Source organism: Lactuca saligna, chromosome 2, assembly GCF_052625555.1.
Source record: "Lactuca saligna cultivar CGN05327 chromosome 2, ASM5262555v1, whole genome shotgun sequence".
NCBI classification, from domain to species: domain Eukaryota; kingdom Viridiplantae; phylum Streptophyta; class Magnoliopsida; order Asterales; family Asteraceae; genus Lactuca; species Lactuca saligna.
In genome coordinates, this window is record NC_136418.1 from 145,394,655 (window position 1) to 145,466,743 (window position 72,089).

Genomic DNA, 72,089 nt, shown 5'->3' on the forward strand with positions numbered 1-72,089 from the left:
TGAGTGTATCAAAAACACACTCTGATACTAACTGAAGGTTTTTACTGACTGGATACACTTCAAGTATAAGGAATGAAAGTAAACTTAATCTAAGAAAAACAAAGAACATAAAGTAAATAACACAGGAAGTTCTCCAAGTTGTTCTTTCACCAAGAAAGGGTTTTGTCTTCACCAAGCAGAAGGTTTGTCACCAAGATGATTACGACACCAAGCCGTGTTAACATCAGTGTTTCACCTTAATGTTCGATATATACTAATCTATACAAGTATATCCCATGATTGAAGGGATTGTATCTTATCTATACTAAGAAACAATCTTCATAACACAGATATCGAATCTAATATATATTCTATACTTATCTATAGCATTACCTAAAATATACAAAAGATTACATACAATAACTATACTAAGCACTGACATTGATAGGCTTGATACATTGGTGTTGTCTATATAATAGACATTGACACTGACAGATAGCATGTAGGAGTGTTTGACTCATCATATCATAAGGTGTGACCATACAAAAAAAAACAAATCAATTAGATAAACCAAAAAAAAGGTGGGAAAACATCTAATGGGAAGCCGATCAAATGTTGTCAACTCATCGAGACCTATTAATCAACATCACACTCACACTATATATATATATATATATATATATATATATATATATATATATATATATATATATGCATAGAGAGAGAGAGAGTAGTCAATGTTATTTCATGTTTACATGTGGTTCCACATTTATCAACAAATGAACCTACTTTTCTACCAATAAAAGTCCTTAAATTATATATGTCCACCAATAAGATTAGAAAAGTTGAAGTATGATGAGAATAAGAAGAAAAGTAAGCAATTTTTGAAGGGGTAAGAAAGAAAAGGCTTGAAGTGCACCATTAAAGCTACAACTCATCCATCCAAGAAAGTCTATACATGTGTATCTTATTTTGATCAAAATTCAAAATAATCATGACACAATAAACCATTGAAGATAAGAAAAACTACCTCTAGGGCTTAACAAACAACCATCAAGAAATTTGAATCATCATACCTCAGATGGAGATCTTATGTACATTACTTTCAGCTCTTCTAGAAAACCCTCCAAATCTACTTGCATAAGTTGATAAAAAATGATCAAGTAAATAAAACATCAAACTCAAACCAAAAATTGTAAATAATTCATGAATCTAAAATTAAACTCAACATAATTTCAAAATCCAAGTTGAAATTTGAGTTTTTCTAAAACTTACCGGTGATTTGAGAAATTGGCTAGGATTAGGATCATGGTTTGATTTAGTATTAGTAAAAGAGAAAAACATACAAATAAACCTGGATAAATGAGCACGAAACTTATTGTTTGAATATCAAAAAGAAACCCATGGCGAGGAGTGATGTTTGTATCGTTTCTTGAAACTTTCAAACATTTTGGAGTTATCGATTTCAGATGGTTTACTGCTAGCAATAATTCTTGCCTTCACCATGCGTTGTCGATTTCTTGGATGGGTGTGAATGAGGCATTTTATTCTTTATACGAGTGTGGGTGTAGAGCCAGACGGTAAGTATCATGGGAAATGTTTTTGGTGGTGAAACATACTTGCAATCAAAGATTTTAGGGGGGAAATTAACATGGGAAATGGTTTAACTAGAAAAATAAATTAGAAAATAGAGAAAGAAACATACTTGGTTCAAGTAAAATGAGAGAAGAATAAAATAATGAATCGGTTGCAGGTGGTGACCTGAAATGGTGTTATATATTCGCATGAAAGGTTGCTTTAAATGGTCGTATTTGTTCAGTATCATAAGAACCTTACCTGATAACTATAACTTATCATGCGAAAATGAGGTGAAAAGAAATCAAGGGTTTCGGAGATAGAGAATAAAAAACACAAATAGATGTTGGATCCTTACAACTGTTATCTAAGGGAAAAAGAGAAACGATTAGATGAACGTGGGAAGACGACTTTGTTTTCCGGAGTTAGCATCAACAAAAAGAACCTCCCAAAACTGTAAAAAGTGACTTAGAGCTATCACGATTCAATTCGAGATAGGATTCATGAGGGAGAATAAGTATCATTGAAGACGAAGACAGAGTTGTAGGAGAGTTAAAGACAGAGGCGTACAGGAACCGATGAAGGTAACCGTAAATAAGGAGTACATGCGGTGAGGATGACATCTGAAGAAACATCGAACGGCAGAAAAAAAAGAGAGCGGTTTTTCACACCCCAGTGTTAGTAATAATAATAACTTGATTACGAAAGAAATTTCATAACTGATTGATTATTTAACCAACAATTATCAATTACGAAACATAAACTGAAGTAATTAAATAAAAATAAATTGTTTGCGATATAATAAAAGGTGAACACTCCCACTTTCATTTTAACAGTTTTATTCTCATTTACTTATATTTGTATTTGTTAACAACTAGTGAAGAAGCGCGTGCATTGCACGTGTCATATTTTTTTGTTGATGTTTGGTGGGTCAGGTACATAAAATTCCCATGCTTCGCAACGAGGTTGATGCTTTTGTAGTTTCTTTCATTTAATTGTAATAGAAACATACTTTTTTTCCTATGAAAGCATTCTAGGTTAAAAATAAATCGAATTAAAAAGTATCATCCCATTTACAGAGCATTTGCGCTGCTCTAATTGTGTACATTTAGAAAGTAGGATCCTATAATACATTAACATGAAAGAATGTTGCTATCAATTACCCTTGGAATTGAGACCTGATCTGCAACAAGACATTTGCGAGTCTAGAAGCAACATCAACACCTTCACAACCTTTTGGACGGTCCTCGCATTCCATTAATTTTCTTATTGTCTGCCATTATACTTAAGGTTGTTGTTGTAAATTAAAGAGATTAGTAGTAAGAATCACTAAAATTTCATGTACGTCTCTCTTTGATTTCCACTCCACAATTACCACAATTACCACAATATGATATTCAGCATAATGAAATTCTTTAAGTCAATTCCACCAAGCCAAAAGTAAGGCAATAGTTACAAATTATAGCCTTGAACTGTTGAATTGATTTAAAGCAAAACTAAAGGCATCAACTAAAGCTTGAAAGTAATTTAAAACATGATGGGGATAAGCCAAATACTTTTCACTTAAGATCTTAGACTATAATTGCATATATCAATTTACACATATGAAATTTAACAGATGAAGGTACCAGATCAACCTTCTCAATAACAGATACTTGAAAAACATCAAAGATCAAACAAAAGAAAATCAAAATTCTCCCAGAATAATAAAATTATAAATTGAAGATAAACATAATTTAAGCATGTAAAATACCAAAAACATAAGCGACGAGAGGACAAAACGAAACTCGGATGTGTTACTTCATAAAATTTCACCATATGCTCCAAATTATGGGGAAAAAATTATAGAAACATTAGCATAAGCAACAAAAATTGAAAATGAAAACAATAAGTGGAGTCAAACCGCATTCATTAAAAAATACTCAAGAATCTTGTAAGAAAACAAAACAGTTTCACAAACCTAAAAGAAAATTAGAGATGTTTGACGATGGATTTTGGATTTAATCAAAAGCAAAGAGAAGCGGTGGGAAGCACAATCGAGGAAGACACGGCTTGGAACCATTTGTTATCTCAATACAAACATTGTTGGTGAAGTAGTGAAGTAGAGGTGGTGGTAGGCGGTGATCATGGGCAGAACTTTATTAGGGCGAGGGGTTTGTCCCCCCTCCCTGATTTTTTTGTTACAAATAGGCCTTATACTTTAATTTTATACATATTAGACCCAAACATATAAAATTTTGGTTGTGCCCCCCCCCCCCCCCCCCCCCCCCCGCTCACTGATTTTTATACATATTATATTTTCAGCCCCCCAAATCATATATTAAAGCTCCGTCCCTAGCGGTCATGCAGATGAGAAGATGAGAGGAGAACATGAATCACTAGTTGATGACTAAGCATATTTAGCACCCAAACAAACAATAAAAACGAAAGTGAGCTAGTTAAAAAAATGGAGAAGTCGATCAAAAGCCAAAAAAGTTATCGGCTCCACAATTCACAAGCATGTTGAGAATTTATTGTATGATAAATTAGATAAAAAATAATTTTTTCGATTAACCAAATCTGGGTACAAATTGTACGAAAATTGTGTAATCGCGCCAACCATCTTACACATCACTGTGGATGATTTGGCGCGGTCGGGAAATCCAAAATGATAATCATCTAACACTCAAATAAAAAGAATGATATAAAACGAATAATTTTATAATAAATCATATAAATTAAAATCAAAATCCAACTAATGTTTATAAATCCAAATCTGTTCAACAATTGATTTTTGTATTCTCAAGAGATACCCGTTTCCAAGTAATTTCTCTCTTAGAAAACTTTTTAGGAAAGTGGTTAGTGTAGGAATAATATTTTGGTAATGTACGAAAACAAACAAGAAAATAGAAAAACTGATGCATGTGTTTAACACATTGTCCTTAAAACAAATTTGATCACTACTAGGTGTTTGTTTCCCAGAATACAACAGTTTGAAGTGGTTCTTCAAGACCACCCGAACCCTCAATATGTCTGGATTATATCATCAATATAGCTATAAAAAAGAAGAAGATGAAGTGGGGAAGAAAGAGTTTTCTTTCATTCTTTTGGTTTCTTCAAATGGTTGTAGAGTAGTGGTATTTATATTACACATTCTATAACCTCCCAATTAAACACCTCTATTAATCACAAAACTAATGTGTGTTAATATGTAATTAAATTGTGATATTAATTACAATTTCAGTTACAAAAGAAAGAAATGTTTGCAATAAAGGTCCCTGAACTTTTCTTTTTTTCTTTCTCCCGACCATTAAACTCTTTTATTTACTTCTTCCAACACCCTTACTTTAAAGATTAATTTCTCATTCATATTAAATACATTTTGGACATGTTAAAAAATAGGAAAAACTCATTGGTTAACACCAATTTTCCAACAATCCCCCACATGAATGAAATTTGATTAAGCATTTTCAAGCTACCTAGATAAAATCTAACAGTTGAATCATGCATAGGATAGGTAGGTATTACCCTTTGAGCCTTCCCTTAAGATACATATTTATTTTACTAGCGAGCCAGTACTAGCGGACCAGTAGACTCGATGTCGTTGAATTGTTTTGCCGTTTGTGGAAATAATCAATATGTGTCTCACATGATCCTCCCTAGCCTAGTTAGGTTCTCATTGATGTATCCGTTATGGTCATGGACACTTGACTGGATCTGTAAGAGCTCTTATGAATGTGCCTATACAATTCCTTTTGAAGCGACTTCACTTCTCTCTCTCACATAGGTGATTATATAATAATCATGAAAAATTAATTCTTATTTATTTCCAATTATCATCCACGACTATAAGCTTAACATGCATCATTGTTTATTTTAGGAATGGGTTGGGGTTGACCCCCACAGTGATTCACAATTTTTATATGCAAGTAGGTTGTCTCATTGAACCTAGATCTTGGGATCTCCAGTCAACTAGGTTGGGTTTTCCTTCGCAATAACTTATTAATCTATGGGTTTTAGTCCCATTCCTCATAACAACCTCTCATTCCAAACATTTCGTTAGTGGATCCGTAATGTAGTCATTAAATACAATTCATCTTGAGAGTCGTTGTTGAATGGTGTCATGTCAATATGTCTAGACTCACCATTATTTACATCATCATGTACATATATAGGAGTTTCTGGTTTATCATGGGACGTCTCCCAAGAACTTACAAAGACCTTTACTTTATTGTCCAACCTTGTAAAAAAATTCTCCTATATTTTCCAACAAATATAGACCATTATCAATATCGTTATTACTACACCATAGTTACCACTGTTGAATATGCATAACTATGTCAACATAATATAATAAGCATATGTCTACATGTATTTGTGAATTCACAATAACATTGGCCATATGTAATTATGAATATACCATACATGAGTCTCCTTGCAAATATCTAAAATTTCTTGCTTTAACCATCTACATGTAAAATTCTTAAGGCATCCTATCTCAAGGATACTAAATATGTCACAAAATGGAACAACATTTTGAAGTGTCATTTAAATGGATCTATTTCAACACATTCATTAATGTTGAAATGACATAGTCAAAATTTTGATACTATTGTTCCGAAACTTGCTTTAAGTCATATAATGACTTTACTACTCACACATTTTGTTGCTTTCGCTCAGGCAAGATAACTGCTTGGCAGTTCCATGTAGATTTATACTTCTAAATCTATATTTAGAAGTTTTAGTTCATATCAGAATGATATACTTCCATATATCGAGAAGTCACAACCACATATAACTATAAGAGCTTACAAATGAAGTTAACTAAGAAATTCTTATATTTGTAATCCAAACATATATTTCAAATATGTCATCAGCTCTTACTTCTCATTTAGAACTCCACTAAATCGCAATAATTTCTCAAGCTTAATAGTTCAACCGAGAGAACCATTATTAGTTTTTTTACAAATTAATCTAATATTATCTTCTAAGAAACGATCATATGATTCCAAATTTAGAATACTCATATTTCCACTCATAGTCCTTTCAACTTCATATTGAATATCTTAATATTCACCAAAACCTTTATCGTTATTTGATGAATTCCAACCAATATTATTGGATTTAATGGAAATAGCTTCTTAGAGTACAGAAGTATCTTGTGATTCTAAATTTTCAAATAAGAAATCGGTTCATATTTCTATTGAAATCATAGACCATTATGTTCTAACTGATTCTTATATTCTTTGGATCTATCTTCTTTCAATTTCTTCCTAGTGGTTTACATACTAGAGGTATATCCAGTATCTCTCATGTGTGATTTAGCAAGATAGAATATATTTCACTTTTAATTGTCTCTTTTCATTGAGATATGTCAAAGGAAGTGAATTCATTTTTTGAAAGTTTAAGGCTATCTTTTAACCATATTATAACACCCCGACTCCCGGGTATAAGTTTTAAAGCATTATGTACATGTTTATGGACCTACTCGATGAGTTGGTTGCCCCAACTCATTGTGTAGATGCGGGTTAGCCCGCGTGGATTATTAGAACTACTCGACGAGTAGGAGGACCCAAACTCGACGAGTAGGAGTTGGAAGATGACACCCTAATTTTTAGGGTTTGCACCCTATTTAAAGGACCTTAAGTCCTTACCTCCAGTCCCTTACCATCTCTTGATGGCCATTAGAAACCCTAATCATTCTAGACCTTGTTCTTGAATGTTTATGATATTTAAAGAGTGATTTTGGTGCATTTTGTGGTGAAGGTTTGGAGTTTAAGGAGCTTGAGAAAAGAAGACCATGTGAATCTGACTCTACCTCCTCTTGGCATCATTTTGAAGGTAACAAGTCGTTACCTTGACTTCCCTCTAGCTAGATCTCTCCATGCTTAAGTTTAGGGTCATTTTTAACATATATGTGAGCCATTTTGGGTATTGGCCATGATCTGAAGTTGTAACTTCAGATCTGGACTCCTCCAGGTCCCAAATTCATAAAGCTATCAACTTTATCTCGTATTAACCTTTCACCATGCCCTAAATCTCATTCTAGACTTGATTTTGTTGTTCTAAGTCGTTAAGACCATGCATGCACAAAAAGTTTGCAACTTTACGTGGAATCTATGCCTAAGGAAGTTGGATCTACAATTTAGAGCTTTGGGGTAGCTTAAAAACGACTGAATGGGAAATTGACTGAAGGGACTCAACGAGTCCGATGAAGATTAGTCTTTATGGGTTTCTACATGAACTCGACGAGTCAGTTAGGGTTTTCCTGACTTTTGGATACGTACGGACTCGATGAGTTGCCTAGGAACTCAGCAAGTCAACTAGGATCTTCACAATTTCTCGAGTTCTGGAAGGAATTGACGAGTCAGTGAGATGCACTTGACGAGTTGGGTCAACATGGACTGTTGACCTTGACCGTTGACTTTGGCTTTGACCAAGGGTTGACCAGTTTGACTTCTGGGGGTATTTTGGTAATTTGGGGAATTATGTAATTGGATCATTGGTGGATGTAGGTGTTGGTATTGGAGTTGTATTTGGAGGAGTTTGATACTATCATTCTGAGCTACTTGAGAGGTGAGTTGTCCTCACTATACTAACAAAGTCGAAGGCACCAATGTCAACAGCTTTTGGATTTGCATCCGGGTTATTTCATGATATGCTTACTGATTTACATCCTGGTAGTTAGGATGGTGATATGCTTAGTTGTTGGGTCAAAATATGGTTTACACTTTACTTTTCTGAGCAATTAGATTTTTGTGTAATATTTATGAATTTATGGCCTAGTTTACGGCCGTAAACACCTTACGGTCGTAAACTCATTTACGGCCCATGTGTGTCCAGCCCATATTCAAGTATAAATAGAGGTGTTATGGTGGCGAGTAGAGGTTGTTGAACTAGAAGGAGTTTACGGCCAGAGAGAAACATGACCTTATATGTGTATGTGAATCTTTTGTATTCGGATCATAATTCATATCAATACATACAAAGATTCATATTATTATTCTTCTCCTTCTCTTCTATTTGATCTGACATCATCCGTTTGATTGGGATTCCGCACCATCAAACGGATTTGATTGATACATTGGCAAATTAGAGACTTACAATTGGTATCAAAGCCAAGTTGTATCAGTCAATTTTGTCAGATTTGGGGTATTATTTGATCTTATTTTCGAAATATTATTGCGTTTTTAGATAGATCTCGCAAAAATAAGGGGGGTTTGTTCTTCGTGTTTTTCATAAAAAAGGGTTTTTGTTCGAGTTTTTGAGCTTCAAAGTCGAAAAATCGGTGTTTTTGGTCGGAGTTTGCGGCCGGCAGCTAGGGTTTCGGGGGTTCACGACCCAGAGTTTACGGCCCGAAGTTCGCGGTCCGAGCTTGCGGCTCGGAGTTCACGGCGTCGGCTTGCGGTCCTCGGTGGTTTACGGCTCGCACAAGTTCAGACCTCGTCTTCGCAGGCAGCAGCACATCGGATCCTCGCCTCGCCTCAGCGCCTTGCAGCCTCGCATCAAAAATCGAAACAGAATTAAGGGGTGCCGGGATTCGAACCCGGGACTACTGCATAGAAGACCAGCACCTTACCAGTTGATCTACATTGCCACATGCAGATTCCCTCTCATTGTTTTTTATAAACACTCCCTGTCGCGCCACTTTTCCTATTTTGACACTTTTAACCCAAAACTCAAATCCTTTTAATTCTAAATTTCTTTTCATCCAAAATAAAAATTAATAATAATAATAAATAAACAAATAAATTTAAAATTAATAAATAAAATTATATTTTAATTTTTTTTTACTTTTATTTTTCTACTTTTGACCTTTAATTTTGATTTTGACTTCCAAGTTTGACCTTTGACTTTAAACTTTGACTTTCTTGTTTGACTTTTAAATTTTCAAATTTAGCTTTTCGGTTTGACTTTTAAGTTTGACTTTTTCAAGTTTGACTTTTGAGTTTAATTTTTTTTAAATTTCACTTTTAAGATTGACTTTTGAGGTTTATAATCAAAGGGTTTGACTTTTAAGTTTTATTTTAGCTTCTAGTTGTGCTTTTAATTGATTTTAAGGTCTACGAGGGAGTTGAAAGCATGAAAGAGAGGCGTCAGGATATGTTAAGACAAAATTTCAGCATTTTCGATTATATCCCTGGAGAAACCCTCGGAACTCAGTTGCAGCGATTCACTACACTCACTACTGAGATGAATATAGTCAGGATCTTCTTGACAAAGTCCGAGCTAAACAAAAAGCTGCTAAATTCACTTCTGAAATCATGGGATATGAACGTGGCCATCATCAAGAAGACAAAAGATCTCAATCATCTTAGTCTTGCTGATATAATTCAGGAACTTGATGCTTTGAAGTGTAGAGAAACAATGAGTTCTGAAAACATTCCGGTTACTGAAGTTACATGTACTCCATCTTGTGAAGCCACGATTAAATTTCTTCGGGAACAAATTGATATATTTAAAAGAGAAGTTGAAGACCTGAAATATGAAGGATATCAACTCAGGAAAGGACATAAACCCCTGAAGGCTGAGTTGGAAGCAAAAACCAAGGACTTTAGGAAACTTCAGGAAGAGTACAGCAACAAGTGTGAAAATTATGATTATGTTAAGAGTCAACTTGCTGCTGTAACTGAAGAACTTGACGCTTTAAAAATTAAGTGTGGAAAAACTGATGTCAGTTTCAAAAATTATATTGCGTCAAGTCAGACAGTCGAGTCCTTATATGAAACCCAATTAAAATTCAAAGAAAATCAAAACAAGGGTCTAGGGTATGATAGTGTACCTCCTCCTTATAATCATAACTACACATCCATCCCTATAACACAGGACGAAACTGACAGGGAGCCACATCTTCGATATGGCAAACGAGTTGGATTTGTGTCAGGAGGAGTTATTAATGTTGAAAATACTGATGTTTCTGTTACATGTGCAGATAAAGTAGCAGAGGATGAGAACAAGGACAGCTCTTCTGAACAACCCAATGACTCCTTAAACTCTGAATCTGTTGCTTCAAACTCAACTGCTTCTAATCAACCTGCCGTTGGTAAATACAGGCCACCATTTCAAGCTAAACAGAGTGCCTGTTACAACTGTGCGTGTGGGAAAAATCAGAGACAAGGCAAAGATACGCCACCAGGGGCAGGAAGAGATAACTTCACAGTGAAGAAAAAGACTTGTTTTCACTGTGGAACACGTGGACACATTGCCAGAAATTGTCCTAATCGCGCATATGTTCCTTACTATGCTCAAGGCCGGCAGAACACGCCAACTGGTAGATACTTCAAAAGAAATCCTTTAAGTTCACGTTTAGACCATGATGACTGGAATGCGCACAAGGCCAAGCATCCAACTCCCAAGAACAAGAAGGGAATGTCAGCCCAGAAGTCTAGTTCAAGAGATGCTCCAGTGAAGCCAAGACCAGTTAGGTCAAAGTCATCTCGGCAGCCAGCTTCAAGTTCCAAATCAAGTGCCGAGGCACCCATCGGATCGAAAAAGAAATGGGTTAAACCCGAATATAGATGGGTACCAAAGGCTAACTCTCCTAAATCTTCTAACGATTCTAATAAGTCTACATCTTCTATTTGTGATTAGCAGGACATGTCATGGGAGAGGGTATTGTACGTTGATGACAAAGGTCGACCCAATTTTAAATGGACTGGGTTCCAAAGACCAATTAATCCCTCTCTGTGTCGGAGCAGCTATGGAGGCATATCATCATACTTCGGTTTGTTGGTAGTGGCTGCTCCTGGCATATGATAGGGGACATCTCTCAAATATACAGCACTCATAACTTTGTTGAGAGTATGTGTCCTTTTGCGGGAAAGGAAGAAAAGAATGGATCACATGGGTTTAGTGCTTAATGATATGAAGAATTTTTGGATCTGTTATGTGATTATGCTTGCTGTTCTCAGACCTTCTGAATGCAGATTCAATAGGTGAATTACGGTTTGTGTTTTCTTCTCTATACTCCTAAATTTTTCTTAACCTGATTCGCTTTAAAGACTAATTTTTGTTTTAGGATAGTTTAAATTTGTGCATTTACTTTCGTTTCTCTCCTATGCACAAATTTAGGGGGAGAAATAAAAACAAAACAAAAAATAGAAATTTTCAAAAACCCAAAAACATTAGAAAATCAAAAAATCCAAAAATATGTTGGTTATGATATGTGCTTGTAGGAGATGTAATGGGAAGTGATATTATCAAGTGATAACAGGCAACCTGAGTCTGCGTAACGTACCCAAAGTTGAAGAGTCTTTTCTCTGACTTGATGCGTCGGTAGGCACGAAAGATTCTAAATGGACATGACTAGGCAGAGTTGAACTTAAATTTTGACCTAGTTAGATCCGTTCAACCTGACAATACGACGCTCGGATAGGTTGAGCAGGGAGATATATATGGGAATCTACTCATCACATTAAATGAACTCGTACTTGGAACCGTGGTTTAACTTTTCCTCGATGTGCGGATTTTGTCCTTAATTCCGGGTGGATGGGGCGACTGGTAAATTCCGATAAATTAGGTATGTAGAATATCATTTTCTTTCTCTCTGTCTGTTAGTCATATGTTGCATCCTTTGCGTGATTGGAAGAGATCCGGCCTGGATTGCAACATATGCAACTCTATCTCTCTGCATGCTATATATATATGAAATTCTTCTTATCTGTTAGCCATATGCTGTCTCCTTTGCGTGACTTCAAATCTGACCTGGTACACAGCATATGCAACATTCTACTTCTCAACCCCTCTAAAGTAATAAGTTGTAGAATTCTGAATCTATCTTCTCTATGAATGATTGTCTGCTCACCCGGTGTAAGGAGTACTCTGGAAGTTCTTGATGGATGGGGCATATCTGGAAGCGGGAAACATGTTCCAGTACACTTAAAATTGAACTCATACAGATTTTCTATAGATCTCGCTGCTCAATTTAGGTGGACAACAATATCCCTGGTCATCGTCAGATGAATGGTCCTTAAGATATAGTATCTAAGGAATTAGGATCAGATATAATTTTTTGGATCTTAAGTTCACCTTGTCTTGTAACAAATAGTATGTCCTAAATCTGTCACAATTTTTCGTGTTTAAGTGGACAACAATACCGGCGATCGACCAGACAAAGACGTGAAGATAGAAGGTACCGACAAGTGGATAAGACTCATGAAGTTTGTGTCGAAGAGTTCTGAGCCAAGGCTTCATCTTGAAAAGTGATTTCAGGTATAGATAAGACTCATGAAGTTTGTGTCGAAGAGTTCTGAGCCAAGGCTTCATCTGTGAGCATCGAAGAATTCGCATTCGAAGGAACAAAGATGAAGATTATTCTTTTGACATTCAATCTTTCAACCCCAGAAGCAAGGTAAAGCTGAAATTGAAGAATATGTGACGGATTGCATTGAAGCCTCCTCAATCAGTCTGTTGCTATCTTAAACCTGCTGAAGTGATCTAGAAGTTTAGTTCTCTCTGATGTTCTCTCTGAAGATTCTCAAGCTGAAAGTGCTATCTTTCAAGAATCAGTACGTCAAGCCTCCTCACCCAATGTGCGTTCAATGCCAAATTCTGAAGAAAGGCATAATTGCTCAAGATGAAGTTATTCATTGAAGATTCATATGCTCATCGTGATGCTGTGAAGAATTTGAAGATTAAAGCTGAAGCCAAAGCTCCCGATGAAGATTATCAAGAAATCCAGCTACTTTTTAGGGGGAGCTTGTTGGGTCAATTAAGAAAAGAAAGCTATAAAGATGTAACAACCCGATATTTCGAGACAATGAAATGTAACACCAGTTAAATTTAGATAAAAATTGAACTTTCCTGGAATATTATTTGGGTTAAATAAAGTAGTAGGAATCGTGCCAAGGTTTTCATACATATAAAGAACCCTAAAATCCGAGTTATAACGAAGAAGTTATGGCCAACCGAAGATTCTTGGCAAAACCTGCAATACTGATAAACGTAAAACGCGAAGTTTCAATACAATAGTTTTTGGCCTTAGGTATCTAAATGAAAGTTTTAGATATCATCAAACCGTAAACGTACACAAAAAGAACGTCCAAATCTGACTTCGTATGAGGAAGTTGTGATTCTTCTAAGTTACAGATATAACAGTAGACAGCTAAAAACTCGAAATAGAAATCGAGAGACTTTTAGCCGACACAATCTAAATGAGAATCGAAGGGCTCAACAATACTAGCGCAACGGTAAAAAGTATGACGAAAATGGACATCAGATGAAGAAGTTATGGAACTTTAACGGACTTTTCTTGTCCCGACCTATTAAAAATATAATATAAAAAATAAAGTCAAAACTAGCCGACGGAGTCTAAACGAAAGTTGTAGATCATAGTCTCACCTTCGCGTGAATATAAAGAACATCGAAAACGGAGTTCGTATGAGAAAGATATGAATTTTTGAAGTTTGCTAATTAATTAAAATATAAATTTAATTAAAATCTGATATTATCCGAAGGAGGAGTCATCGGACCAATCCAGGTTACGCCCAGCGTACTCGGATGCTAGGCTCCAGTTCGTCCACGTCGCTCCGATGTTTCGACCGAGGATGCGCTCATGCATGACGCATGAGTACGCAGCGCGTACTCTCGTACGCCCCGCGTAACGAGGTCCTCCAGCCCCTATATAAAGGGTGCGAGGGTGCCGGCCATATTTGCTAATTTTCTTCCTTTCTCACGCCAAAGCTCTACGTTTCAACCCTCGGAGTCATCCCAAAGGCCCGATTTTCATACCCAAGGTGGGAAGAAAGTTTTACACTCCCGAGATTTCCCGAGAATCTCTAGAGATCCGCTTTCTCGAGTAGAAGTTCTGCTCGGTTTTCGTCACGCTTTCTTCAATCAATCAAGTGAGTTCATACCCCTATAAATTACACTTTTAAATGTTTTATAAATACTTTTATATGCTTTTAAGGGGGGAATACAAGTTAAATACTCGATTATTGTCGTGTGTTATATAATAAAGTTCATTATACGGTTTTTATCAACGGAATCATATGTGATTTATAACAATTATAGGGAAACTTTCGTATGAAAAATATATCACGATAACATCATAACTTTTGAAATGAAAAGTGTTGTTATATATATATATATATATATATATATATATATATATATATATATCAAACACTCTGCTTATACTGTATGTATATGTGTCCATCTTTGGTACTACAAACATACAATTATTTTGGCACGAAAAACATCAATATTTTGGGATACTTGTTGTTAATAAATCAATCATATGGGATTTATAACTAGTATACAAATGGATTTACTAGAAGTTTAGTAGTTTTACTAAACATATTACTTCAAATGACTTTCTTAAACGTTTTTACATGATTAAAGCTCTTTATCAAACTGTCTTACACACTGTAAGCTTCCTTTCAAACTCGGTTACAAAGATGTTTTCAAACAGTGGTTTTCCGTGTACTTAAATTGTCTTATCAAACAAAATACTTTCAATCGTTTTATAAACTGACATCAAGTCAAAAATTCTTTATTAGACTTTTCAACGGTTTTACAAAACTTCTTTTATGCTTTTATATTATAAATTGCATGCCTCTATATGTATAGTTATATAAGAAACGTTTAAAAGACTTAGGAAGGCTATCCACCCTATTTCCTTTTCCTCGATTTGGATGTGGTCTGGTGGGATATCGGGTGCCCGTCCGAAGGTCATTTAAATATTAGTTATATATCATGTGTACATATATAGTCATAAATGTTCCATCAGTTAATTCTGTTCTGACGCTCTTGGGTAGCAAGGGTGTATAAATCTACCTGGACACTCATCAATTACATTCTAGTAAACTATTATAGGAATAGTTTAGGGGATACAAAACATTATTCCTATTACAAGAAATTACACCAGAGTCAGTTCATTCATGAGTCTAGACTACATGCTATATGAAGGGATACTCTTACAAAGATTCCTCTTACATGGATATATTTATAGGGATACTCTTACATAGATACGCTTACATGAGTACGTTTACATGAATACTCTTACATAGATACTTATACATGAATACTTTTACATAGACATTATATGGCAAATTACTATTACATATTATTGTCTAGATATTGTTATATAGTTCTCCTTTCTATCTTTACCTTGTGATACAAACACATCATCGACGAGATAGATTGGACTTTATATCCTAGTACCAAAGGATACTTTACGGGATTAACCATTCCTAGAATCTCTATTAGCTACAGAGGTAAATGCACATCCACGGATGTCTTCAATTGATACCATTACAGGTATACTTTAAGGGATTAACTATTCCTACACCCAGCTGTTAGCAACAGAGGTAAATGTACATCTACGGATGTCTAAAGTTAACACTGTTAGTTATCCTAGTATAAAGGGATAATACGTAAGTTAGTTATCCTAGTATAAAGGGATAATACGTAAGTTAGTTATATTATTACCATTATCTTATGACTTATCCACATAACCAATGAGGTGAATCGTATTTGAGTATCCTAGTACCAAAGGATACAATTTCTTATATTAATAATAATTGTCAAACAGTCGGCTCTTGGTAGAAAACTACTTTCAAAACAACTAGGTCTTGGTAGAAGATTTCATCTATACTAATAGGAATCATAGGGATTTCTAGGGTTTACCAAACGGTTTTGATTACTTACAAACATTTCCACACTTATACGAACTTTCTTTCAGAACAATATCAAGTCTTTCATTACAAGTTTTACAAATCAAAAACACATTAATACCTATGAATTCACCAGCTTTTGGCTGATACTCGCTTTCAAAATAACTTGTATTCTCAGGTCGCAAATAGACAGGTACGACGACCAGGTTTTGTGAAGACGGAGCAATCCAGACTAATCTTATTTTCTGATTATTCATTCCTTTGTTGTATATTATGAAAGAACACACATGTACTTGAAACTTATACTATTAATGCAATGGATGATGTTGTTGCTTGTTTACTACTTTACATTGTTGTGATACATTACATGACGTCCTACGCCCCAGAACGTTTCCGCCGTTCTCGGTTTTAGGGTGTGACAACCAATGGGGGATATTGTTGGGTCAAAATATGGTTTACACTTTACTTTTATGGGCAATTATATTTTTGTGTAATATTTTTGAATTTATGGCCTAGTTTACGGCTGAGTTTATGGCTGTAAACACCTTACGGCCGTAAACTCATTTACGGCCCATGTGTGTCCAGCCCATATTCAAGTATAAATAGAGGTGTTAGGGTGAGGAGTAGAGGTTGTTGAACTAAAAGGAGTTTACGGTGAAACGACCCAAAAATACGACCCAAAAATTTCGTTTTTCAATATAACCAAAATCATAATCTGAGTGTCATATCATAAAACCATACGTGATGTATCCCAAACATAATAAAAACATTGTGCGGAAAACTGTATCATACTATGTCAAATCAAAACAAACTAAATCAATTCCCAGGATAAAAGCTAAAGCTGTGGTGTGTGCGATGCTATCACCCCGAGCTCTTCCCTTTGCTTGCGGAAGTACCTGAAACCAAAACTGAAACTGTAAGCACGAAGCTTAAAGAGCTCCCCCAAGCTACCACATACCATACAATATATAAATGAGCACATACTGGGCCTTGCCCACTGCATCAGACCGAAGTCTGGAACTAGCTGCATCAGACCGAAGTCCGGAACTGATTGGGACCTTGTCCCCTGCATCGGACCAAAGTCCGGAACTAACTGCATCGGACCGAAGTCCGGAACTGACTGGGACCTTGTCCCCTGTATCGGACCGAAGTCCGGGACTAACTGCATCGGACCGAAGTCCGGAACTAACTGCATCGGACCGAAGTCCGGAACTAACTGCATCGGACCGAAGCCCGGAACTGACTGGGCATAGCATAGCATAGCAAAACATATTTCAAATAGCATAACACACATGATCATAAACTCATATACTGCATACTACGTCAGGCCGTAGCCCATAACACTTAACACATAAATCCTGTCTGAGCCACGAAGGCATCAAACAGACTAACAACTGCATCGGACCAAATTCCGGAAACTACTGCTACTAAACGAGCCGGCATTGTGGCCTTAGACCCGTTCCTACTGGAAGGAAACTCACCTCGTAAACTGGTTGCTGAGTGTATGACTCTGGAATCTAACTGTTGCTGCTCCGGTATCTCCCTGGCTACAAGTCCATAAACACACTCAATCAAATACTAAACATTGCACTTGGGTGAAATGACTCTTTTACCCTTGGTCACAGTCAACTCTCATTTGACCTGACTCGCCGAGTTGGGCCGCCAACTCGCCGAGTCTCTACTCTCACACCTCAACCCTACTCGCTGCTACTCGTCGAGTATGGCATCGACTCGACGAGTACCCTCTCGATCCAAGAACTCAGACAATCTTCATCCGACTCGCCGAGTCATATGAACAACTCGACGAGTTGTTCTTGAACTTAAGAAGATTGCCTTGGACTCGCCGAGTTGTATGAACAACTCGCCGAGTCCCTTCATTACTGAGTCTACCCTCAACTCGCTGAGTCCACCCTACTACTCACTGGTCCCACACGACAGACACCGCTCAAAAGGAAGGAATCGGGGACTCGCGACTCGACTCGCCGAGTCGTTCTTCCGACTCGCTGAGTCACCGCCATGCAACTATTCTACACTCGTTTCTGCTCGAATCCAAAACATACAAATGATAGATCTGAGTCCAATAAGCTGGTTTACCATGTAAAGTTTCCAACTTTATGTGCACAAACACAAGAACAAGGGAATAAAGGCTAAAAGATGCATAAAAGGGGTAGATCTAGGGTTAATATGCAAAATAGCTCCAAAAAGGCAGTAGATCTGGGCTCTACAAATTCTAAATACACAGATCTAAAGATATCTCGGCATGATAAGGCTTCCATATCAACATAAGGCTTGAGAAAGGCATCAACTAGATCTAAAAAGGGCTTTTAAGCATAAAAAGGGAAAGAAACTAGAAGAATACCTCAAAGAGCTCTTACTTTCCCTTGAATCTCGGCTCTACACTCCTTCTCCTTGCTCCTTTCTTCTTCTCCTTCTTCAAACCTTCACAAATGCACACAAAATCACTTACAAACACTCAAGGATGAATTAGGGTTTTTCTCACAGCTTCTGAGGGTGAAGGAGGCGAGAATGAGGGCCATAAGGTGGCTTAAATAGTGGGCAACCCGGTGATTTAGGGTTTCACCCAGTCGGACAGACTCGCCGAGTCCGGAATATGGACTCGCCGAGTCTCCAGCTAACACGTGCTCGAAACCCCGACCCTACTCGGCGAGTCAGGCTATGAACTCGCCGAGTCCCTCTTGCAAAACTTCAAAACAAATGCCAAGGAATTAACATACCGGAAACGGGTCGTTACAATTCTCCCCCACTTATCTCAGACTTCGTCCTCGAAGTCTGCTACGGCTGAATCTGAAAATATCTCCGGGTAGTGCGCTCTCATCTCCTCCTCAGCCTCCCACGTCCATTCAGACCCCTTCCGGTGCTGCCACTGCACCTTCACTAACTGAATTACCTTGTTCCTCAAGGTCTTGGTCTTCCGGTCCAGAATCGCGACCGGCCTCTCAATATAATTCAGGCTGCTATCAACCTGAATATCCTCTAGGGGAACGACTGCTGACTCATCCACCAAACACTTCCTCAACTGAGACACATGGAAGGTGTTGTGGATCTGACTAAGCTCCTCAGGAAGATCTAACCGATAAGCAACCCGACCCAGCCGAGCTAAAACCCTGAAAGGACCAATAAATCTGGGGCCCAATTTGCCCCTCTTCCGGAACCTGATGACACCCTTCCAAGGTGAGACCTTCAGAAGGACCATATCTCCCACCTGGAACTCCAAGTCCGAAGGCCTCCTGTCGGCGTAGCTCTTCTGCCGACTTTGCGCAGTCTGCAGCCTACTACGGACCTGCGGGATCAACTCGGTCGTCTTGAGCACCACTTCTGTGCTCCCGATGACTCGCTGGCCGACCTCGCCCCAACAAATCGAGGTCCTACACTTCCTCCCATACAGCATCTCAAAAGGAGGTCGATCAATGCTCGCATGATAACTGTTGTTATACGAGAATTTCGCTAACAGAAGATACGTATCCCAACTGCCCCCAAAATCTAGAACACATGCCCTAAGCATGTCCTCAAGAGTCTGAATCGTCCTCTTGCTCTGCCCGTCAGTCTGAGGGTGGAAAGCGGTGCTGAAATGGAGACGAGTACCCATCTCGTCGTGGAACCGCTTCCAGAATCTGGATGTGAAACGGACATCTCGGTCTGACACCACCGATACCGGCACTCCATGACGTGCCACAATCTCTCGCACATAGATATCGGCTAACTTTTCCGCCGATATACTCTCCTGAATCGGAATAAAATGGGCACTCTTCGTCAACCGATCCACTACTACCCATATCGAATCCACTCCACGTGCGGTCCTGGGGAGCTTGGTGACAAAATCCATGGTGATGTCCTCCCACTTCCACACGGGAATGTCTAACGGCTGCATCTTGCCATGGGGTCTCTGGTGCTCCGCCTTGACCTTCCGGCAGGTCAAGCATCTCTCAACATACCAAGCGACGTCCCGCTTCATGCAGGCCACCAATAATCAGGTCGAAGATCTCGATACATTTTCGTCGCCCCTGGGTGGATAGAAAACCGAGACTTATGAGCCTCGTCCATCAATACCTGCCGTACTCCACCCTAGTACGGTACCCACACCCTCCCATGAAGCGTCAACAAACCCCGACTGTCATAATCAAACGAAGCTACTCGACCCATTATCCTCTCACACTTTTGCCTCTCCTCCTTGAGACCCTCCATCTGAGCCTCCTTGATCCACTCCAACAACGGAGTGATCACTGTCATCCTCATACACAGATCTCTGATAGGGGCCGCCGACACTTTGGGGCTTAGGGCGTCGGCCACTACGTTGGCCTTCCCGGGATGATAAAGGATCTCACAATCATAATCCTTCAGCACGTCCAACCACCTCCTCTGCCTCATGTTCAGACTCGACTGATCCATAAGATACCGCAAACTCTTGTGATCCGTGTAAATAGTACAACGGACCCCATAAAGGTAATGTCTCCAAATCTTGAGGGCAAACACAACTGCCCCCAGCTCCAAATCGTGGGTAGGATAATTAGCCTCGTGAGGCTTCAACTGTCTCGAGGCATAAGCTACCACATGGCCTCGCTGCATCAATACTGCCCCCATACCTGTGATCGAAGCATCACAATAGACTACGAAGTCCTCTACTCCCTCTGGCAAGGTAAGGATCGGAGCCTCGCACAATTTCTGTCTGAGAGTCTCGAACGCCGCCTGCTGCTCAGGCCCCCAACGAAATACCACCGACTTCTTGGTTAGTCAGGTGAGCGACACTGCTATCTTGGAGAAGTCCTGAATAAATCTCCGATAATACCCTGCCAACCCTAGGAAGCTCCGAATCTCAGATGGAGACTTCGGGACCTCCCACTGCATCACGACCTCTATCTTGGCCGGATCTACCAAAATACCCTTCTTGTTGACGAGATGACCAAGAAACTGCACCTCGCGCAACCAGAACTCACACTTGGAGAACTTTGCGAAAAGTCTCTCCCTCCTCAAAGCCTCCAACACCTCCCGCAGGTGCTCCTCGTGCTGCCCCTGTGTCTTGGAATATACCAAGATATCATCTATGAATACTATCACTGACCGATCCAGCATCGGCCTGCACACGCGGTTCATGAGATCCATGAACGCGGCTGGGGCATTGGTAAGCCCAAATGGCATCACCACAAACTCATAATGACCATATCGGGTCCTGAAAGCAGTCTTCTGTACATCCTCATCTCTAACCCGCATCTGATGATAACCGGAGCGTAGATCGATCTTGGAGAACCAAGACGCTCCCTGAAGCTGATCAAACAAATCATCTATCCTCGGAAGTGGGTAACGGTTCTTCACCGTTACCTTATTCAACTCCCGATAATCAATGCACATACGATGCGACCCATCCTTCTTCCTCACAAATAGGATCGACGCTCCCCAAGGCAAACTGCTCGGCCGAATGAAACCCTTGTCTAACAGCTCCTGCAGCTGTGTAGACAACTCCTGCATCTCAGGGGGAGCTAGTCGATACGGTGCTTTGGCTATCGGAGCCACACCAGGAATTAGGTCGATCCTGAACTCAACCTGCCTCTCAGGAGGTATCCCCGGCAAATCCTCGGGAAACACATTCGGGTAGTCTCGAACAATAGGGACATCATCAACTGTCGTCTTGCCCTTCTCCTGGGCATCCAAGACATAAGCTACAAAACCGGCGCAACCCTGCTGAACATAGTGCCTCGCCCTTGCGGCGGAACAAAAGATCGGTCCTCGCTGTGGCCTCTCGCCCTGAATCACTAACTCTCCCCCACTGGGAGTGCGAACCCTCACTAGCTGAAGCTCACAATCAATCACCGCCCCATTGGGGCTTAGCCAATCCATGCCCACAATAACTTTATTCCCTCGCAGGGGAATAGGTACCAGGTCCACTGAAAACTGCTCATCAAATATCTGAAGGGAACACCCTCTATGTACTCTGCCGACCCTCACGGTCCTATCATCTGCTATCTCAACCTCTAATGGACAATCCAGCTCCCCAGGAGCTCTACTAAATCTCTTGCTAAGCGCAAGCGATACGAATGATCGGGTAGCCCCCGAAGCGAACAATACCAAAGCAAAAATGTCGTTCACCGAGAACGACCCTAAATAAAACATACCATCAAGTAATATTCAAACGATAATAGTAATTAAAAGATGAAGGAAAGATACATACCCGTCACCACATCAGGAGTCGCTCGCGCCTCCTCTGCTGTCATCTAAAACGCCCTACTCTTCGCCACTGGCGCATCAGCTCGGCCCTGCCGGCCATCTGTAATCCTCAAGGTGGCAGGGGCAGGAGCAACCACCTTCCCTGCTGCAGCTAAACTTGGACACTGGGACTTTTTATGTCCCCTCTGATTGCACTGAAAGCAAATCAGATCTGATGCTGCAACAGCAGTAGCAGGGGCCGTACAATCCCTGCTCAAATGCCCAGTTCGACCGCACTTGTAGCAGCCGGAACTCCCTGCCTTGCACGTTCCCTCGTGCAATCTCCCACACTTGCCACACCGACCATGGCTCTGCTGACTCCTAGACCTGTGATCTGAAACCTTGGGCTTTTTGCCCAAACTGCCTGAACCCGAAACCGCCTCCGGTTTCCTCTTCTTCTCCATCTCGAGATCAATCTCCCTCTCCCGAGCTCTAGCAATCATGTCATCCAGCGTTTTACAACTAGACCGGCTCACAAACATGCGGATATCACTCCGCAACATCTCATGATAACGGGCCTTCTTCATCTCCTCATCGGCTGCATACTGAGGAACAAGAAGAGCCCTCTCCCTGAACTTGGCGGTGATCTCCGCCACTGTCTCTGTAGTCTGGGTAAGGTCCTGAAACTCCCTAGCTAAGTGCTGCACCTCAATGATCGGTGCAAACTCCGCCCTGAACCTGGTAGAGAAATCAGTCCAGGTCATGGCGTCCAATGCTGCATCATCACCGATGGTATGTCCGACCTCCTCCCACCAATCCCGTGCCCTGTCCTTCAGAAGACAGGACGCGAATCTGACTTTGTCCCCCTCGGGACACCTGCTAGTGCGGAAAGCATTGGCCACATCCGCCAACCATCTGGTACTCGCTATGGGGTCCCGCGCCCCATGATAGTCTGGAGCTCCGCATGCCCTGAACTCCCTGAACGTAAGTGTGTGCGACCCCATCATGGCCGCCATCTCGGCACGGAAAATACCCAATCTCTCATCCATCAGCTCTAAAATACCCTCCTTGATCGAACCGAAGATCACAGGAGTCTGCTCCAGTATGATGCGGGTAACCTCAGAAGAAAGGAACTCTCTGGTCTGCTCATCCATCTGCCCGACCTCCGGGCCTGATCCTGATCCTGATCCCCCTCCGGCATCTGAGCTGCCGACTGCTGGTCTCGGACGCAAAACTACCATTCTGAAACATATCGTAACAACATCAGAACACTGAAATATCTCAAGGGATCATGATACTACTACTATCTTCCTGGTCTTGTCTTGGCCTTCCTTGATTCGAGTACGGATCCTCTGCTTTCAGTAGTACGGGCCCATACTACCTTCCACATCTATCCGTACTTTCCTCAAGAACTGCCTTGACTCCACCAAGTCACTTCTACTATTGCTGCTCTCTGCTACTCTCATCCTAGGCTTGCCCTAGGGAAACCTCAGGCTCAACACAACTGGTCCTCAGCTGCTGAAGGTTTCCTCATAATGCCAATTAGCCACCACCTAAACACCATCACATGTGATGAGGATCAGATAATCTTTCAAGTAAAAGACCCGTCCCTATAACGGTTGGACTCAAACAAGAGCTGCGCAATAGGGCCAGTTCCAGCACCCTGGGATTATTCAACCCTGATCACATGTGGTGTGACATGTTCACCTAATGGCTAACTCCCATCACTCAGAACCCCACAAAGCACGAAGCAATCAGCATTCGGATAAGGGAAACAGACTCAGGCAAAACTATTCTCATAACAAGAAACTGTACTAGCATAGGATGCTAAGCTCATACTATCAGGCATAACCTAAACAGGCTATCCTACTGCTGTCTACTCAATACTAGCATGCAATACTCATAAAGCTGTAACACATAAAGCAGGCACATAAGGCATTCTCCTAGATCCTTAGTCCTATACTAGCATGCTGTTCTACTGAAACTGAAACTGAACAAATAACTTGTATGGGTAATTTGGGAGTACTTACTTGAGCTCGGCTGATCGCATGCACACACCTCTATCTCGTAAAAAAAATTCTTTCTTTCTAGGTGCTTTCAAAATTCTTTTTAGAAGACGTTTTCTTTTAAAAATAAAAATCTTTTTATTTCCCCTTAGTTTGAGTTCAGGTACACCCGGAAGTGTATCCGAATCCCTCAAACCAGGGCTCTGATACCAACTTGAAACGACCCAAAAATACGACCCAAAAATTTCATTTTTCAATATAACCAAAACCATAATCTGAGTGTCATATCATAAAACCATACGTGATGTATCCCAAACATAATAAAAACACTGTGCGGAAAACTGTATCATACTATGTCAAATCAAAACAAACTAAATCAATTCCCAGGATAAAAGCTAAAGCTGTGGTGTGTGCGATGCTATCACCCCGAGCTCTTCCCTTTGCTTGCGGAAGTACCTGAAACCAAAACTGAAACTATAAGCACGAAGCTTAGTGAGCTCCCCCAAGCTACCACATACCATACAATATATAAATGAGCACATACTGGGCCTTGCCCACTGCATCAGACCGAAGTCTGGAACTAGCTGCATCGGACCGAAGTCCGGAACTGACTGGGACCTTGTCCCCTGCATCGGACCAATGTCCGGAACTAACTGCATCGGACCGAAGTCCGGAACTGACTGGGACCTTGTCCCCTGCATCGGACCGAAGTCCGGGACTAACTCCATCGGGCCGAAGTCCGGAACTAACTGCATCAGACCGAAGTCCGGAACTAACTGCATCAGACCGAAGTCCGGAACTAACTGCATCGGACCGAAGCCCGGAACTGACTGGGCATAGCATAGCATAGCAAAACATATTTCAAATAGCATAACACACATGATCATAAACTCATATACTGCATACTACATCAGGCCGTAGCCCATAACACTTAACACATAAATCCTGTCTGAGCCACGAAGGCATCAAACAGACTAACAACTGCATCGGACCAAAGTCCGGAAACTACTGCTACTAAACGGGCCGGCATTGTGGCCTTAGACCCGTTCCTACTGGAAGGAAACTCACCTCGTAAACTGGCTGCTGAATGTATGACTCTGGAATCTAACTGTTGCTGCTCCGGTATCTCCCTGGCTACAAGTCCATAAACACACTCAATCAAATACTAAACATTGCACTTGGGTAAAATGACTCTTTTACCCTTGGTCACAGTCAACTCTCATTTGACCTGACTCGCCGAGTTGGACCGCCAACTTGCCGAGTCTCTACTCTCACACCTCAACCCTACTCGCTGCTACTCGTCAAGTATGGCATCGACTCGACGAGTACCCTCTCGATCCAAGAACTCAGACAATCTTCATCCGACTCGCCGAGTCATATGAACAACTCGACGAGTTGTTCTTGAACTTAAGAAGATTGCCTTGGACTCGCCGAGTTGTATGAACAACTCGCCGAGTCCCTCCATTACTGAGTCTACCCTCAACTCGCTGAGTCCACCCTACTACTCACTGGTCCCACACGACAGACACCGCTCAAAAGGAAGGAATCGGGGACTCGCGACTCGACTCGCCGAGTCGTTCTTCCGACTCGCCGAGTCACCGCCATGCAACTATTCTACACTCGTTTCTGCTCGAATCCAAAACATACAAATGATAGATCTGAGTCCAATAAGCTGGTTTACCACGTAAAGTTTCCAACTTTACATGCACAAACACAAGAACAAGGGAATAAAGGCTAAAAGATGCATAAAAGGGGTAGATCTAGGGTTAATATGCAAAATAGCTCCAAAAAGGCAGTAGATCTGGGCTCTACAAATCCTAAATACACAGATCTAAAGATATCTCGGCATGATAAGGCTTCTATATCAACATAAGGCTTGAGAAAGGCATCAACTAGATCTAAAAAGGGCTTTTAAGCATAAAAAGGGAAAGAAACTAGAAGAATACCTCAAAGAGCTCTTGCTTTCCCTTGAATCTCGGCTCTACACTCCTTCTCCTTGCTCCTTTCTTCTTCTCCTTCTTCAAACCTTCACAAATGCACACAAAATCACTTACAAACACTCAAGGATGAATTAGGGTTTTTCTCACAGCTTCTGAGGGTGAAGGAGGCGAGAATGAGGGCCATAAGGTGGCTTAAATAGTGGGCAACCCAGGGATTTAGGGTTTCACCCAGACGGACAGACTCGCCGAGTCCGGAATATGGACACGCCGAGTCTCCAGCTAACACGTGCTCGAAACCCCGACCCTACTCGGCGAGTCAGGCTATGAACTTGCCGAGTCCCTCTTGCAAAACTTCAAAACAAATGCCAAGGAATTAACATACCGGAAACGGGTCGTTACATACGGCCAGAGAGAAATAGGAGCTTTTATGTGTATGTGAATCTTTTGTATTTGGATCATAATTCATATCAATACATACAAAGATTCATATTATTCTTCTTCTCCTTCTCTTCTATTTGATCTGACATCATCCGTTTGATTGGGATTCCGTACCATCAAACGGATTTGATTGATACATTGGCAAATTAGGGACTTACATTAGTGACATGGTTAGGTCGGTATCCTAGTATATAGGGTAATGTTGTGTTAGTGACCGGTTAGGTATGTATCCTGGGTATAGGATGTTGCTATGATTATTGATCTGTTAGATCGGTTTTACTGTTATATATGCTAGCTTATGATATTTATGTGCACATGCTTGTTTAATTAGGGGTTGGGTTGAGGCGGTCGTACTTTATGTTGAAGGCCAACATACACAGGGCGGTCCGGATAAACTGAAGGCCCTGCGAGGCGGTCCGGTCAGGCCGAAGGCCTGTTGAGCAGTCCGGATAGGTTGTAGGCCCTGCGAGGCGGTGCATACATGTCGAAGGCTCGGAGTCTAGTCTAGATAGACTGAAGGCCTGCGAGGCGGTCCAGTCAGGCTGAAGGCTCATTATGCATGATGTTTGCTTATATGTTATTGATATGTTTGTATAACGTTGGTATTTTAGGGGAAACTCACTAAGCTTCGGGCTTACAGTTGTTGATTTTGTTTCAGGTACTTTTGATGATCGCAGGAAGGCGAAGGCGTGATCGTGCACCACCTTTTATTTTCATGATTTGATTTTAGGATACTCTAACACTATACTATTTTGAAAACAAGTTTTGTAATAATTATTGGTTTTGAAATGTTTTAAAAGTTTAAATTTGTAATAATTACATGCATAAATCATCTCCAAATGATTTCTCACTTGTCCCCTTTTACTCCATCATGATCTATTTATTCATCCATTTCTTCTTCATGAGAGGATTCTTTGTGCCCAATTGTTTTGGAGAACTTGTCTTTTATTTATCAAAACATGGAAACACTTTTCAAAGTATGATGCATTTTCTGATTCCATTAGTGTACAAGAAAACAATAAGCGCAATTGTTTTGTGTATAACCAATAAGGATGCAACCAACAATGTAGTGTCCACTCCTTACAACCATTGGGTTAGGTATAACACCCTTTACACCCCCAAATTTGAATGTATTTGTAAGATGATTTTATACCCGACCATAACTTAGATGGTATTTTTTTCTCGTTTTCTTTTGGGGTACCTTATTTAAAAGGTAATTAGTTGACAACACAACTTCCCCCCACATTGAGTGTGGCAACCCAAACATAAGTAACAACCTGGCATTCATCACTTCATTTAAGATATGACGTTTCCTTTCGGTGATGCCATTTGTTATGGTGAATAAGGTGCCTTAAGCTCATGTTTAATATCATGAATTGAAAAAAAATTCCTCAAATGGTGATGCATATTCACCTTTACGTTCACTCTTTTTGTTGAGATGATTCTCAACCTCACTTTTGTATAATTTAAACTTATACATCTTTACTTTTAAGCAAATTAACATAACAAAGTTTAATGCAATCGTCAATAAAAGTGATAAAGTACTTATATCACCGTTATATGGATTTGACTTCTTATCACACACATTTGTGTGAATTAATCCAAGGGGTTTAGTTGTCCTTTCAACGAACTTGAATTATTAGTGTGTTAACTTTGACTCAACACAAGTGTTGCATCCATATTTTGACTTATACGAAAGTGAGGTATGTGTTCAAGTTTGATTAACCTTCTTAATGTGTCAATATTAACATGTCCAAATCTTACATGTCACACATTAAAAATTTAAACAAGTAAGCATAAGAGTTATCAAACTCATTGATATTAGGCTCATTAGCCAATATATGGATTTTAAACATTCCACCATCCTCATAGTCCTTGCCTACAAACATATTTTTTTTTAGGTTAGTACAAACTTATTGGACTCAAACACCAAACAAAATCCATATTTATTCAAAAACCATCCAAACACTAAGTTCTTCTATAGAACATACAATACATCATTAAGTGTTATCTCTTTTCTTTGTTATACCATTTTTGGAATGTTTTAAACACCAAAGTTAAGTGTTTAGAATCAAAATTTTAAGAATAAGTTTTTGCCTTAACTTGGACAACCTTATAATTCTTGAGTCGCTCCCTCTTTGAGCACACATGGCGTGTAGCACCCATATCAATCCATCACTCATTGGAGTTAGCATCCATAGAGTTTACTTTGGAAATCATTCCACTTTGGATAGTGACATTTTTGAAATCATTTATACCATAAATATAAATGTTTAGAATTCTAATTTCTAGAAAATATGTTTGCCTCTTGCTTGGACAAAACTAAACATAAATAAAATTCTATATTTGAACAAATATAAAACTTGATTTCTGATGTAGAAATTCTAAAATTTGATTTCTCATGCAGGAAACTGATGCATAAATTATGATATCAGAAAATCTAATGTTTTCTTTCAGCAAAACTATTTAAAATGTGATGTTTTTAAGTAAAACCAAGTTGTTTTATGATTTCTAAAGTTGTTTTACATAAAATTGAAACGGTTTTTTACTAAACAAAGCCTTTTTATTTTTCAAAAAACAATGCAGTCTATTCAATACTACTTTAGCCCCACTTAAACTTGTCAAAAATGAAATCTAAGTTCATAATCCAGTAGTCTTGTCTCTTAGATTTCTAGGGACTACTTTCACAAGTTCATATGATTTTTATACAATTTATTATGAATTTTACAAAAGTGTGTATCATACTTGTTAAAATCTAACCACTCAGTGAAAATTGTATTTTTCACCTTAGTTAAATTTGTTTACAGCTTTCGGTCAAAACTAATGAAACGAAGTAGACTCATATACCAAAGTTTGAGAATTGGTTTCAACCAAAAATAATGATCCATGATTAAGTTATGATTTTTCAAATATTAGGACAAATTAGAGCATTTCACAACAACACGTAAGTTGTATTTTTGAGTTAAATTAGCTTCTTAACTCATTAGGTACTTAATAAAATCAATATCAAAGCTCGAAAGTCAGATTACAAATACATATATTAATGACTTAATGACCAAAGGTGCTTCAAAATCACAAAACAATCATTTTTTTTCCTTATGAAAATCGTACAATATCAAAAAAAAAAAAAAAAGTAAAATTGTTTCCAATTTGTAGTTTGTTTTGTACAAACGAATTTGTTTTAAGATTGTAGGAATAATATTCCGGTACTGTACAAAAACAAACAAGAAAATAGAAAAACTGAGACATGTGTTTAACACATTGTCCTTAAAACAAATTCATCTGATTTCGGATATTTATTTCTCATGATACAACAGTTTGAAGTGGTTTTTTTTAGACCACCCGAACCCTCAATAGGTCTGGATTATATCCTCGGTAAAAAAGAAGAAGATTAAGTGAGGAAGAAAAGAATTTTATTTCATTCTTTTGGTTTCTTCAAATGGTTGTAGAGTAGTGGTATTTATACAATATATTCTATAATTAACCTTCCAATTAAACACATCTATTAATCACAAAATTAATGTATGTTCAGAGGCGGACACAGGATTTTATAGTAGGGGTTGCACGGGAAGATTAGGGGTTGCACGATAGTAGAAAAAAAAAATTAAAAAAAATTTTCCACTGCGGCCGGAAAATTTAGGGATTGCCGGTACCACCCCGGAACCCCCCTAAATCTGCCCCTTTGTATGTTAATATATAATTAAATTGTAATATTAATTATAATTTCAGTTACAAAAGAAAGAAATGTTTGCAAGGAAGGTCCTTGAACTTCTTTTTTTTTTTCTAAAAACCATTAAACTCTTTTATTTACTTTTTACAACATCCTTCCTTTAAGGATTAATTTCTCATTCATATTAAATTTATTTTGTGACGTGTTAAAAAAAATCGGGAAAACCCATTGGTTAACATCAATTTTCCAAGGCATCACCTTGTACTCATTACATTTTCGAGTTTGTCATATGTTGTAACGCAACAATCACATAAGTTTTTTGTCTTTCGATTCTATTATAATGTACAGATTTCATTTTCGTTTGTTTCTGTTTTGAAAATTTTGTTTTCATAAGATAATAAAAATGAAAATAGATAATAAAATGGGATGCCGGCATGAAGAAATATAAAGAATTTTGCGTAGCTACCAAATTGAACAACACGATTCCGGGGCATGTTTCACGGATTCATTTGGATTAACATATGATTTCAATCAAACACTGAAAAAACTGAAACCATTAATACCTTCAATTAAATATAATAAAATAAAAGATGGACATAAAAACATATATATAATGCAAATAAGAAGAAGAGCGTTCCAGTTTTCATGCGACTTCACTCATACGTTTACGTACTTTTTATCTCTCTCTCTCTCTCTCTCTCTTCTCTTCTCTATTCGAGTCAAATCCCTCTCACTCCACGGCGACGACTTCTTCATATCCCCTCAGATGCGCCAAAATTCATCTCCGATCAAATTCATGGCGGCTACCACCATAACAGACCCACTAGTCAAACGGAAAACCAAAGTCTGTTTCTCCATCGCTGCCTATTCCAAAGACCTCATCGCCAATCTCCACCACCATTCCAATGTTCCCATCGACCAAGGTCTCACTCAACAAGAGCTCTCCGCCATTGAAGCCTCCTTCAATTTCGCATTCCCGCCTGACCTTCGCTCCATTCTCCGGGAAGGCCTCCCAGTTGGCCAAGGATTTCCCAATTGGCGATCGTCTTCCGCCCAACAACTCGATATCTTGATTAATCTCCCAATCTTGGGAGTTCTTAAGGAGGTCCACCGCCGAAAATTCTGGGATAACCGATGGGGTAATCGGCCGGAGAAAGATGATGATGCTGTTCAATTGGCTAAACAGTTCTTGAAATATGTCCCGGTTCTTGTTCCGGTTTACCGGAACTGTTATATCCCGGCGATCCCTTGCGTGGCGGGAAATCCAATCTTTTACGTGAACGGTTTGGATGTTAGGTTGTGGAGTTACGACGTCGTTGGGTTCTTTCAGCAGACTGAGTTCAAAGGAGGGGTGCTGAGGCCGAGGAGTTTGGGTCATTTTTTAAGTGTACCGTTATGGGCGGCTACGGAGTCTAGAACGATAGAATTTTGGACGGAGTTAACTGATCACCGCCGTGTAACTCCGGTGAATGGCGGAGAAACGGAAAAGCGGTGGTGGGGAGGGAATGAGCTGCGGCGGTTTTTGGAGGATGTGCGGTTGAAGTTAAGAAACGGAGGGTGGAAAGAGGAGGATGTAGATGAAATGATGATGGTGATGGAAATGGACGGCGGAGATGAGAAATCATCATCTTCATCTTCATCGCCGGCGCCGTCTCCGTCGTCGTGGTCATCATCGTCTGATGATGAGATCGGCGGTGTAAATTACGTTAGGATGTTGTCGGGGATGTTATTACGTGCGGGATGGAGCAGGGGTGATGTGATGGAGTCGCTTGGTTGTTTGACTATGGAGGAAGATCGAACGGTTGAGATAGAAAACGAGTGTGGTGGTGGGGATTCTTTGTTTGACTTTGAGTACAACAATTACAGTTGTGTTAGAGAGGGTCAAAGCCGGTGTTGAAAAATGAAAAGGCATTACTCATACTATTTGCTGACAATTTCATCCATTGAGATGTATTAATATACTTGTAATAAGTGCATTAACTGTAGTACCACACCATCATCAATTTTTGTTCATTTCTATAAGAGACACTCCTCAAGTCCTCATACTCAACAACATTTGTGTTTGTTGCTTCGTATAGAAGTTTGTAAGGTGAATAATTTTTCAAAATGATAGAATGTTGTTGAAAACTAGTAAAAAGGTATTAGTGAAGATAAAAGCATCAGAAAATGTGAACAATACTTATCGTGTTTTGGTATGACCACTCACCTACAACTACAAGGCTACAAATTTACAAAAATGACATCATTGACAAAAAGGGGAATGAGTTAAAACGAAACCTTCACCTACAAATGTAACACTCCATCTTTTATACATTTTCAATAAATACAAAAAATACATTATTTGCAATAAAGTCTTTATGCTTTATATAAATTTGATCATTTTAAAAGTTATTTTTGGACTAAAAGTCGATTATTGTGGTTACAAGTCAAAACATCAACAACAATAGAAAAGCAATCACAAGTTACAACTATTATTTACATGTTAAAAGAAACTATCAAATGCTTTCTATCATCTATGTGCGAAAAGTCTTTGCTAGTGATTTAAATCACTATTATTTCCTTTTGATATCCTCAGTACATGTCACAAAATAAATAATACATAAGGAATAAACTCTTTTGAGATACAAAAATTTTAATAAGAAAAAATATTATGGTGAATCTAATTCTTTAATAATAATAATAATAACCAATTAAATGAAAACGAATATAAAACAAATTAAAATGATAAAATAGATTTTTTTTAGGCTTGAACGAGACCATAACTACAAAAAAAACAATAACAATAATGATTATATATTGGATCAATCGGTGCTAATCAAAAACATTTTAGCCACTATCCACAATCACAGTTTTTTGTAATGACAAAAAAGGGACCAAATTTAAGTTTACTGTTTTTGACAAACTACACTACTACAGGGACCAAACTTGCATTTTCCTATTCTTTGCCTTTATGATCAATCATTTTTTTGTGGAAGTCTAAAATTGCAACAACCAGACTATTTCGCACGCCCACTGCACGTGCCTTACTTATTCTCTAATCCTTAATGGGCCTAGTGGCTTCGGTGACCCACCATTTATGAAGAGAAGAACTCCACAATACCCATCGGAAAATTAGTCTGTGTCTGTCCGAGAAAAAAAAATCATAGAGAGATGGCGTCGGCGATTGTGAGATCTACTCTTCGAACGGCTCTTCGAGGTGGCGCTCGCGTGAATCCGGCCTCTAAGAGATCATTTTCTGCCGGTGCATCGGTTGAAGAAGAAGCTCGTAAGATTGTTATTCCTCTTTATGATGCAATAACACTTTCTAGTTTCTACGCTTTTAATTTTTTTTAACTTCTTCCATTATTTAAGATTTAGTTTTTGTGATTCCTTGTTTGTCCTGTTCAATCGCATAGTATTCCGATCTGAAGGATTTCATCCTGTCCGATTTAGGGTTTTATTTGTCACAATTGGGAATTTTAGGGTTCAAATTTCAGATTAGTCGAAACTTACTTGAATTTTGAAATCTGATTATCGAAATGACGACAAACTATGGTGTGTTGTGTTTGTGTATTCACAGGTGAAGCGGCGAAATGGGAGAAAATTACATATGCAGGAATCGCTGCTTGCTCGATTCTTGCATTTGTTAACCTATCCAAGGGTCATCCTCATTTCGAAGAACCACCTGTAAGCTTAAATTTTGATTATTTCTGTAGCTTTTACATATGTTTAAATAGTTATCCATTGCTCTATGAAACTTACATCCTTGTAATAGCATGACATTGGTGTTCATCTCTATTAATATTTGATGTATTATGTGTGTAGGCGTATCCATACATGCACATCCGTAACAAGGAGTTTCCATGGGGTAAGTTTTGATACATGTGAATAATTTGGTTGATGTTTACTAATTTTTATTGTTGTACAATTTTCAGGTCCTGATGGGCTCTTTGAAGTTAAGGAACACCATTGATGCCCAAATTGAAGTTGTGAAGGGCATTCAGATTTCAGAATAACAATCTTGATGTTTATGTTTGATTGGGTTTATTGTTTTTATCATTCAGACTGGATTCTCGTTGAGGTTGGTACTTGTAACTTGTATTTGCCTCATTTCAATGGATTGTTTCTTTTTTTATACTTTGCTTCTCAGAGATTTTTTTTTTATGGAAAATAAGAGTTCATGAAATGGAACATTGGCTTTGTAAAAATATTAAGACTCGAGTTTTGAAGATGTTGAACAAAATTTTCACAACTATGTGTTTTAGATGTTGGTTTGTAACCGCATATTTTTGCAAAAACATGTACAAGTTTATAGCATCCACAATAGCAGTTTTTTCAAGAGTTTGTTGGATTAAATAAGCTTTCACATAGATTGTAAATTTTGAAAGCTCAATGAATGGATACTTTGAAAATACATAATCTATACATAATCAAATTAACCAAGTCATTGGAAAAAGCTAAACGTTGCATACAAGACATATTTATGAAATTGGATAGTTTATGAATTCACTTCAAATGTCGCCGTGTATTTTGATAGTGATGGGTTTATAAAATTGTTTTATCTTATTTTAATTTCAATAAGCGGTATATTTTGTGAACTTCAGAGCATAGAAAATACTTTGATTTATGAATAATCATGTAAAATGATCTCACTTGTTTATTAATGTTTTAATTGTTTTTTTTATTCAAATAGTTAAATGAGTATCTTGAATGGTTATTATGATTAATAAAGGACATGTTTAGTATTGGGAGAATTTTAAAAATCTCATTAAGCTTCTTGAAACACATTATTATAAGCTAGATGTGACATGTCAAATGATATAAGATAAATAAGATGCTGAGTGTTTTTTTTTTCTTCTGAAAATTGAATTTTAATTGAACTCGTCTTTAACTTTTCATATTGCATCCAAATTCCAAAGTTTCTTGTCTTGTTTTCTCGAAGACAATCCATTTTCTTGTGATAGCTGAGATCATTAATTAATGAGCTCGAGAATGTTGTTTTTACAAATAAGTGCATCTAAATTCCTTAAAGAGTTAAGGGTTCAAGCCCAACAAAAGTGCAGTTTCGGGAGTAACATTTAGAGTGTATGCGTGTTAGCAAACTAAAAAAGTTACAAAGTTCTCTTTAAATAAATCAATATTAGTTGATTCTCTTTAAAACAATAAAATATCATAATCCAAACAGTATTAATTTATAGAGGTTTCACTTTATATGGTTTTTATTTTGGTTGGTAAATAATCATTGAAGCGAACAATAATATATATAAACTAATGTGACAGGGTAAAATATCAAAAAAGAATAATTTGTACAATAATATATAAAAAAGTAATGGCATTTAATGTTAACATGAAATGAAAACTTCCATCATCAAAATCTCCTTTACATGACAAAATATAACTTTGGACAAAATAAGAAAATAGCATTAGCCAAATTGCAGAAAATAGGGATGTAGTTTTTGGTATTGTACTTATATTTCCTTACCTATAATAGCAACCTACTTACATTTTTTTTACTGTTAAGATCAATATGTAGCCCATAATAGCAACATAGTTACATTTTTTACACATAGTATCAACATACTTACAATTCCTACCCTATAATGGCAGCAGATGAAAATTTCTTTACTGATAATATCAATATGTAACATGAAAACCATGTCAAATACAGAATCATTATATCTTTGAGATAGGGATAGATCCATATTCAATAATCAATATTTTGGAGAAGTTATGATTTGGCCAAAAATAGGGCTCCAAATCATATCCATATTTCTATAAGAACTTAAAGAATAGAAAATTGAAAATACTTAATTAAAAAAAAAAAAAGTAAAAAACTCACTCTACTCTGCAGCTGTGTTTTCAGTGCTTCTGCTTCCTCCTATTCCACTCTCTGGTAATGTTCCCAAGTCTGTAAGAGCTTCTTTCTCTTCTTCTAGAACACCACCTTCCTCATTTTTCACTTCAGATTCTTCATTATTCTCATTCTCATTCTCATTTGATTCCTGTTCCTTTTGGTTCTCATCTTCCCCATTCGAATTCATTGAATCTTCTGAGTTTCTATTCACTGATACTGCATTCTTGAGGTCAACAGAAGGCATCAGATTCGAATCTTGACTTGTGTTCATATGTTGTATAGTTTCCTCCTTTGACACTGTCTGTGTTGAAATATTCACACTGGGTCCCACCTCACTTGACACATTCTCAACTTTCATGCTTGAATTCATCTTCTTCTCATCTTCCTTCTCAAGAACAGTAACTTTGTTTTGCTCATTGTTCGCCTTTTCATTCACTTTTTCTTTGATTTCTTCACCACCATCACTATGTTTTCCTTCTTCTTTGTTCACCTCAGTCTTCTTAATCTTTATCAGTTCATGTTCTGTTTCTGTAGTCTCTTCTTCATTCTCACGGTCTTCCTCATGTTTCATATCTTCATGTTCTTCACTCTCGTGATCATGAACAAGATCGTCAGGTTCAGTTTCATTGCTGATTTCATCAACTTGATGTTCTTCGGGTTCCTTTTTGTCTTGAAGAACAGTTGGTTGCTGTACTTTTGGTTTAAGATCTTTTCTACCCAATCTCATCATGTCCTTGTTAACTACATTGTGTAGCTTGTTTGTGATATGTGATGGGACTGATGGTGTCTTGTCGTCTGAATGGTGGACCTGATAAAGCAGCCATATACTCACACCAAGCAATAATGAGATCTGGAGAACGTGTTTCACTTTTAGCCCTTTGTTACGTCCGTTTCTACGTGGTGACTGCCTGAACATGATTCAATCAATCTCCAAACAGAACCACTTTGAGTTGATGACTTCAATTTGTTGTAAATCTGAAAGAAAAACCATCGAAATTATTGTATAATCATATATCTAAATGAATTTGATAATCAGGTTTGCATAGCAGTAAACCAATCGTCAATCGGATGAAATAGATCTGTGTTAACGAACAAATTTGAAGTCTGTTTAACATTTATCGAACGGAAATCCACTTTTTCTCAAATTGATTTAAGCCTTAAATGAATGATTTAAGGCTTCGTTTTGATTTTTTTTTTGTTTCTTAAAAATTCTCATCTCAATCGACAGCTATGAGACCTAATCCTGCCATTGCGATTTAACCAAAATTCAATTCACTACGTGAACCACATCCATCAATTAAACGCAAAACAAATATATCAAACCGACTGAAGCTGAAATTGGATAACACTAACGCGATCAAACAGGGGTAGAATGTGAGAAATTAGAAGATCCGAACAGCAGAAATGAACGAAGGGATAAGAGATTACCAGTAATTCATGGAACGCAGGGGAATGCAGATGCAGAATCGGGACCCTTGCCTATCTTTAAATCATAAAACCTACAAAGAAAAAAAAAACTTCGCGAATTCGAATTCTTAAAGGTTTGATGCCTGTTCACTACATTCAAATCAATATTGAGAACGAAATTGCGTTTTGGAACAGGTAAATTTCACAATCTTCAACAAATTTGCCATCTGAACTGACAATGAGAGCTATACCCGATGACAGTGACGCACACTCTCGCTCCCTAAAATTGGATCCGATTTTCGGTAGTTTGTTTGTGTTTATATATTCCGGAGCAAAATAATAAATTACAAATTTGATCCTTATACTATTAGATGATCTGCAGGTTTAGTCCAAAATAAATTACCTTTTGATCCTTCGTCCGTGTTAAAGTATACATTCACCTCTCTTTGTTTTATGGTATTAATATTTTTATAAGATAAAGATCATTGGAGCTACTTTTTTTAAACTAAGGTTTTAATTTACAAATTATAAATTTTGGTTATTATTGTTTAGGATACAAGTATTATCAAGCATCTAAATTCATAGTAAAATCCACTTGAAAATATAAACCATATGAAGTAATGAATACTTGAATGAAATGTCTTATATGTCTTTATGTCCTAATAGGTAATGTTAGAAATGGGGTATAGAAAAAGCTTGGAAATTCTGAGAATTATGGCTTTCACTTTCAAATTAAAGTATTTTGGTGGTACTCCCAATTTTTAATCAGATAAGACTCAAAATTGAGAGAAAACAGAAGAGAGAATGTTTTAATGTTATGAAGAAGAAGTGTACCAACCATATATTCGATATGATCATATAACAGAAAAAACTTCCTGTCTTAAAACTATCACATGACAGTTTTATGTCTTAAAACTGTCCACAAACGGTCATAAACAATCTTAAATCCGAGTCTAGAATATGGATCACAAAACTGGGTACAAAATTGGCTCTAGAATTTGGGTGGACCCCGCCAGGGGCTACGGCCCCTTGGACCCCGCTCCCAGGGGCGCTGCCCCCGGACTCCCGTCGGTTTAGGGGTTTCGCCCCTAAATAGCAGTATACTTTCAACAAAGACAAAATTAAACAAATGTGCACTCCACACCATACCGATTTGTTCAATAATTGTCAAAGTGACATTGATCAACAAATTAACCCCATTACACTTAAATATCATTAGTGATATAAAATCACCAACAGGTAAGGTGTGAATCCGTCATTAAAGTTTTTGATTCAAAATCAGACGGAGATGGGAATGTTGGGTTTGTTCCCCTTTTGACATTTTGTAAGTTTTATTTTGTTTTTCTTTTGTGTCCGGTCTTTTTCCTTTAGGATGTGGTTTTAATAATATCCGCCGGATAAAATCAGATGTCATCATCTTTTACATTGATAAAATTTTAACTTAACTCTCTCTTGGTGGTCATAGGACTTGATGAAGAGTGATGTTTGTTCTTTTAAATCAAAATAGCCAAGACAAAGAATGAGCCTCAATTCAATGATGAGAACACATCTTTTCATCCGCCTTTATTTTTATTTTTTTAAGTCTATGCACAACATTTATGTGTTAGCATGTTATTTTTAGTAAAAAAGGGTTTTTGACCGTACACTGTGACTCCCTACTTTGCGATGATTGGTGGAGGGGGGTCGTTTTTTGGACTATATGCTAAAACACCGAGGTACGTCGAATACTCTCTCCTGATCAACTTTTAACTAAAACCCTCGGGACTCAAACATTGAACATCTCATATGTAGATGTCATTCTTATCTAGTAGGTCAATAGACAGTTGGTTAAATGTTACTTTTTAGTACTATTGGTTAAAAGTTTGAATGGATGTAAAAGTATTTACTTATTGACTTCAAAAACGAAGTCGGCTTAATTGTAAAATACAAAAGATTATAGTAACTAAATCTATAACCCTTGCCTTGAGCCCTAAGAACGAAGGGTATGAGAGGGGTGTTTCTCTCACTTTTTGTGGGCCACACCACCCTTTCCCTCGCCTAAAACCTAAGGAATGGGTGGGAAACTCCTCTCACTATTTTTTTATTTTTAAAAAATATATATATTTAGACTCAAACTAGTAACCAAAGGAACAACGCCAAATGAAAATTTAAGCACACCACTAGTGGTAGAACTCTTAAGGTACCTGTGGAGGTAACACCCTTGTATTTCACATCTATGTATGTAATCAATGGTTGCTTTGTGTTCTTGATACAATAAAGATAGTTGTAGATGAATGGGCCAAATGGTTGTGATCAAGGGACCGTCCATGGATAAAAATAACGGGAGCGCATGCTTTTTTAACAACTCAAGGGACCATCCCATTTCAATATACATATCTTAACTTTAGGGATAATGACTTAAAAGGGTAACATATTATTGGTTTTGTACACATTTAGTCCCTGACTTTTTTTTGTCTACATTTTACCCTTGAACTTGTTGTTTTGTATAAATTAAGTCATTATTACCGGTTGCTTCCATAATTGCTGACATGGCTACCTATGTGGACACTCATTAAAAGAAAACACTCCTACGTTCTCTTATTTATGTTGATTATAAGATGATGCCTAGCCCTAACTTCAGTAAAAAACATTCGAACCCATACCCAAAATCGAAGAAGAAGATGTCGACTCCCAGTTCATCTGGTTCCATCACAAAGAAAGAAGAGTTATGTGATTGTCAACTCCCAGTTTGAATATGCACATCCAAGACTAAAGACAACCCTAACAAAATGTTCAAAGTTTGCCCTAATTCTCTGGTATGTCGATCTTGATTTCCCTCTGTACTTTTGATTTTCCTTCTAATAAATAAAGATTTTGAGGTTCTTACAATTTTTATATTTGATTTCAAAGAAACCAGGTAAGAAGTGTAAGTATTGGGAATGGATTGATGAACCTGTGACTGGGAATCCGAATTTAAAACAAGAACTTGAAGCAGTTAAAGTGGATGTTGCATGTTTGAAGAAAGAAGTTCAAGAGTTGAAGAATAAAGCACATAGTTATAGGGTTGAAATCAGTTGTAATATTATATGAAAACAATTTGAATAGAGTTTTGTATGATGTATTGAATTGTGGTATTTTGAATGTAGGGATTGAATGGTTTATATGGAATGTACTGAATAGTTTATATTAAATGTATTGAATGGAGTTTGCATACTGAATGAAGTGTTACATGGTGAACATTTGATTGTAATTTACATTGAATTTGGCTACAATTTCAACAGCTAAAAGACAAGGACAATGATAATTGAATTTTGTCTGCAATTTCAACAACCAAAAGACAAAGGACATTGATAGAAACAAATAGGGAATATGATTCCCAGTACACAACTGAAATATGATTCCCATTATGACCTTCTTAATAAACTAATTCATTAATACCAATAAAGATTGAAAAGGACAAAACACAATTGACATAGGATACCATATCCGATTCCATTTACTTAAAGACCATAAAAAGTTGCTAGGTTACAAGCAAGGGTAGTATTTTCAATTACATCAAAAGTTGGCCTAATTAACAAAAGAAAGTCACCATACATAGTGTACTATTACATACTTCCAAAGCAAAAGAAAACAAGTAACCCTAATCAATCTAAATCTAAAGTAACGTGGTTGTCCTCAGTCACTCCTTTGCCATCCTTTCGGAAAACATGCTTCCTGATTTGTATCTTGTTGATTCTCTCTGAAGGCTTCCTTGCTCTAACACCATGTCTCCTAGGCACTCTAACACCAAGATTCACAGGCACTTGGTTAACAGGTAATGGAATCACAGGATCTTGGTTAATAGGTACTTCATTCACAGGATCTTCATGCACATTCTCCTTATTCACATTCTCCTGATTCATAGGATCTTGATTGATGGGAACTTCATTCACATTCTCCTGATTTACAGGATCTTCATTCACAGGGACATGGTCTTGAGTCAAAGGATCTTGATTGACATGTGTTGGAGCACTTGGAGATGGAGTGCTTGGACCTGCTTGTGAAGGACAGTTTCTTGCATTACTCTTCTTTCTTGCTTTACTTGGACCTGCTTCAAAAGGACCCCTCATTGGACATGTAGCTTTGTTGTGTCCAGTTTCATTACAAATTGTACATTTATGCTGAACACTTGCCCTTCTTATAGTATGGCTTATGTTCCCACTGAGTTCATTTTCTGCTTGGTCACTTTTTCTTTTCACACATGGCCTACCAGGTAACCTCCTCCTGGAGGTAGTATCTGGTGAAAATCAGGCATTTGGGGCCACAAGGTACTATCATTCAGGGGATTTATGGTGTACTCGTAGGCCCTAAGAAATGCAGATTTAGTAAACCAATCTGCAACAAATTCCTCTGGATCAAGATTCAAGGAAGATATGGCACATATGGCATGTACACAAGGAATTCCTGTCAATTGCCAACCTCTGCATCCACATTCTCTCTTCCCCAAGTCAACACCATACCTTTCATTACATTGCACAACTTCAAACTGCTTGTATCCACTAACATATGATGCCCATAATCTATCAATTCAAAAAATTAGTCAGCACTAGCTTGTACAAAAAGTAAGTAAAAGTGTTTGTAGCAATTAACCTTCTCAACTTCTTTATTTTACCAAGTTTACTTTTGATAGTTGGACAAATTGCCAAATCCCAGCCCAATCCTTTCCCTTTCTGCATGTACAATCTCTCCATCACAAATACCCTTATGTCCTCCAACATAGTGATGAATGGCTTCTTTCTAGCTTCTTCAATAGCAACATTGAAGCTCTCAAACACACCATTTTCCATTGCATCACATCCCATTCCAACCTTAAAAAAAGCCCTTGACCAACAGTTGGGGTCCCTTTTAATGAGATAATCATATGCCCCTACATCAAAGCTCTTGATTTCTTCCATTGCAAGTTCAAATTTTAGAATTGTAGCTTCCTTTACAACCCTCCAAAAAGGTTTAATTTAGCACTCACCCTTAAAATTTTTATGGAAGTTAGCAAGGATATGCCTAGCACACAACCTATGCTCAACTTCTGGACATCTTTCTTTCACAGCCTCCATTATACCCTGCATTGATTTGGAATGTTAATTTATGTAAAAGGTAATTTTTGTAAAAGAAAAGTAGTGTATATATGTACCTTGTGTCCATCTAACATCAATGTGATTCCATTACCATTTCCCCCTTCATCTATGTCTTACATTAGATTTTCCAAGAACCACTTCCAAGTATTATTGTTCTCAACATTTAATACTGCCCAGGCTATTGGGTAAAAGTCCAAACTATAGTATACCGAGCGGACATTCAGGTTGATGACAGCCTGAACTACATCGAGCGGCCAGTGACGGTCCTTGACAGGAAGTCAAAGGATCTGAGGAACAAGAGAGTGGAGCTGGTAAAGGTGCAGTGGCAACACCAAAAGGGCTCGGAGTGGACTTGGGAGCTGGTGAATGAGATGATGGAGCTTTACCCAGAGATTTTCCAAGAACAAGCAACAGACTTCGAGGATGAAGTCTAAAATAATTGGGGGAGATTTGTAACACCTGGTTCCTAGTACGTATTTTTAAATTAAGTATTTTGCATTTTGGCCTGAGACTCGGCGAGTTGGTGCCCCAAATCGTCGAGTAGAAGCGGTTTGGACACGGGAGTTAACTGGCTGACTCGGTGAGTTAGAGATCGTACTCGACGAGTTTGTTCTGTCTGGAAAAAAAACCATAATATGAGGGTTTGCACCCTATATAAACACCTTAACTCAGCCTCCCTTGTCCCTAACACTCTCCTAGAGCTGCAAATCGAAACCCTAGCCGATTGTGTGTGTGTTAAGGCGGTTTTGGAGCTTTTGTTGACTTGTGAAGCTTGGAAGGAAGAAAAGGAGCTTGAGTATTCGACTTAGGCTTGTGGATCCATAAATCTCATCCCATCTTTAGCTTAAACAAGGTAAAATTCTCCTGCTTTGGTCTTCCATTTGGTTGTTCATCTTTAGATTGTAGATCTTGGGTGCATTTAGGGGTTTCAAGCCATTTTTGGATTTAAGCGGTGTTATGTGGACTCTAGCCTTCAGATTTGGGGCTTAAGAGGGGTCTCATGGCATAAAGGTTCCAACTTTAGGGCCATAAGAGCCCCATGCACATTGTAGGACACTTTATATGGATTTTTGAGCTAAAAACCCCATGCACGTGCATCAAGTTTGGAACTTTATGTATAAAATGTACATTAGGACGCCAGATCTATGGTTTTGGTGTGTTATACCTCATTTAAATCGACTGTATGGAATTGGTCAAGGTTGGACTCGGCGAGTTGCTCTTGGCACTCGACGAATTGGTGACCATTGTGCACCCAAACCCTTTTGGTGAATGGGTAAGTGTTGGGAAGGAAGCCCCTTGTGGTTTTAGACGCGAAAAGGGACCTGGAAGTCATGGGACTCGGCGAGTGGTATGAGCAGACTCGGCGAGTCCATAGCAATCTCCCAATCTATGAAGATGGACTCGACGAGTTATTCATACAACTCGGCGAGTCATAGACTGGACAAGTTCTTAAGTTGGAGATGAACTCGACGAGTTCAAGAAGGAACTCGACGAGTCAGATGAAGATGGTCCCGATGTTATGATTGAAGGAGAACTCGTCGAGTTTTTGCTAGACTCGACGAGTGAATCCGACGTTTTGTGTGGGATTAGAGAAGCATGGACTTGACGAGTTGGTAGGCCAACTCGGTGAGTCAGGTCAACTGAATGTTGACTTTGACTAAACTTGGGCTAACCCTGTTTAGGGTTGTATGTGATATGTGTGGACTTGAAGGTTGTCGTGTAGGGATCAAGGAGTCGTTGGGAGTCGACTTGTGCGTCGAGGATAGTTCAGACATTGCACGATATTGAGGTGAATTACCTTCCAGTAGGGGTGGGTCTACGGCCACAATGTCGGACCACCAAAAAGGGGTATTTAAAAGATAATGGTATTTGTGATAAGTATCTTGGTATGGTTATGTGTTGGTTATGAGGTTTATCTGGATAGTATGTTATGTGTATGGTATGGATTAGTTTCCCTGACAGTGGTCCTTAGGACCCAAGGGTAGGTCAGTACCCGGATATGCCTGACTGTATTCTTATATCTGTTGATTGTATGCTAGTGGTAGGGGTGAAATAGTCCCCAGTTACCGGTTGAAAGATATCGATGTTGGTTACCGGTTGAAAGATACCGATGAAGGTTACCGGTTGAAAGATACCGACGATATTGTATGGTATGTGGTATGATGAGGGAACTCACTAAGCTTTGTGCTTACAGTTTTGGTTTTGGTTTCAGGTACCTCTTCGTCGAAGGGGAAAAAGTTGGCGGTGTAGCAGCACATCACACACACACACATGTTTCCGCAGGAAGTTTTTGGGACTGTACTCTGATTGTTAATACTTATGATGTTATGGTTTGAAATACAACATTATGATTTTGTAATGGAATGTTTTATTAACAAGGTTTTGGTAAAATGTTTATTAAATGCGTTAATTCAAAAATGAAATTTTTGGCCTTGAATTTTGGGTCGTTACATTATTACACCATGTAAAGGCAGTCCACTAGCTACCAACATATACATTTTTATTTGCGACAAGAACCCCATATTAAAACTGATCATTTTTAATGCATTATTTCACCAAATAATATTAAATGTAGTTTGCAAACTTCTACGATGACCCTTTTTAGTGACCTAACATATTTTTGGTCGATTTAAGATATTTGAGTGGTTGAATTTTCTACCAAATATATCATATTTACACTTAAAATCGATCGGTAAACTAAACTCTAAATAAAAAAATCATGGGGGTTAGTCGAGGTAAACGTTGGTTTGTGCCGGAAGTGAACAATGCTGGTGCACGTGATGAATGATGCTGGTAATGACCAACCATAAAAGAAATTGAAACGATATGGACCATTCTTGTAAATTGTAATACCTGGTTAACGGAGGATCTATTAAATTCTAATGAAAGTGACTTGATAAACATTTAAGTTGTAAGTTTAATGACCTATTGAGCAAACACAATACTTTAGTGACAAAATCGGATAAATGACGATACTTGATTGAACTATAGTTTTAGACAATGACAAATGTCATATTAGCACAACCAACTTATCACGTTTGTTTTAAGAGGTGCCTAAATTATTTTTTTGGTACATAAAGGGAATAAAGTAGAATGTGACCTGTTGAAATCGTCCCTTAACCCCTTATAAGAGGTCACTTAATTATAATAATAATATAAATTAAAACAAATTTAAAAAAATACAAAAGAAAACTTAAACGTTTCCATATGGTTTTGCCCTCTTCTTCATTCAATCGATGACGACTTCTCCTCATCATCTTCCGTATCCCCCTTTCTCTTCTCCATTAACACTTTGTTGCCAAAGACCATCAATGATTCTATTATGAGGTCTTCATCGGTGTTTATGAACAAAAGGATAAAAAATACTCCATCTCAACTGTTACTGTTCATCGTCGTCACTAAGATCAGTGAACAATGATGAATTGACAACACTCCCATTCGTTAATGCTAAATCGCTTCATCATTATGGCTCCTTGATACACGCCTTATTGAATATCCAGTAAATCCTCACCTTAATCCCCTTGATTTCATTAACTCAATCTCGAACCTCTGAAATACAATCACCCATTCTTCCTTTTAATCGGAAAGTTGTGGTCTATACTTAGAATAATATGCACTATTTTGTAACGCTCATAGACCAGGGCTAGTCAATTTAGAGACGATAAACATCAAAATGACTTTTTGATGGAAGATTAATTTGAAGGAATAATCTTAACTAAGTTGTAGTATATGTTACAAGGATTCCGTACATATAAAGAACGCCAAAATCCGAGTAATAACGAAGAAGTTATAACCTGTCGAAGTTTCGCGACAGAACCAACATGACGCTGAATGATGTAAAAAGTGAATTTACGTTAGAGTGATATTTAGCCTTATCGATCTAAACGAAAGTAGTAGAGTTCGTTAAACCATGAGCATGCATAAAAAGAACGTCCGAATCTGACTTCGTATGAGAAAGTTATGATTTTTGTAAGTTTCGACTTAGCGGTATGCAGCCCGAATACTCGATTTAAGATTGAGTGGTTTTTAGTCGAAACAATCTAAATGAGAATCGAAGATCTTGTTGATAGTAGTGTAACGGTAAAAGACAGACAAAAACGGACGTCAGATGAAGAAGTTATGAATTTATAATAGAGTTTTCCTATCCCAGCCTACTAAAATAATATAATAAAAATAAAGTCAAAATTAGCCGACGAAGTTTGAACGAAAGTTGTAGGGCCTAGTCTCACCTACGCGTGGATACAAAGAACGTTGAAAACGGAGTTCGTATGAAGAAGATATGAATTTTTGACGTTTATTAAGTAGTTAAAATATTAAATTTAATTAAGAAATTCAGATATTATCCGAAGAGAGGAGTTACCGGTCTGATCCGAAGGGTGCGCCCCGCGTAACCTTTAAGTACGCACATCGTACCTCGGTCTTATGCAGTCCGAGAGAGAGCCACGATTCACCACCTGAAGCTCGACACGTGAAAGGTTGATCCGAACTACGCCCCGCGTAGTGCCTCGTACGCTCAACGTACGTGCGAGGTTCAAACATTATAAAAGGGCAGCGAGGCCTCCGACTTTTGTTGCTAATTTTTACACTTCTTCACCCTAAACTTTTTTCTTCTTGGCATTTTATACCCCTGAAGGCCCGGTATTAATCCGATACCCGAAGCAAGTCCCGAAGCCCCGAATATCCTGAGAAAAATAGTTTGCGAGCCGAAGTTCTGCCCGCAAGAAGCCCGGTTTTTGTGAAGATCTCCCGGTTTCACCAAAGAATACTACTTTTACAAGCCGTAGTTTGTCCGATCGTCTTCTGATCAAGTGAGTGTGTGGTTACTTTCTTCTAACACATAAATATAAAGTATTTGCTTTGAAATACATGTTATGTGTTTACATACTATTGTTTATTTGAGATAAGTGTGGAATGGATGTCTTATATGGTTTTTAAATGAGTTAAACCGTATATGTATTTTATATCTACTAATATTTTGGGTAGAACATGGGTAGATGAGATAGTTGGTATGTGATAAAATGATGAGGTAAATGACGAGGTATGTAAGATGCTTAAAGAATAATATTGGTAGATGCACCAAGTAGATAATGTCATAATACTAGCAGATGCGCTTGAGAATAATATTGGTAGATGCACTAAATAGAGAATGTCATAATACTAGCAGATGCGCTTATAGGATAATCCTAGCAGATGTGCTTATAGGATAATATCGGCAGATGCGCCCAAAAGAGAATGTCATAAACCTGGCAGTTGCGCCTCATAATGTATGACGTAATCCTGATAGATGCGCTTAAAGGATGATGTTGGTAGATGCGCCTTATGTAGCAATAGATTTTGTACCAATTCCTTAGGTCAATCCTTAGGAATGAATGAATGGCGGGTAGTTGAATTCTAAGGGTAAAATCCTAAGAAATAAAGAAGATAATGGAGATGGTTAATTGGGTTGATTGTTTGATGGTTGAATATAAGAATTATATTATTGTGGGTTGAAAACCCTATATGTTCACTAGCTCCCAAGCCTGACCCACTCAGTTTTCTTTGTATCACACGTATTAATACGAAGACATATTTCACTGAGAGATTAAAGGAGATGTAAATCATTAGTGTAAATGAATGTAAGTTCTGTTTATGCTTATGTGTCTGTATCGGAACATGACATCCCGAGATTTTGTTATATAATGAAAATACATTTCTTTAAGAATTGCTTTGATAAATTCTTATCATATTTTGTTTTGGGAACAAATTCCGCATCAGTTTTCTTTAAACGCTTACTCTGATTTTAAAAACAAAGCATAAAAAAATCGGTTTTTTCTGGCCGTGAAATTGGGGATGTCACATATTTTGCGCAATTGGTGATCCGAAGTTGCTTCAAAGAAGTCTGCAGTTGGCTCGGGAATACGCTGTCGACATATATTCAAAGGTTGTACTCTCTGTGTGTGGCTACAGTATGAGAGGATAGAAGATGAGCTTGAGGACATTTCTGATATGGATTGTATCGGTAAAGTTTTCGAATGCCCGAAATCCGCTTTGATTGATATCTTGTAGGAATATCAAATGTAATATTGAACTAAAGCAATGCTAGGTCAAATTCATATACTTGTTATGTGTTTTGAGTTTGATTCTTTTGAGGATTTTGTTGTTTGGTGGGTTATTGCTATATTTTCTTCAATTATGTTTTTGTAGTTGATCTCAAGTCTTAATTTTGTTTTCTAGCATCTTAGCCTTGATAATGTCGCTTTGATTGTGATGCTATGAACGAGTATTATACAGTTAAGTTGCTTCAGTTTGTTGGGAGTTGCTTAGACTTAATTCCATTAGATTTGGATGAATGTTTGTTGCTTTAAGAACATCTCCAACCCACTCTCATTCTTCATTTCCTCCAATTTCTTTCCTCATTCTTCTCCAACCCTCTCTTATTTATTCCCCTATTTTGGGGGATATGAATGGTATTACACCAAATATGATATTAGACTATTCATTTCTCCCAAAATGGAGATGAAGTTTGCATTGTCGGTTTTAGTCCCTCTGATTATATATTTATACATTTCTAGTTCATTTTTACCTACTAACTATAATTTAAATATAATATTTTATACTTATAATATTTTGTTATATATTAAATTATATTAATTGATTATAAATATAAAATTTGTTTTTTGTTCATCAAATTCATATAAAAAATTTAAATACATATTGAAATTTTTAAAAATGATAACTTATTTTACAAAAACTTATAACTAAAAGTGTGTATGTCTAGTATATATATATAATATTTATTTAAAAGTATGTATTTGTAATATTTTTTTTTATAAATGTATGTATAATATTTATTTATAAGTTTATTATAAATATAATCTTTTGTATTTAATATTAATGTAATGAAAAAAATAGATTATATATTTGTTAAAACTAAATTAGTAGATGGTTGTGTTTGACAATCTATACAAGTTGGAATAATAGAATATACTAGGAACATATTTTTTTGGCGTAAAAATGGAGTAGAATTGAAGATGAAATACTATTTGCCTCATTTTTTACTCTATTTTTTAGAGAAAAAAATGAAGATGAGTTGGAGATGATTTAAGAACCGGTGGAACTATGGTTCATAATTATTATTGGTTTTGAGAAGATTAACTTCACAGAGTTTTGCTGTGAAAGGGAAACAAGTAGAACAAAGGTACTACAATGGAGCAGATTACACGACCATTTAAAACACTAAACTCAGACTTCGTTCCCTTTATGTACCAAAAATAATTTAATGACTTTTTAAAATGGGAAAATTTCACATATATCATTGCAAACATTAAGAATTACGTCTATATCCTTCTAAAATTCGAAATTACCTATATATCCTTTTTAACATATTAAATTCTCATATATATATCCAATCCTATAATTTAATGAAATATTAATCAAATCACTATCAAAAATTATATTTAAAAATCATAAATACAAATAAATTTACAAAAATACCCTTTACATATTATATTCAAATTAAATGCCATTCTTTTTTTTTTTCTAGAAATCGTGAATCAATAAAAAAAAAATGATTCCCTTGAACCTCGATCAATCCATCCCAGATTGACCTTTCTCCTCCCCAAAAAATCGAGCTCATCTCCCCCTCCTCCTATCTTCCGGTCTCCCTCACGGCGTCACCCTCTTCCCTCTTAACCTTCTTCCCTCTTAGCCCTCTACCGACTACCACCACTGGCAAGCTACATTGCCGACCTTCACGCCTTGAAAATTCCTAACCATGTTCTTCATGACAGAAAAATCGTCATCCACACATCCCCCATCCTCTTATCACCGATGGCCATCAATTGAAGTGTCAATCCTCAATTTCAAGTATGTGGGAGCATCAAGCCTCAATTTCAAGTATCAGTAGGTATTGAATTCATGTCTAATTTTGTATGTGTTATTCGCTTATAAATTAGGGATTTGCTGTGAATAAGCTAATGTGCATAGATTACATTGCTTATTATTGAATACGCCGACACATCGATTTATGATTTTGATAAGGCGATATTTGGAATGTCAAAAGCGACTTTGAATTATTCTGATTCACTGAACCATATTACACACCGGTGTTCAATTTTTTATTCGGAGTATGATAATTGGGTATATAATACTCCATTTGAAATCATCTTCTACAACGTTTGTTTGTGTAGTCCGTACCACTATTTCAATTTGTGATTTCTATAAAGTCTGTACGTACCACTCTAGCACTAACATGTACATATACCTACAAATACATACTAAATTCCATCATCCAAATCTGTTCTACATTCCTCTTCTTCTCCTTTGTCATTCTTCTTATTCTTTTTCAGTTTCTGTTCTATTTTTATTTCACCTGATTAAAATTTAGAAGAAATCTCATTATCCATCAAAGAGGAGGACAATAATCTGTCTATTGCAAACCAAATAATTGAATACATAATCAAAAATTAATCGAATGCAAAAAGTTAATTGAAACCAAAATTAATCGAAGGAAGAATAACATTAACCTGATATGAAGAAATAATGTGATTTACTACTATTGTTCTAGCAGCGATATTCTAAGAAACGAAGGAGAAATTCTCACGGCTTGTAGAAGAAAAAACGTGATGAAAAAGTTAGGAGATTTCACGTTTTGGGGTTTACAATTCATGTGTTTAGGTTTTGCCTTATTAATTAGGTTTAATGCTAATTAAATCTATTTAGTTTTGAAAAGGGTAATTTAGTACAATCAACTTTTATTTTGATTTTTAAATACGTTTTTTTGTATTAAATTCATTAATACCTCATTAAATTATAAGATTGGATATAAATGTGATTTTAATAGGTTAAGAATGATATATACGTAATTATGAACTTTGGAAGGATATAGACGTAATTCTTAATGTTTGCAAGGATATATGTAAAATTTTCCCTTTTAAAATAAACTTTGGGTTAATATGATATTTGCAACAACTATTTACTAAAATTGGGTTGTTTAGAAACTATTTATCAAAATAGTATTATTTCAAATTAAATTTTAATATTATTGTTTTAGAAAAAAAGAAAGAAGAATTATTCCTCCTATCGAGGAGTCTTTGACTCTTTGGTTTGTTTAGAAAAAAAACTAGGGCTCTCTTGTCGTTCCCCTTCGATCCGCCTCACCTCATCGTCAACGGCCATCTGTCGCCTCTCTTATCCGTCGTCGGCCACCTGCGGCCTCCCTCATCAGTCGCCGACCACCTGTCGCCTTTCCAATTGATCAATTTTTTGCAGTAAGTCGATTATATTAATGCATTTTTGGTGATTTTTCCTAACCTGCACACAATTTAGTGATTTACAGTCAAAGCCTTTAAATGTTACGTGTTTGGGCATAATTTGGTGGTTAATTTATTTATTCTTAAGATGTTATCTGTTCGAGTTTCATTCGTAATCTTGATTATGTTGCAACAAAACCTATTTTAACTTTGCATTCCCATATTAGTTAGGCTATTTTATTTCTTCTTAAGGTGTTATGTGTTTGAGTTTCATTTATAATCATGATTATGTTGCATCAGAAACACAAAGACTGTTTTTTTTTTTTTTTTTCTTGCTCAATTTTTGTAGATGAATTCTTATTACCCTCGAAAGAAATGCCAACCTTTGTACACAAACATGAAATAACTGCTTCAGCTCTCATTTATTTATTTTTTGCTGAAATCAATTTAGAACTCCTAATATATGCTTCATAATTTTTACTGAAATCATATTGGTTCTTATATTTTGTTGAAATCAGATTAGAACTCCAAATATTAGGTTTATGCTTCCTGAATTTAGATATGTTGTTGCAATCATATTAGAACTCCAATGGTGCTTCCTGAATTCTTTATGTTATTTTTTTTAATGCTTCCTTCTTCCTGAAATCAGATATGTTTTGCTGAAATCAGATTAGAACTCCAATGGTTGTTTACTTGGTTTTATGCTTTTTGGATCCTTTATGTTTAACTTTGTTTTATGTTTATTTGTTTAAAATTGCAAAACCATATTAACTGTGGATACGTTTAAATTAATGAAATGGGTTTTCTATAATGTCTTGTAATGTTAATATTTCAAATATTTAATTAATTAATTCAGTAAAAAATAGTTCAAACGTTAGAAATAGTCATTTTTCTCGTTGTATACTTTTCATCCATCTTAATTCTTAACGATTCCACGTTAATTTTTTCAGCATTTGAGCAACGGCTGGTAACGCGCCACGTGTAATATCTTTCAACCGCCAGCAAGCCTTGTATCCTTAGCTTCTTCCCCATTTCTGCCTTCGTATCTCGAAGAGTTTTTCCGCAGACCTACCAGCCGAATAATGGCTTCCAAATTTCTCGCAGCCGCCGTCCGCCGATCGATATCCCTCAGACTCCTGACACCCGTCCGCTCTCTCTCCACCACCGCGGCGGCCGTGGCGGAACCCTACGATGAGACCGCCGGAATCTCAATGAAAGGGGTAAAGATCTCAGGAAGACCACTCTACCTAGATATGCAAGCCACTTCTCCTGTTGACCCTAGGGTACTCGATGCTATGCTCCCTTACTTCGTCTCTCAATACGGAAACCCTCACTCACGCACTCACCTCTACGGTTGGGAATCCGACGAGGCGGTGGAAGCTGCACGACTGCAAGTCGCGAATCTCATCAACGCATCGCCAAAAGAAATTGTCTTTACATCCGGCGCCACCGAGTGTAACAACATCTCTGTAAAGGGCGTGATGCACTTCTACAAGGAGAAGAGAAAGCACGTAATCACGACTCAGACTGAGCATAAGTGTGTTCTCGATTCATGCCGTCATTTGCAGCAAGAGGGTTTTGATGTCACGTATCTCCCGGTGAAACCCGATGGTTTGATCGATCTAAACGAGCTCCGATCATCAATTCGGAGCGATACAGGGCTTGTGTCGGTGATGGCTGTGAATAACGAGATCGGAGTTATTCAACCAATGGAAGAAATCGGTGAAATATGTAAGGAATTCAACATCCCGTTTCACACAGATGCAGCTCAGGCGTTAGGGAAGATTCCAATCGACGTCAACAAGTGGAACATTAGCTTGATGTCGTTAAGCGGACATAAAGTCTATGGTCCGAAAGGCGTTGGAGCTTTGTATATGAGGCGGCGACCTCGAATTAGGGTTGAGCCACAGATGAACGGCGGTGGACAGGAAAGAGGGATCAGAAGCGGGACAGTTCCGACTCCATTGGTGGTCGGAATGGGTGCAGCCTGCGAGCTTGCAATGAAGGAGATGGAATACGATGAGAAGTGGGTGACAAAACTGAAAGACAGGCTTTTAAATGGAGTCAGATCAAAGCTTGATGGGGTTGTGGTGAACGGAAGTACTGAAAGTCGATATGCAGGTAACTTGAACTTGTCGTTTGCATATGTTGAAGGTGAAAGCTTGTTGATGGGGTTGAAGGAGGTGGCTGTATCAAGTGGAAGTGCATGTACTAGTGCTAGTTTGGAGCCTTCTTATGTGTTAAGAGCTTTGGGTGTTGATGAAGATATGGCGCATACTTCAATTAGGTTTGGGATTGGGAGGTTTACCACTGAAGAAGAGATAGATAAAGCTGTTGAATTGACTGTTAATCAGGTTGAGAAGTTGAGGGAAATGAGTCCACTTTATGAAATGGTGAAGGAGGGGATTGACATCAAGAGTATACAATGGTCTCAACACTAACTTAATCGAGTTTCTGGTGTTCTTACAGGGTATTATACCATGTAACCATATCTTTTCTTATGTTATTTACTAGTTACATGTTTATAGACTTTGCTTCTTCTCTTCAATTTTGCACAATGGTTGTTAAATTTTGGGTTTTTCATGACATATACATTATTTACATTTCTGGTAGTTTTTTTTTTTTTTTTTTTTCCTCTGTGTATGGTTGTTTTGTTTGGATCTGTTTAGGCTGATGGTGGGTTTGTTGGTGTCCCTACAGAGACAACAGAACCCTCATGGTGGCTAAGTCGATAACAAAGTCAATGAAGCTGAGGCAACAAACAAAATCTGCGTCTAAAAGACCAAAATACTAAGAGTAAGAGACATGCCTATGATAAATAAGGGTCTTTGCATTCCAATTGTTATTTATAACCTAAACAGCTAAACTAGATGCGGGATTACTTTTTGAGTTACTTTTTTTTGTGATTTATGTATTTGTATATTTTATTTTCTTATACCAAGCTACATGTTGGTGGTTTTAGCGTCATCATGATATTTTGTGTAATTGAAACTTATATGTGAGCTAAGGGGTTTCATAATCGACTCTTCTTTTTGAGAAGGATAACCCTTTAGCGGAGTTTTTCTTCATACAAACTCAGAATCTCCTAGCAATCTAACTTGTGTTTTCTGTGCCTAGATTAGTAAGTGTCATTTTGGATTATCTTAAGTTGAATTTCTTATAACCCGTGTATCGTGTAGAAATATAAGTTCGGAAAGTGGTTATATGATCCAAGGGTAGCCAGATCTTCAATATAAACCCTACCCAAATCTATAAACCCGACCCAAATTTCTAACACTACATACATAGGTTAGGAACTAGAGGGTTATTGACTCATAGCTATGGTTGTAAAATTTGACTTCTTCCAACCCATTTGGACCTACAAATCATAAAAATTTCATTAAAACCAATCATATTTTTAGATTTAGTAAATTGTATAAACAAAGTTGATCTATGTCAATATAGTCATCATTAAAGCTATAAGAGTTTTCTAGAACTTGGTGTCATATTATCGAACTATGCTGTTGCTGACATCTTAGCTCCTTCAATTTTTAGAAAAAAATGAATGACAGAAATACCCTTCTGGTGCTGAAGAGCAGATTGAGAGGTAGCTTTCCCCATTTGAAGTGGGAAAAAGAAGAATGAAGCTTCATTTGAAATGGACACTGAAGCTTCAAAATCATCTTTCACATGTTGTGAGTTTGACCATAGAGTTCACATCTGATGACTGATGACTGTGTTGGTAGGTCAAAAACATACAACCCTTTGAGTAAATGCTACAAAATAAAAAATACCCAAAACTGAAATGAACTTCTAAATTTGCAATTGATAACATTTCCATCTGGTCAATATACTAGTCACGGCTCCAAATTTAAATTTGTATTGTTCATAAGCCGGTTGTGTTTTAATGTTATATATAATTATATTGTAATTTCTTGCTTTTATTATTTCATATCAACCTAACATTTTTTTGGAAACAGCGAAATTTTATTAAAAACCACAGCCTATACAGAAACAAGGTCGGGCAAAGAAAAACAAAAAACAGAGTACAAACAAAAACGATTACATGATATCAAAGGGAGAGCAAACCCAAACCATCCAATTACAATTCTCGTAATTATCCCTATGTTTGATCCAACCAAACACCATAGCGAACACGCTATCCGCCAACAGAAAAAGAGAAGCACTTAGATTATTAAAAATGCTATCGTTTCTCGCTTTTCTAATACACTATAAGAAACCATAGAGACCATAGAGGATGACCAACAAAATCTTCCCTTTTTTTGACAATTTATCCAAGTTGCAGCAAATTGCACAAATCCCCCAACTGAATAAAATTTTTGCCATGGGATACCACACCAATTAAAGATCAACCTTAGGGAAACTTCCACCTGAGGACAACTTAGAAAGAAAAATGATTGGAATCGTCGATTCCACCATTTCGCCGAACTGATAGAGATGTTCAAGACAGAAATACCCTTTTGAATGAGAGTCATAGTTGAAGGAAGCCTATCAATACAAGCCCTCCAAACAAAGACAATAATTTTCAACGGGATCAACTTAACCAAACAGTCGGATTAGGCATAGGAACAGTAAACTTAGAATCGGTAATGACACACAAATCATGAACGGAAAAGTTCCATTAAGAGATAGCTTTGATTTCCAAATATCCGACTCGTTACTCAAAACCATCTCTTCTGTGCAGCCACTTAAACCTCTCAATTCCTCGATTTCAATATAGCTACTAGGAATTCTGCTCCAAGCCCCGACAAATCTATTATTCAAGATGCTCTACTCAATATAACATGATTTTTTCTTATCAAGGAAAAAAAGAGCTAGGAATCGTGTAGCCAATGAACTACAACCTATCCAATCGTCTAACAAAAACAAAATAGTATTACCGGAATTAACATGTATTTGAAAAACTGAAGAAACGTCGATTCCAACCTCCTCCACCACATGGGCCACCTTGACGACAATAAACCAGATTCCAGGAGTTGATTTATTGGCAAGACTGTCAATGAGTTTTCTCTTGTTGTGAATGTCATAGATGACTTGCTTCCATAAAAAAACCGAGTCACATTTAAACCACCAAAGTCATTTGTATAACAAAGCCCAATTCAATGACTTGAGTGAGACCATCTTGATCCTTAGGCCCAAGAACCCCTTCCAGGCCACCCAATTGATTTTATTTTTTCTTTCATTCCCTCCCAAAGAAAACGTCTGCGAATCTTCTGAAGATACTCGATAACGGACTTAGGAGCCATGAACAGCAAAATGAAAAATAAAGGTAAAGATCCAATGACCGATTTGACAAGAGTTAAACGGCCACCTAAAGAAACTTGTTTAGCTTTCCACGCAGAAAGTTTGGATTGAACCTTTTCAATAATGGCAAACAATTCCGTTTAAGATTCATCTTAGCTCCAACTGGGACCCCAAGGTACTTGAAAGAGAAGGAAGCCGCTTCACACTCGATCCTAGCACAACTTGACACCTCATTGCTAGAAACCCCAATACCAAACACCTTCGATTAATGAAAATTCACTTTTAAACCGGAGGTTGCATTAAAACATTTAAGAATACAGACCACGTTTGCAAAATTTGAGCTCATCCAATCCCCAACGAAAAACGCATCATCGGTATAAAACAAATGCGAAACAGAGGACCATCGTTAGGAATTTTAACACCATGTAAAAAATCGGTATGACAAGTCATAGATTCAGCATTTTCTACCCTGGAACTAAGCGCTCTGAAGTCTTAAATGGAATAAATGGCTGCCAAAACTGTTTCGTTTGGTCGTGTCCTTTAAAATGTCGGAAGAAATCAATGATCATATTTCCCTTTAATGTCAAATTGCAATATCGGTTTGGGCCGAGTTTTGCTTGCCATGGTGCTTTGGATCATTTGACAAAGCAATTAAACGTAAAGTTTAAAACTACACCTGACTTTTAAACTATTTAAATCATACAAAATGCTATTTTTGACTAATAAACTAATGCAAAAAGGCTATTTCCTGCAAAAATAGTTTTTTGTAATTTTGTTTGTTTTATGCAATGCTAGGACACTAGTGACTAGACCATGTATGTAATTTTTACTATTACAAAAGGACCATTTATTTAATTCTCAAAAAATGTAATAACATATGAACAACTACTGTAAATTACTAAATCATGTAAAAAACTGTAGTTTGATGTGTCATTATGAACAATGCATAATATCAGGACCGGTCCAAACGTATATGGGGTCCGAGACGAAAAGAAAAAAAAAACCCTCAAAGACATATAATAAAAATTAAAAAAGGTATCATTTATTCTTCACTATAGACATGTTCAATTAGTAATAACAAACGAACCAAATTATTTATCTTTTGAGGTAGTTTGAGTTTGAATCAACTTTAGAGCTTAAAAATTAATTAGGTAATAACTTTATATATATATATATATATATATATATATATATATATATATATATATATATATATATATATATATATATATATATATATATATATATATATATATATATATATATATAACCCAAAATTTTTGGGCCCTCGAGTTGATTCAAACTACATAGCACAAAAAGCCTTGGGTTTTTTGGATTCCTTAAGTTGTCCACCATCTGAACCGACCCTACATAATATTTACTAAATGTAATACTGTATTATTTGAAATAGCAAAGAATAAAAAATAAAAGAAAATACATATGTTTTTTTTTCTAATTTTTCTATAATGGAAAATTAAAACTCAAATAATTTATAGTCAAACAAGTTACTAAAAGTGAATACTCCATTTTTTTTTTAATCTTTTTCCAACCGATTATAATTTTCTACAAACAAACATACTTAAAATTTCTTAAAATCTTTCAAATTGCCATCTAACCGCTAACTATTCCAACTATAATATTCATGCTAATGATTTTCAATATTTTGCGCATGTTTTCTTGCGAAAAAAATAACGACCCTTTCTGGATGTAGAGAACAATAAGGTTGATGGCTAACTAATTTATGTGGTTAAAGTTTGACCTCATCATTCAACGTCTGTTTTTATTAGATTTCTAAAATCCACTATTGTATTATGTAAATCTAGTTTCAGACAAAAACCTTATATGTGAAAATTCATGTTTTTAACATATAATACGTTTATCATATTGGAAAGTTGATCCATGCACAACATTTTTTTTTTCTGTATATAACAATTTTCACTTCAAAAAGTTGTATCGTATAATTATATAAAGCCTAAAAGTTTCTAATTACATTTGCATACAAAAAACATTCATTATTAGAATATTACATACATAAATTTTACAAAGTCCTTTAAATGGTTAGTAAAGTTAATATAACCCTAATACCACGAAAATTAATTTGGCGTAACTAAACAATAAGATGCATAATGCATTAGTAGAAAAAAAAAGTTTAAAGCTCGTGAAGGAGAAAAAGCAAACATTTTCCTAGGTAGGGGCCAAACATTGAATTGAGAGGTAATGGTAAGCTATTTTTTAAGCATTAATTACATTTTGAATTACCCACTTATAGAATATCTATCTTGAAACGAACCAGACATTTACTAGTTGGAAAATACGTTTTTCTAATAAATCAACAAAATTAGACATTCTAGTTAACAAGCATGGCATCTAATGGATTTAACTTGTGGGATTCAAATTCAAGAAAAATTTTACATGCTATGAAAACGTATGATATTAGAAGGACAAAAAAAAAAAAAAAGTTAAGACGGATATGGTAAACTAATCGTATTGATCAGGTAGTAGTTGAGAAGTCAAATCCATTATAAAAACAAATGTGATATTAGTCAAATCCATCATATTAAACTCGAGAGGTGTTTGATTGTGAATTGTGGGATTCATTATGTGATATTATGGTGTGGAGGTTGTCCTTGAGAATTTAGGTATTCATTTTCTTTATGACTTGACCGGTTTATGGAAAATATAAAACATTACAGTGCGTTTCGTTGTGAAAAATTTTAGTTGATAGTTTTTCATAAAAATTTTCAAATGAAAATGAAAATTTTCAAAACGTGTTTGGTTGATTCAGTTTTTAAATTTTTTTTAAGAACATGAATTATTTATTTGTTTTCCAAATTATATGTAAATTAGAAAAATGATTTTTATAGTTTTTCAAAATTTTTTGGATTTCTAAAGGGTCATAAGACTTATTAAGGTAATTAACTTTTCGGGTTGTTTACGTATATGTAACTATTTTTTTGTGCACATCTAGGTAACAAACTTTTTGGAATTGTTTACATATAACCATTATAACATGCTGTAGCAAGTTACATCCAGTTACAATAGGAAGTTCATATGTTGCTTAGGGCCTAAGCAAGGGAATTAGGGTTTCCAAGTTGTAAACCCGAAGTGCCTCAACTATAAAAGGAACCCCTAGCTCCTCAAAATCGACATCTATGATCCCATTAGAAACCTTAGCCGATTTTACAAGTCCCTAACCTCTCTCTCACAATTCTCCATTGCTACTTGGTGTTTGTGACTCATTAGAGGTGCAACAATTGGGTCACTAAGCTCTTGAAGGTCAAGATCAACTAACTACAAGGAAAATGTATTCATCTAACTTGGTTTTGGTTGTAAAATTCGAAATTATGTATGATAGACTTAGCGTTTATGCTTTGGATGATTATTTGCATGTATAACTTGAGAAAAACCTGGATCCAAAGCATTAGGGTTGCATGTACACCATAGGAATGTTGTAATGCTTAAAACCCATCAGTGGTTCAAAGACTAGGTCGTTTTTCTGTTATATGTGATATTAATGTGAATTGTTCAAAGCTGGAAAATTTTCGTTTTTGCTTTCTGTCTGATGACCACAAGGTGTTGGGTTCTCACGACGTGAGCATAGTGCTCACGGCGTGAACTCAATTCTGATGACAGATTTTTCGGATTTTTAGCCAAAATTAGATTAGGATAATTACCATAAGTTGTTTTAACTATTAAATTTCGAATTTCATGATATGGTAATTGATATCCTCATAATTGAAGGATAATTGTCAAATTTTAAGATAATTACTAGATTATATGATAAATTAATTATTTGTAAACTTTGATTTGTGTTTATCTTGCTAAAATTATAAGATTATGTCAAATTATGTGATAAAGATAAATTATGAGATTAATTTAATTGGTTTTCAAATTTGATCAAAATGTTTTGAAAACTTTCAAAATTAGCCCTTAAGTTTTGGAATTTAAAATTTGATTAAAAGTTTTAATTTTGAAATATTAAATTCTTAAATCCTAGTAATTTGAAAAAGTTTCAAAAGTGCACCTCTTGGTTTTGTAATTTGAAATTTAATTAAATAGCTTTAATTTTGAAATTTTAAATTTAGAACCTTGATAGTGTGGATAGTTTAAATTACACCCTTATGATTTTATTAAATTAACTAAGTGTTTAATTAAAAGAAAGAATTAATAAATACATAATGACATGGTTTAAGTTTAATTAAATTAATAGTCTGATGTATTAATAGATTAAAGCACTTAATATTTTTAATGTGTAAATACACCCTTATACTATATAAAATTAAAAGTCTAATATATTATATATGTATAAGTAAACAGTCAGTTTTACCGTTAGTAGGACTCATTCACAAAGCTGGTCTATAAGGGGTGTTGAAGGAAGCGACCTATAAAATGACCGCCATTAGGTATCCACTCTAACCACTTGACTGGTTAACCATGTTACATGCTGACGTGACAGTTTTTGATGACGTGACATGCTGACATTATATGCTGACGTGTCAAAATTGAATTTTTCTCTCACAAAAAACACTAAGTTTTCACTTTTTTTTTTTTTTTTTAATTTTTTTTTTATTTTGACACTAAGTTTAATTTTTTCTTTCAACTTTGACACTATGTTTTTTTGTTCCAAATCGAACATCATTTTTTCCAATTTTGTTCGATGTTGACAATTTTTTATTTGAAACCGTATAAATATCTTTTTAATACATTTAAACCGTATAAAAATGTTTTTTTTTTCATTTAAAAACCATAGTTTTGTATAAATACATTTTTTTTTACACTCAAACCATATTTTTATATATAAATATGTATTAGTTATATAAAAACTGTATTTTATATTAAATATGCAACTTTAAAATGTGTTTGGAGGTTTGGAGGCGTGTAGTCGATCAAAACTCAGATATCAAGTTTGCAACCCATCAAATTTTTACATCTTATTAAAAGCTTATGGTTAATGTGATTCTCATGATATAACTAATGCTTTGAATGTAAGAAAAAAAAACACCTTGTATTTAAATAAAAATGTGGTTTTTAAACGAAAAAAATATGTTTATATGGTTTAAAATGTAATAAAAAAATATATTTATACGGTTTCAAATAGAAAATAGATAAAATTTAACAAAATTTGATAAATGATGTTCGATTGGAACAAAAAAAACATAGTGTCAAAATTGAAATAAAAAGTTAAACTTAGTGTCAAAATCAAAAAAAGTGAAAACTTAGTGTTTTTTGTGGAAAAAAAAATCAATTTTGACATGTCAGCATATCATGTCAGCATGCCACATCATCAAAACTGACACGTCATCATACCACGTCAGCATGTAACCTGGTTAACCGGTCAAGTGGTCAGAATTGTAACAAATTGGAAAATACAGTGTCAAAATTGACACAAAAATAAACACGGTGTCAAAATCGAATTTATGTATAGAAAGAGTTTTTTTTGTGTCATTTACCCTATATAGTACTATACAAATTTTAAATTATTACTGAAAAATATAAATAAACATGACAATTAGGTTGGTTCGAGTTGACGGGTCAAAATACATTGACCCAACCCAACCCATATAATATATCTGGTGAGAGGTTGACGGGTTGGAAACATCAACCCAATCTAACCCATATAATTTGTTTAAATATATTGGTGCACGTGTTTGCGGGTTAGTGAGTCGACTTGGGTCAAAGAATCAACGAGTTATTTTTGGATAACTTTTCAAATATTAAATTTATACGAAATATACATATCTCTAAACTAATTAACAATTAATATTTTACATTGATTAGAATAAAATGAACAACCAAATATCAGCCTAAATATCATACATAATAACTTAACAAGCAACACATTTGAAAAAAAAAAGTTTTTTTCAGCGTAAAGTCATAAACGTTTAAATGAAATTGAAAACATTTGAAAAAAAGTTCAATAATTCATTCATACTACAATTCTTATTTCTTTCTCCAACTTGGGTTCTTTTTCATGATCTTCAAATAGAAACGATATATAAAATTAAATTTATGATCATTTGAAAGGCACATAAATAATTTTATGGCTTTGCATTAATTCATAAATATTTTTTTCTAAATATAATATATATATAGTCGGATTGGCGAACTCAAACAACTAATCCAACCCATCCCATGAAACAAACGGGTTAACGGGTCAGAAATCTCAACCCAAACTCATTTATTTTCGTATCGGATTACAAGTTTGGTCGATAATTTTCACCCTAAATACAAACAAATACAAGATTTAGTTGAAATAGCTAAAGCACAAGTAAAAGTTTTGGATTCAAATCTCATTGAAAACTTTTAATAAAAAATAAAAAAAGTAACATTTAATTGTCTTTGTTGGAATTTGAATATATATATATATATAGAGTCAAGATCAAATAAAAAAAGTAACATTTAATTGTCTTTGTTGGAATTTGAATATATATATATATATATATATATATATATATATATATATATATATATATATATATATATATATATATATATATATATATAGAGTCAAGATCAAATAAGAAGGAAATTTTTGGTAGAAAGGTAAGAAGTTTTTCTCTCTCTCTCTCTCTCTCTCTCTATATATATATATATATATATATATATATATATATATATATATATATATATATATAACCATACTACTTAACTATTTCAACCACACATTCTTATATTTTTTGTCTTTTTAATGAAATTTTATCTTAACAACAAATGACTAATATCACTAAAGTCCTATGTTTTTGGCATTAAATTGGAAAAAACGCTGAATTTAATTTTTCATTTACTGTGACCACGATATTTTCATTGACTTATCGTTTGAGGGCACAAAGCTGGTTTCAGCAGGTTGCGTAGCTTAGTCGAACTTTGGAGGTAGTTGTGGGTCGATTCTTCTCTCCAACGTCAAACCAAAAATATGGTAAGCTCCTCCAACACGCACACACAAGGTTACAAAGAGTGGGCTTTAACGAATCGTTGGTCTGAAGATTTGAGATGCGAATGTGATGAACCTGCTACATTCTCGATCTCCAAAAATGTCGATAATCCATGGAGGAAATTCAGGGGGTGTCCAAACTATCAGGTAATATTAAGTAATTTTTTGTGGTCTTGTTAAACCATTATGAACACGTGATTGTTGTGCAGGACTAAAAAAATGCGATTTTTTTTATGGCTTGATCCACCCATGCGAAACACTTAATACAAGGAAACTATGTGGAAGTTCCATATGGATTTGGAGGAGGGTAACAACAATAAAGCATTTGGAATGGAGGTTTTGAAGCTTTCGGAGGAGGCCAAGAACAACAAAGCAGTTCAACTGGATATTTTAAACCTGTTGAAAGTGGAGCTACTTATGATGGTCATGCTTTTGGTGGTGGTGATAGTGATGGGGTTTATGGTTTACAATGTTATGGTTAAAGCAATGTGAAGCTGTGGGCATTAGTTAGGTTCGAGTGGAATGGTAGTAGTAGTTTAGGTGTAAGTGTATTTTGGTCAAGTTAGGCAGTAAGTAGATGCATGTGTTATGTATGGCACTATTTTGGTTTTGTAAGAGATGACAATGACAACAACTTATTATGTCTTAATGATAACAATGTATTAAGTCATTTAACACATACATATGTATAAACCTACTTACCAAGCTAACCAAAATATGGAAGGCAACAACAATTATAGTGATCAAGGCATATATATATATATATATATATATATATATATATATATATATATATATATATATTGATAACTTAACAATCATACCAAATATCAATGTTAGTTAACAGCCCAAAAATGGGAATGTACTTTACAATGCTTCCCACAAACCACTATCATACCATTTAACCTAATTAGAACCAAACTTCCAATTCTACGAAACATCATGGATATGAATTGGAAGCTTGTTACCAAAAGACAAGTGTACCCAAAGTAGATGTTTACAAAAAGGGTAACTTATTTACTAATACCCATTCTACCCATTGAACCCTTAAACACAACTCCTTACTCTCTTCAAATCCTTCTTCCTCAACCACTATGCCTTCAACTTCTTCTTCCTCAATCTGTATGCCTTCAACTTCTTCTTCTTCAAACTCTCTCTCTTCAACTCCTTCATCAACCTCTCCATCTTCAATCAGTTGTTCCTCAACCTCTCTCTCTCTCTCTTCAACTTCTTCTTCCTCAACCTCGTTTTCTTCAACCTCTTCAATTCCTTCCTCAGCCTCTTTTTCTTCAATCTGTTGTTCCTCAACCTCTCCATAAAACTACAATATAGAGGGCTAGTTAGTAAATCTACAATATGAAAGCACAAAATAGTGATTACCAAAACATACCTCTTTCATAGCAACCACTGCATCAACATGTGTATATCCAGACATCAACAACTCCTGTAAAGTAAGTCTTTCACTCACATTCACCTCATTGTCATCATGTTCTTGTTCCTGAACATCCTCTTTTGCTTGACTCATACCTTGCTTACCATTAGGTGCATGGGTAAAAAGATCAACAAAATCCTCATCACAGGTTAGGGACACATCCTCCTTTGCTTTACTCTTATGTTTCTTGTCATTAGGTGTTTTATTTAGTGTTTTGTTCCTTGATCCAGACACTTTAGTTTTCCCTCCTCTCCTTGCCATCATCTTAGTCCTTTTCAGAGGACTAACATTAGGACCACCTACTTGATTACTAAATTCTGAAACTGGGGGAGGAGTAACATCACTTCTTGGTATATCAGGCCCACCAACTTAATCACCACATTCTGAAACTGGGGGAAGAGCAACATCACTTCTTGGTATAGCAGGCTCAACTGGAGGGAATTGGTCAAAGAAAGGTTGGCCTCCCTCATCTTTCCTAGGTCTTCCAATCTTTCTTTTGGGGACAGGGGGCTTAGGTACCTCATCATTTTTGCATGAAATCTTATTATTCCCAAGTTGTTGGAACTTTCCACACCTCACAGTCATAGTAACCTTTAACCTTTGTGAGGGGTATTTGGCATCTTCTGATTCAGATGCATGCTTCACTATATTTACTTTGGGTCTTCCAGGAATCCTTCTAACTGGGAGTGGTAATGGTTTAATAAACCCAGTCATTGGCCACAAGTTGCTTCCACCTACAGGTTGTATGTTCTGACTGTAGGTTGCAACATATTTGTCCTTGTGGAACCAAGAAGAAAGGAATTACCTTGGATCTTTGTGGACATAGTTGATTGCAACTTGACTATGAACACATGGTATGCCCAACAACATCCACAAGTTGCAGGTGCAAGTGTGATTGGCTAAATCAACATTGTATCCATTGTAGCCATACCTAGTCTCAAACACATCACCACCACTTGGCACCACTATCCACGACCTACACACATAACAAACAAAGTACACATATAAATACTTAATATTTTTGGATACATGCCAATAAAAACTTATATTACCTCATATCTTTCCCAAATTCATTAAGCTTTAGTTGTATGTTAGGCCCATAATTACCCCTCCATTTGGCCACCTCTTGACCTTGATGAAAAAACCTTTTCATAAGGAGAATACTTCTTTCCTCAAGTATTGTGATTATAGGCTTCTTCCTTATTTGTTTGATCATGCCATTGAAGCATTCTTTAACCCCATTCTCTACTGCTTTACAAGCATACCCATGAGAAAAGAAAGCTCTGCACCAAGTTTCAGGTTTCCTTGCCATAAGATAGGTGTATCCTATTTTTCTTATCTATTTTATCTTCTCCATTGTAGCAAGAAAGTCCCCTTTCACTATACTCATAGCAGCTTCCCAGAACAAACTCTTTAGCTCTAATCCTGTGTATTTCTTTCTAAAGTTTCCAAAGATGTGTCTAGCACATTTTCTATGTTCAAGATGAGGGAGTAGGTTTGCCACAGCTTGTAAAAGTCCCTATAATTGACAAACAAAAACAACACAACAAATGTAAATATTAATGACTGTAACATACAAATATATATTGTATACTAGTGTATGTTGTGGTACCTTGTGTTGGTATAAGATAACAACCAATCCATTTCCAGTACCAAGATCCAAATCAGCAACTAAATTATCAATGAACCAGGTCCAGTTGTCCTTATTCTCAAAATTCACAACTGCCCATGCTATTGGGTAGACATGGTTGTCTTCATCCCTCCCAATAGCAGTTGAAATTTCCCCCTTAACCTGCCCCTTCAAGAAACTACCATCTAGTCCTATTACCCTTCTACATCCTTTGCTCCATCCATCTCTGAAAGCCTTGAAGCCAACATAAAACCTTTTGAAATAGTTACACCCCAGATTACTTTCTACCCCCACCAAGCAAGTTTTACCCGGATTACTCAACCTAATTGCAGATGCATAGTTCCAAACCTTGGCATATTGGTCTTCTAACTTCCCTTCTATCATCGCCATTGCAGTAGCCTTTGCTCTTTGGCATTGCCCAAGAGATACACTCACTGAAAACCTTTGTAGTACAGCTGCTTGCATCTCTATCAATGCCATCTTGGACTTCATGATTACATATTTCAGGTAGTGTTTGGCTAACCAATTGCTAGTAACTAAGGAACCAAAATGATAATTCCTAGCACACAGATGCATTTCATTACAAAATTTTATCTAGAATGTTCTTTCATTGTACTTCCATCCAGTTGCAACCCTAAATGGACACTGTATTTTGTTATTATCATTGTTGTCCCTGGTTCCACTACCACACTTAGTTATAGCCCTCACTCTATCACTTTTTTCAAAATAAAGATGGTACCCTCCATGGACTGCATAGTTAGTTAAAGCAAACCTGAGTCGAGCAGGGGATTCATAACAGTCTCCTAATCGGGGCCTCATCTCTTCCCAGTCAACATTGGGATCATGCACCCTATACTCCACACCAACATCTTCATTGTCCTCATCTAAGTAGGCATGCTCTTTTTGTTAGACACCAGGAATGTCTCCATCATCCACCATTCCATCAATACTCCTCCTTAATATGTTTTCATTACACAATAAGTTAAGAAACTGGTCATCACATAGTCTTGAGGGGGCTTTGAAAGTTTCTTCAGAAAAATCCAAGAAGCTAAAGTCAAATGCATCATCATCAGAGTTAGAGTTTGGAAGATATGTCTTCTCAGGGAGCTTAGGCCCTTTAGGCTTCTTAGTTCCAGAAGTAGAAGCCATTTGTTTCATAAAAAAAACCAAAAAAACAACTTGTTAGTTCAAACTTGGAACTCCATACTCCATAGACGAAGATACCCACCCTCATAATCATCAATTTCTTGTTTCCATACACGTACCTTTCTACTCCAACCTTACTTCACCAACGATTTCGAAGCTTCAAGTTGCGAAACTGGGGACTGTGAAACTCTTCTTAGCGTCAAAACCTTCTCGAATGCATGAAAAAACCTTTAGTAGTGATGGTTTGTGAAAGGTGATGGCTAGGGAATAGCTTAGTGGTGACCGGATGGTACAGGTTACCTGCTGGTGACCGGCTCTTTGCCCTCAAATGAAAATATTGTGGTCACAGTAAATGAAAAATTAAATTCAGGGCTTTTTCCAATTTAGTGTAAAAAACATAGGACTTTTGTGATATTAGTCCTAACAACAAAATCTTAATATTTATGAGTTTTTAAGTCCACTCTTGATTTTTTTAAGAGAACATGGGTGAAAGAAGGACGGTAAAACATAAATAAAGAGGATCTAAATCCATAAACTCATTATTGGTTAAGACTTTTTCTCTGTATTAATCAAGATTCTAAATAACGTAAGGTGTGACTTGGCGGCAATGTCAAGTCTCATGTTTTTCCGAGCCTTGGCAAACCACGTTGTTTGTAAGACGTGACTTAAGGAGACAATTTTGTATATAATTAATATTATTATATGTATTTTCAACTATTATTCTATTTTATATACATATATGAGTTAATGTGACGTTTGGTAAAACTTGGCGGCAGACACAAGCCTTGGAACCATAGCACGCCATGCGGAACCATGACGGGCTTTTTAGAACATTGATATTTATTGTATTAAGTAAAGAAATATAGGCATGAAATATGTTAAGTGATTTATCAATGAAGTCTATTATTCTTCTTTTTTTTAAATCCATCTTAAACTTTTTTTTTTGAGAAGTTTGTTTGTTTTTTTGTGGTTGTTAACAAAACTGCTGTTTAACATACAAGATATGTTACTCATTTAGAGCAAACATAGAAGTTATTATACTGACACTATTTATCTATACCACATCAAATAAAATCGATTGAAAACGTTTATATAAAATAATTAAACATAATAATTGTTAAATAACAATAAATAATTTTGTTAATTTAGGAAACATGTAACATACACGTTTTGAAATCGTGTTTTGTAATGAATACAATTGTGAAATACTATGTGAAATTGAGTGTTGAGTTCTAACAAATGGTTTTTACTAGAAATGAAGTAAAATGATGTTTAGAATCACTCATAAAATATTGGAAGTCTTATGAGATTCCAATTAAAAACCAAATAGTGAAATTTAGCGAAAATATAAAATTTTAAATAAGTAAAATTTTATTATTTGATGTTGTAGAGAATCTCGTTAGAAACTTGTAGGCGAAAACCTCGTCGAAATCCGAGTTATAACGAAGAAGTTATGACCAACCGAAGATCCGCGACAAAACCGGCACGGCGCCGAATGACGTAAAAAGTGAGTTTTTGATAAACTGCTTTTTAGCCTTAGTAATCTAAATGAAAGTCGTAGTATTCGTTAAACCGAGAAATTCGATAAAAAGTACGCTAAAATCTGACTTCGTATGAGGAAGTTATGATTTTTCGAAGTTTCAACTTAGCTGTAGACAGCTAAAAACTCGAATTTTAGATCGAGCGATATTTGACCGATACATCCTAAACGAGAATTGAAGGTCTTGTCATTTGTAGTACAACAGTAAAAAGTCTGATGAAAATGGATGTCGGATGAAGAAGTTATGAATTTTTAACGGATTTTCCTGTCCCGGTCTGTTAAAAATAACAATATTAAAAATAAGGTCAAAACTAGCCGACGAAGTCTAAAAGAAAGTTGTAGAGCGTAATTTTAGCTACGCGTTCATAAAAAGAACGTCAAAAACGGAGCTCGTATACGAAAGTTATGGATTTTAGAAGTTCGGGGCTCAAAATCCGAGAATTTCGCATGAATAGTACCAGCCACCGGAGACCCTCGTTGCAGCCACGTCACCTTGGCACAAAGCTACTGCGTTACCGAGTTATGTCCGTCGCTGATTGGTCCAAAGCCGTGGCCCAATGGCCTTCCGACGTGCCTCGCTCCGTGTTACCGTTCTGAGCCTCGCACCTGGCCACGTCGCATGCACGACATCTGGCGTCCGACCCTCGCATCCGAGCCAGCTGCCGCATCCGAGCCTCACTGCTGCGTCACCTGCCCTTCGCTGCTGATGCCACCGAGCAGCTTCGTCACCCTCCTCCGAACCGAACCTCGCAGGCGCGACGTGGACACCTCCCAGCCTGTGACATCCCCAAAATCACGGCCAGAAAAGACCGATTTTTGTTTATGCTTTATGAAAATCAGAGTACTTCATTTTATAAAAAGGTTGTGGAATTTGTTCCCAGAAAAACACGATAAATACGTTATTAAAACATTTTCGAAGAAACGTATTTTTATTCATCTTAAAACGTTTGGGATGTCATCGTTAATACAGAAACATAAGCATAAACAGAACTTACAATTATTTACACTAGTGATCTACTTCTCTTTAAATCTCTCAGTGTAATGTCACTTCATATCGCCACCTGTGCTGTAAATAAACTGAGTGGGTCAGGTTGGGAAACCTGGTGAGTACATAGGGTTTTCAACCCACAATAATATAATTATTATGTTCAATCAAACAATCAACCCAATTACCCATCCCCGTTATCTTCTTTACTCTTAAGGATTTAACCTAAGGGTCGTCTATCCTGCATTCGTTTATTCCGAAGTCCCTTACTTCCAGGGTCATAGGACTGACACTAAATCCATAGCTGCCAATGTTCGTTCGTAAAGCACTAATTTCATAGCTGCTATATCTTACTCATCGGGTACTAAATCCATAGCTACCAACGCTCAACATGTACTAAGTCCATAGCTACCAATTCCTACAGGTACTAAATCCATAGCTACCAGTGTCTAACTAATAGGTACTAAGTCCATAGCTACCAACTCCTAACAGGTACTAAATCCATAGCTACCAACGTCTGACAGGTACTAAGTCCATAGCTACCGGTGTTTGTCCCATAGGCACTAAGTCTATAGCTGCCAATGTATACTCACGTCATCCTCTATCTCTCATCATTTATCTACCAATCATCATACCCAACATATTTGTATATATAAAATACGTATACAGTTTAAATCCTTTAAAACATGTATAAAACGTTCATCCAGCATAGACAACAAGTATTCAGATAATATGCACACCTAGCACGTAGTTTATATAAAATACTTAATATCTATGTGTAAGATGAAAGGGACTATGCACTCACCTGATAGGCGGTGACTCAACACTCGGACAGCGCTTCGATACTCTCAAAGCAAATTCCTTCGATAAAACCTAGTACCAATACCACTAGGGTTTAGTCTAACGATAATCGTGACTAATTAATAGTCTAGCTATTATTATTATTATATAAGCGTTAAATAAAACTCAATATAACTCATAATAATAGCCCAAATAATTATTTTCAGGTCCTAATAATGTTACTATAATTAATTAGAAGCTATATTAAAACTAGCGTAGGCGTAGCTCACTTACAGTGGGTTTTTTCGCAAAACCGGGCTTCGCTGGAGCAGCGTTTCCCGAGCCGAAAGGCTCTTTTCTCGGAGCCATCGGGCACTCCGGGGCTTCCGCCTCATGCTAGGGAGTTACCCTAGGCTTTAGGGGGTTAGGGAGGCTTAGAGAGAGAGTTTAGAGAGAGAAAGAAGGGTTTGAAGGTGTGAGAAT

The 72,089-nt window shown here is 36.7% G+C and overlaps 6 protein-coding genes across 6 annotated transcripts; 3 read left to right on the top strand and 3 right to left on the bottom strand.

Annotated features, from left to right (window-relative positions):
• The first annotated feature begins 31,010 nt into the window (after positions 1-31,010).
• LOC145031961 (uncharacterized) lies at positions 31,011-32,653 on the top strand. Its single transcript, XM_078980617.1, has one exon. The coding sequence runs from the start codon at positions 31,125-31,127 to the stop codon at positions 32,253-32,255; it is 1,131 nt and encodes a 376-aa protein (XP_078836743.1). The 5' UTR covers positions 31,011-31,124; the 3' UTR covers positions 32,256-32,653.
• A 771-nt stretch (positions 32,654-33,424) lies between these two features.
• LOC145031962 (cytochrome c oxidase-like protein) lies at positions 33,425-34,472 on the top strand. Its single transcript, XM_078980618.1, has 4 exons — positions 33,425-33,623; positions 33,918-34,024; positions 34,163-34,205; positions 34,273-34,472. Exons 1-4 carry the CDS (start codon positions 33,509-33,511, stop codon positions 34,308-34,310), a joined length of 303 nt encoding a protein of 100 aa, XP_078836744.1. The 5' UTR covers positions 33,425-33,508; the 3' UTR covers positions 34,311-34,472.
• A 1,528-nt stretch (positions 34,473-36,000) lies between these two features.
• LOC145031963 (uncharacterized) lies at positions 36,001-37,879 on the bottom strand. Its single transcript, XM_078980620.1, has 2 exons — positions 37,620-37,879; positions 36,001-37,166 (listed from the first exon to the last, which is right to left on the bottom strand). The coding sequence occupies exon 2, from the start codon at positions 37,105-37,107 to the stop codon at positions 36,178-36,180; it is 930 nt and encodes a 309-aa protein (XP_078836746.1). The 5' UTR covers positions 37,108-37,166; positions 37,620-37,879; the 3' UTR covers positions 36,001-36,177.
• A 13,880-nt stretch (positions 37,880-51,759) lies between these two features.
• Positions 51,760-54,885, top strand: NFS1 (nitrogen fixation S (NIFS)-like 1). Its single transcript, XM_078980621.1, has 3 exons — positions 51,760-51,936; positions 52,869-54,388; positions 54,619-54,885. The coding sequence occupies exon 2, from the start codon at positions 53,001-53,003 to the stop codon at positions 54,357-54,359; it is 1,359 nt and encodes a 452-aa protein (XP_078836747.1). The 5' UTR covers positions 51,760-51,936; positions 52,869-53,000; the 3' UTR covers positions 54,360-54,388; positions 54,619-54,885.
• An 11,009-nt stretch (positions 54,886-65,894) lies between these two features.
• LOC145030213 (uncharacterized) lies at positions 65,895-66,837 on the bottom strand. Its single transcript, XM_078978616.1, has 3 exons — positions 66,578-66,837; positions 66,331-66,501; positions 65,895-66,279 (listed from the first exon to the last, which is right to left on the bottom strand). The coding sequence occupies exons 1-3, from the start codon at positions 66,835-66,837 to the stop codon at positions 65,895-65,897; spliced, it is 816 nt and encodes a 271-aa protein (XP_078834742.1).
• Positions 66,838-66,864: 27 nt separating this feature from the next.
• Positions 66,865-67,635, bottom strand: LOC145030214 (uncharacterized). The gene is made up of 2 exons (XM_078978617.1): positions 67,138-67,635; positions 66,865-67,044 (listed from the first exon to the last, which is right to left on the bottom strand). The coding sequence occupies exons 1-2, from the start codon at positions 67,633-67,635 to the stop codon at positions 66,865-66,867; spliced, it is 678 nt and encodes a 225-aa protein (XP_078834743.1).
• Positions 67,636-72,089: the final 4,454 nt, after the last annotated feature.

Bases quoted from the DNA above. Each gene is read 5' to 3' on its own strand.
- LOC145031961 (XM_078980617.1), top strand. From the start codon at position 31,125: ATGCGCCAAAATTCATCTCCGATCAAATTCATGGCGGCTACCACCATA.
- LOC145031962 (XM_078980618.1), top strand. From the start codon at position 33,509: ATGGCGTCGGCGATTGTGAGATCTACTCTTCGAACGGCTCTTCGAGGT. The intron at 33,624-33,917 runs GTAAGATTGTTA...GTGTATTCACAG, and splicing joins ATCGGTTGAAGAAGAAGCTC to GTGAAGCGGCGAAATGGGAG. The intron at 34,025-34,162 runs GTAAGCTTAAAT...TTATGTGTGTAG, and splicing joins CTCATTTCGAAGAACCACCT to GCGTATCCATACATGCACAT.
- LOC145031963 (XM_078980620.1), bottom strand. From the start codon at position 37,107: ATGTTCAGGCAGTCACCACGTAGAAACGGACGTAACAAAGGGCTAAAA.
- NFS1 (XM_078980621.1), top strand. From the start codon at position 53,001: ATGGCTTCCAAATTTCTCGCAGCCGCCGTCCGCCGATCGATATCCCTC.
- LOC145030213 (XM_078978616.1), bottom strand. From the start codon at position 66,837: ATGGCAAGGAAACCTGAAACTTGGTGCAGAGCTTTCTTTTCTCATGGG. The intron at 66,502-66,577 runs GTAATATAAGTT...TTATGTGTGTAG, and splicing joins GAATTTGGGAAAGATATGAG to GTCGTGGATAGTGGTGCCAA. The intron at 66,280-66,330 runs GTAATTCCTTTC...TGCAACCTACAG, and splicing joins TATGTCCACAAAGATCCAAG to TCAGAACATACAACCTGTAG.
- LOC145030214 (XM_078978617.1), bottom strand. From the start codon at position 67,635: ATGGCATTGATAGAGATGCAAGCAGCTGTACTACAAAGGTTTTCAGTG. The intron at 67,045-67,137 runs GTACCACAACAT...TGTCAATTATAG, and splicing joins TTATCTTATACCAACACAAG to GGACTTTTACAAGCTGTGGC.